General features: G+C 37.6%; 9 protein-coding genes across 13 annotated transcripts; 7 read left to right on the top strand and 2 right to left on the bottom strand.

Annotated features, from left to right (window-relative positions):
- The first annotated feature begins 2,694 nt into the window (after positions 1 to 2,694).
- On the top strand, positions 2,695 to 6,976 carry LOC116719539 (NAD(P)(+)--arginine ADP-ribosyltransferase 1-like). The gene is made up of 3 exons (XM_032562076.1): positions 2,695 to 3,146; positions 5,951 to 6,031; positions 6,139 to 6,976. Exons 2-3 carry the CDS (start codon positions 5,957 to 5,959, stop codon positions 6,904 to 6,906), a joined length of 843 nt encoding a protein of 280 aa, XP_032417967.1. The 5' UTR covers positions 2,695 to 3,146; positions 5,951 to 5,956; the 3' UTR covers positions 6,907 to 6,976.
- Positions 6,977 to 10,717: 3,741 nt separating this feature from the next.
- LOC116719332 (ecto-ADP-ribosyltransferase 5-like) lies at positions 10,718 to 12,681 on the top strand. Its single transcript, XM_032561823.1, has 3 exons — positions 10,718 to 10,774; positions 11,678 to 11,772; positions 11,877 to 12,681. The coding sequence occupies exons 2-3, from the start codon at positions 11,695 to 11,697 to the stop codon at positions 12,582 to 12,584; spliced, it is 786 nt and encodes a 261-aa protein (XP_032417714.1). The 5' UTR covers positions 10,718 to 10,774; positions 11,678 to 11,694; the 3' UTR covers positions 12,585 to 12,681.
- Positions 12,682 to 18,688: 6,007 nt separating this feature from the next.
- Positions 18,689 to 19,749, top strand: LOC116719331 (ecto-ADP-ribosyltransferase 5-like). Its single transcript, XM_032561822.1, is given in 2 exon segments — positions 18,689 to 19,165; positions 19,168 to 19,749. Coding segments are annotated over 2 exon segments (516 nt in total). The 5' UTR covers positions 18,689 to 18,982; the 3' UTR covers positions 19,501 to 19,749.
- A 2,506-nt stretch (positions 19,750 to 22,255) lies between these two features.
- Positions 22,256 to 28,056, top strand: LOC116719330 (erythroblast NAD(P)(+)--arginine ADP-ribosyltransferase-like). 4 transcript variants are annotated; one of them, XM_032561821.1, is made up of 3 exons: positions 22,256 to 22,383; positions 23,286 to 23,380; positions 26,156 to 28,056. In XM_032561821.1, exons 2-3 carry the CDS (start codon positions 23,303 to 23,305, stop codon positions 26,864 to 26,866), a joined length of 789 nt encoding a protein of 262 aa, XP_032417712.1. In that variant the 5' UTR covers positions 22,256 to 22,383; positions 23,286 to 23,302; the 3' UTR covers positions 26,867 to 28,056. The 4 variants fall into 4 exon arrangements, with proteins under 4 accessions (XP_032417712.1, XP_032417711.1, XP_032417710.1 ...); XM_032561820.1 differs by lacking the exon at positions 26,156 to 28,056 and adding an exon at positions 23,485 to 24,994; XM_032561819.1 differs by lacking the exon at positions 26,156 to 28,056 and adding an exon at positions 23,485 to 24,994 and having other exon boundaries at positions 23,286 to 23,386.
- Positions 28,057 to 28,582: 526 nt separating this feature from the next.
- Positions 28,583 to 29,860, top strand: LOC116720642 (ecto-ADP-ribosyltransferase 5-like). Its single transcript, XM_032564020.1, has 2 exons — positions 28,583 to 28,985; positions 29,092 to 29,860. Exons 1-2 carry the CDS (start codon positions 28,920 to 28,922, stop codon positions 29,827 to 29,829), a joined length of 804 nt encoding a protein of 267 aa, XP_032419911.1. The 5' UTR covers positions 28,583 to 28,919; the 3' UTR covers positions 29,830 to 29,860.
- A 1,692-nt stretch (positions 29,861 to 31,552) lies between these two features.
- tppp2 (tubulin polymerization-promoting protein family member 2) lies at positions 31,553 to 36,270 on the bottom strand. 2 transcript variants are annotated; one of them, XM_032562198.1, is made up of 4 exons: positions 36,082 to 36,270; positions 33,575 to 33,766; positions 33,065 to 33,218; positions 31,553 to 32,193 (listed from the first exon to the last, which is right to left on the bottom strand). In XM_032562198.1, exons 2-4 carry the CDS (start codon positions 33,763 to 33,765, stop codon positions 32,002 to 32,004), a joined length of 537 nt encoding a protein of 178 aa, XP_032418089.1. In that variant the 5' UTR covers position 33,766; positions 36,082 to 36,270; the 3' UTR covers positions 31,553 to 32,001. The 2 variants fall into 2 exon arrangements, with proteins under 2 accessions (XP_032418089.1, XP_032418090.1); XM_032562199.1 differs by lacking the exon at positions 36,082 to 36,270 and adding an exon at positions 35,981 to 35,999.
- A 1,954-nt stretch (positions 36,271 to 38,224) lies between these two features.
- On the top strand, positions 38,225 to 43,336 carry ftr84 (finTRIM family, member 84). Its single transcript, XM_032562193.1, has 7 exons — positions 38,225 to 39,236; positions 40,227 to 40,322; positions 40,438 to 40,671; positions 40,959 to 41,115; positions 41,198 to 41,254; positions 41,357 to 41,410; positions 42,041 to 43,336. The coding sequence occupies exons 1-7, from the start codon at positions 38,658 to 38,660 to the stop codon at positions 42,583 to 42,585; spliced, it is 1,722 nt and encodes a 573-aa protein (XP_032418084.1). The 5' UTR covers positions 38,225 to 38,657; the 3' UTR covers positions 42,586 to 43,336.
- A 3,428-nt stretch (positions 43,337 to 46,764) lies between these two features.
- On the top strand, positions 46,765 to 50,093 carry LOC116719633 (tubulin polymerization-promoting protein family member 2-like). Its single transcript, XM_032562200.1, has 4 exons — positions 46,765 to 46,882; positions 47,552 to 47,743; positions 48,235 to 48,388; positions 49,877 to 50,093. Exons 2-4 carry the CDS (start codon positions 47,553 to 47,555, stop codon positions 50,063 to 50,065), a joined length of 534 nt encoding a protein of 177 aa, XP_032418091.1. The 5' UTR covers positions 46,765 to 46,882; position 47,552; the 3' UTR covers positions 50,066 to 50,093.
- A 2,158-nt stretch (positions 50,094 to 52,251) lies between these two features.
- On the bottom strand, positions 52,252 to 55,000 carry LOC116719630 (T-cell ecto-ADP-ribosyltransferase 1-like). The gene is made up of 3 exons (XM_032562197.1): positions 54,932 to 55,000; positions 54,757 to 54,841; positions 52,252 to 53,572 (listed from the first exon to the last, which is right to left on the bottom strand). The coding sequence occupies exons 1-3, from the start codon at positions 54,958 to 54,960 to the stop codon at positions 52,835 to 52,837; spliced, it is 852 nt and encodes a 283-aa protein (XP_032418088.1). The 5' UTR covers positions 54,961 to 55,000; the 3' UTR covers positions 52,252 to 52,834.
- Between the last annotated feature and the right edge of the window lie 3,855 nt (positions 55,001 to 58,855).

Below are 58,855 nucleotides of genomic sequence, written 5' to 3'. Positions count from 1 at the left end.
TGTTTTTTAAATCCATCCAACTGCCTTTGTGTGTCATTTAAACACCCCACTGTGCTCCGATAGCCAAACCTATTGGCCCATTTATCTAAAATATATATACTACCCTTCTCCACTGTGAAGGGTATTAACCTCAACTGAGCAGTGAACTCTCACACCTCTCATATCTTAAACCAGGGGCGATTCTAGGATCTGACCTTTAGGGGTGCTTAGCCCCCAGCAGGGCTAAGCACCATGAGAAGATATTCGTTGGTGCGGTTTTCTAAATCTAACTGCTTATTTACATACATTCACAAACAAAATTAAGAGACACGTTGTCAGTAATTCACAGAACAAAAGAACAATGTTCAGTTTACTCAAACATATACTTATAAAGAGTAAAATCAGAGAAACTTTAGATTTTTTCCAGAGGTGGATATACTCAGTATGAAACAGAATCTCTAGATTACATCACACCTGCCAACATCTGCTAACATTAATGAGACACAAGCAGCTGTGGAGTGACACAGTCCTAGGGGGGTCCGCTCTCCCGAAAATTAAAATAAAATCTACTCAAAACTGCAGTTCGTTTGAAGAACATTTTACTAAATTCATAGGATTAATAAACCTAAACCAGTTTATTATCAAGGTAGAATTTCAGGTTAATAAATAGTGAAATTGAGTCCTTAACCTGAACTTTATTTGAAAATTATACTTAGAAATTGCATTACCCTTATTTTTATCGGAACGTTATGCGACTGTTGGCCTTTTTTCTTTAAACAAGAATGAATGTCCATTTATGGAAAAGTAGACATGACGAGTCGGGGTTTTATTATTTCAGTTCACAGTTCATGAAGTGGGCCTGTCACAGATTCAGTACCAAACACCTTTCTGTTCACACAGAAACAGCCTAACATTCTGCACTGTTCTTTCGTTTGACCTTATTTAAGTGACTCCAGAGAGATTTGGGAAATTAATTACAACACAACAGTCACTAATCAAACTTAAAAAAAAACAATAAGAGTAATTAACAAGGCTAAGGACCAGGATCAGACTAACCCATTATTTATCCAAATATTTTACACATATACAACATTTTGTACAGATCTACAAAATACTCTTCAAATAAATAAAGCCAATGCTGTACACAATTTCATTCATAAATATAAAAATAATTCTAAATTAATTAAGTACTGCATTGCCCATTGCAATAAATTACTAAGCATTATATTTTGCATTGCAAATTGTCATCTGAATTAAGGTGCTGATGATACAAATCTGACCCCTTATAGCTGGTTAAAATAATATATATATATATATATATATATATATATATATATATATATATATATATATATATATATATATAATGGTCTTTACTGTTTTGTTTGGAGGCTGGTTCTACAACAAATTTACCAGAGGGGCCCGTGCAGACAGTGTTTTTATGGAGACACTTAAAAAAAGAATTAAACAAAAACACAGCAATATTTCATCATTTAATAATGTGAACAAAGAGCCACTTGTGTCTCCAGAGATTCAGGTTGCAGGTTTATTAGATGGAAAGTGTGATCCTATCTCCATACAGCAGTTAAAAGAGCAGTACCATAATTTTTAATTCATTAAATTAATTTTTATTAAAAATACTTTTAATGTATTTAATGTAAAATCAACTTAAAGAGAAATGAGACACCAAGAATAAGGTGTGAACAGCTCAAGCGCAGAAGCAGATAAGATAAGACATGAACACAAGTAAAAGGAAGCTGCAGCTCACAATTAACAGAAAAAGACTGTGACTCATGAGATTTGAGGTTTACATTTGCAATAATAATAAAGAAATGTGTTCTTCTGCAGATAAGTTCAGCTTATGAACTTCTGCTTCTGCCTTTTGTATAAAGCAGCGTAGACCAGGGCTGGTGGGCAGAAGCCTTATTCATTTTACTTACTCAGTGTTTTTGTATTTTGCTCTTTTCACTTTAATTTCTTTGGATCCTGATCTATTTAAACAATCTAAGAATAATTGGAGGCGAATCAACTTAAAGAGAAGTGAGACACCAAGAATGAGGTGTGAACAGCTCAAGCGCAGAAGCAGATAAGATAAGACATGAACACAAGTAAAAGGAAGCTGCAGCTCACAATTAACAGAAAAAGACTGTGACTCATGAGCTTTTAGGTTTACATTTGCAATAATAAAGAAATGTGTTCTTCTGCAGATAAGTTTAGTTGTTTTTTTATCTGTTGATAGGTTAGCTTATGAACTTCTGTCCACATTTTCTTCATAACCCAATCACAGCTTGTCCTTTTCCAGGACTTATATTGATGAAGCTGTTTTATCATTGGATTTGGTCTTAAATTAATAACAGAATATCTGAATTGGATCGTCTAAATATCTGCTGAGATTCTCCTGAACTCCCTGCTCATCGTCTCTAAGAATCATTTGATGGTTTTTGAGGTATTTAGTCAGTTAGTGTCGCATAGAGCTGAATAAAAACTTGGTTATTTCTACAGGGTTCAAATTGCCCCTGTCAAAACTGAAAATCCATTTCAAGTGTTCTTTTAAAAAAAAAGTTTTATGTTTAGTGTTTATATGTTGGTGATTTTGTATCTCAAATTCAGTTGGTTTTGTGTGTCTTCTGTGTCTTTTAAAGTTTTGCATATTAGGGCTTAAGGGAAAAAAACTATTAAAAACAAAGAATAGTGGAGGCAAATCAACTTAAAGAGAAATGAGACACCAAGAATAAGGTGTGAACAGCTCAAGCACAGAAGCAGATAAGATAAGACATGAACACAAGTAAAAGGAAGCTGCAGCTCACAATTAACAGAAAATGACTGTGACTCATGAGATTTTACATTTGCAATAATAAAAAAAAGTGTTCTGTTTTGCAGATAAATTTAGATATGTTTTTATTTGTTGATAGGTTAGCTTATGAACTTCTGCTTCTGCCTTTTGTATAAAGCAGCGTAAACCAGGGCTGGTGGGCAGAAGCCTTATTCATTTTACTTACTCAGTGTTTTTGTATTTTGCTCTTTTCACTTTAATTTCTTTGGATCCTGATCTATTTCATGATTTAGATTTTTCTGCCAAAAGAAAATAAACAATCTAACTAAAAACACAGAAACCATTTTTGATATTTTGAAATTCATCCTTCCAGAAGCTCTTCATATAACTTCAGGTATGACTCATTTTTTACGGTCTAACTTTCCAGAATAATTAAACTTCCATAAGGCAGAATTTCGGGAAATATGATGTTGAAACTGGTGGAACAAGCCTTTGATGAGAGAAGATGTATTCTTAAACAAGAATAATATTAATGATAAAAACTTTAAATTACTCTTGGTAAAACTAAGATTATCAATATAATACTGCAGTTCAACAGTTAGTCCAGTAAAAACAAAAACTCAGTAAAATTTATCCATTGTACACATGTAAATATTCATTATCATATTATTGTTTAAGCTTAAGTTCAATAAAACTGTTCAAATATTTATTTATGTCCTTTAATACTAATGTATATGTAAAAAAATGGTTTGCTGGTTCAAATCAGATATATTTACATTATTTCACTTCCTTGTAGTTCACCATCACACTTTAAAATGTAAAAAAAAAAAAAAAAAAAAAAAAGACTAAGTTGCTGCAAAACTCTACATTGCTGCAGTGTAAGCCAACATTACAGAGCAAATATCATAAACAGCAGATTTTGAATCATAATCACATCCATTTGCATGAAATATTTGCAGACTTTTTACCAGCTAAGACCTCTGGCTGAAGTCCTAAATGTCTAGGGGTTTGCCCAGTCAAACATTTTAAAGTCTTGTCTTTAAAATTTGTCTTCACTTGTATTTTGACCTCTGTTTAATATCCATGTCATTTATTTGATTTAAAGGAAAGAAATCCCCTGCCCATCCTTCCTTTTTATCCATCTTATTCCTAATTTGCTCAGAAACTCTTCAAAAAAACCCAGGTAAAATCCTAATTCCTAGTCCTAAAAATTAAATTATAGATTGTTTTTATTATTAAGATATACATAATTTTCAATTTTATTTCTTAAAATATTTATTTTTACATTGCTGATTCTCTTTTTAAATTGTTTCATTGTTTTGTCTCTTTTCCTGCCAGAAAGAAAAAAATGCTTGAGTGAAAATAAACAAATACAAATCTGCAATGGGTATGAATTTAGGATTCAACTGTAAGATAAGATAAGATAAGATTTATTTGTCATTGTCATCAACAGATTACAACGAGATTGAGATTTGCTCGACTCGAGTTAAGATGCAGGTTATGTGTATATACATAATATACAAAGATAAAAAAATAAATAGTACAAAATGAGAAATAAATAGACATCAGAAGATGGTTGCAGCGCCTGGAGGTGTCGCAACAGAATTACATTTTTTATAAAGTGGTGTCAAGAGCAGAAGTTCTTATACCTTTGAATTTAGTGCCATGATTGCCATCGGGTAAAAACTGTTTTTTAGGCGATTTGTCCTGGTTTTTATTGCTCTGTATCTCTTGCCTGATGGCAGCAGCTGGAAGAGACCATGGCCAGGGTGTTGTTAAGAAAAATGATTATTTTTTTGGTGCTTAATACAGTTAATCGACGACATGTGTAACAGTTATATACAATACTTTTATTTGGAACAGGTTTCGTCTGAGATGCGGTAAGCAGACAAAGCAGGGCCCTTTGCCTCCCCCACACACAAAGCAATAAAATTTACATTCCAATGGGAGTGGGGACTTCGGAGGTGTCTGTGAAATCTCATCTTAGGACGTTTGGCGTCAGGGATCTGCCCGTATCAGACGGAGATGAGCACGGAGTGGTCCGCCCTGTTGCTTGGACAAAAAACAGACACCTTTGCCACAATGAGGGGAGTTTTTTCAAGTTCTCTGAGGGCTGAGGGAGTTTCTAATTGGTCAAAGAACGGAACGCCTTGACTGCATATATTAAATAGGGAAACACCTCTTTAGTTTAAAACTCCGTGTTAGGAAAAAATCCAGAGAGAGAGAGCGCGGCCGCTATTTTTTTGCCTTTTTGTATTTGTTTTGTGTTTGTCTGTCTTCCCCCTTGTGTGTCTTTATTTTTTATGAGAAAATGCATATCTCTGTTCCTCTGCAGCTTTGTTGTCGATTGCTTTGTATGAGATTAAACTCTGTGATCTGTGACGTCAACACGCTTTGTTGTTGTTTCGTTTTAGCAGCACGCGGTCGCTACACGTCGCCCACGAAGAGCGTCACTCGCCAGGGACTCGGGAGAGAAAAGAGGAAAGAGCCAAAACTTTTTATCCAAAGCTAGCATTAAATTACCTCTCTTTTTTAATAGTGTGAAGATCAACAGAATGCAGCATTCCCCGATAAGGTTGTCAGTTGCAATCCACAGCTTCCATTCGTCCAGTTTGTTAACGAGAGACCTCATGTTGGTGAGAAAAATGCTTGGTAGCGGTGGTTTGTGTGGCTGTTTCCTGAGCCTCGCTAACACGCCGCTGCGACACCCCCTCTTTTGTTTACGATCTCTGCGCCGTCGCCCTGTCGTAGATACTGGGATTGTAATCCAGGGAGAGCCCGGTGTCCGTGCAATATCGACCGGAATGTTGTGGACACGGAAAAGCTCCCGTGACAGACTTCCCCCGATTGCTTGACCAATAGCCAGTAAATTTTGTCGGTTGTAGGTGTTTTTAACCGAGCAAAGTGGAAAAGACAAACTTCGAGTCGGTGAGCACAAAGCCGCTGCGTCTACGCGCGCCGCCATCTTGAAACCTTATGGCGGTCAGAATCATCTGCCGTGGTTCTGACCAAGCCCAGTTTTACACTTATTTATAGTGTTCATAATATGAACACTATAAGATAAAACGTTGCCATGTCAGTCTGCTTGTTTATTTTATGTTATACCCTTAGATCGTGCATTCAAATGACATATATGGGAATAGTAAATAACAAACAATGATAGGAAATGAAAAATCTGCATTTACTGTGTCTCTGCAGGACTAAATGCTGAAGGTGGAAACAATGACAATGTGGATGTTCCTGCTTGTGCTGTTTGGAGAGTCTGTCTCAACTGCAAAGGTAATTTAAAATGAGACAAACAGGAGATTTGTGAGTTTTTTGATTCAGACATAAAGTTCAAGAAAATGTTAGAAATGTTTAACATCTGTCTTGTTGTCTTCTGGCAGATTTACAGATCCCAGACTGATACTCCACTCCCATTGGACATGGCTGAAAACTCTGTCGATGACATGTACGAAGGCTGCGAGGAAGAGATGGCAGCCAAAGTAATGACAGAGCTTTTGGCTAGAGAGAAAAATATGAGTGAAAATTTTAGGCTGGCTTGGGACGAAGCGGCGACAGAGTACAATAAGAAATGGAAGCCCAGGTCTGGGAAGAAAAAATCCCAAGTTCTGGAGAAAGAACAAAAAATGGCCGTCTATGCTTACACTCTGGACAAACCAGAAATATTCACTGAATTCAACAAGGCGGTGCGAACGCAGAGGGCTCAGTACACGAGCACGTTTCAGTATCACTCACTGCACTTCTTCCTGACGGGCGCTCTCAGAGCTCTCAGAGCTCGTAAGCCAAAGAAAGAAAGATGCCTTACCGGTTACCGGAGGGTCAACAGAAAATTCAAGCTGGGCGATCTCGGCGAAGAAATCCGCTTTGGTGCTTTCACCTCGAGCTCGATGGGAAAGTATCCCCGCAAAGAAAAATTTGGCGACGAGACCTGTTTCAAGATTTACACCTGCTTAGGAGCAGATGTCTCACTGTACTCCAAGTTTGGAGAATCAGAGGGAGAAGTCCTGGTTCCTCCATATGAAATCTTTAAAGTTACAGACGTAAAGCAGAGATCTGAGAACAAGGAGCTTCCATGTAACGTTGTGTTGACACTGAAGAGCACAGAAAAGGTTCTGTCCAACCTAAACTGTGCACTTTTCAAGGATAACTGATCCAAATAAATCTTTAAAAATTATTTCCAATTTTAGTGACACTTAGGAGCAGATTAGATTTATTTTGACATGTATTTCTGTTTAATTGCTACTATATTATCAAAAAAAACAAAACATTTTAAAATTCGGATAAAAGCTAAAACACGCATAGTTTCACCATCATAAACATAAAGACCATTTAATGAAATCAGGTCAAACATAGCTTTGGATGTATTTTTGCTTTTAACTGATGTTTAAAAATGTAAAAAAAAAAAAAAAAGAAAAAGAAGAAAAAAACTATGCCAAATGAGCACATTTGACTGCAAACTGAAAGTATCTGTATACATTTCATAACTACTATCCTTCACATCCTCCTGTAAAATGACTCTTTGCATCATTTGGTACAAATAAATCTGGTTGCCACACCACAAATATGTCTGACTGAATTTATATTGTTTTAGTTTAGAGCAGCTTGTTTGTGGACTGTTGGACGATTGAGCCTGAAAGGTTTTAAGGTATTTTTCTTGTTTTGTGGTTGTACATGTTTAACCCCATCAGAATTTGGTCTGTGCAAGTTTTCAGTTCACAATACGTTGGAACAAGCAAAGGGCCGCTATCGAACCCATCTCCCTTTATTCCTCTCTAAGTGAGGCGATTCTAATTTTAAAACAAAATCAGGTGATGTGTTTGAGTACGAACTACAGAACCGAAACCGTTTTGGAGCTCAACATTTCCGCTGGTCAGGTTCGGTTCAGCACCTTCATTTTAGGCTCTGATGAGTGGGATTTTAATGGAAATGTTTCATGTTTTGAGATATACTCTTGCTTTGGAGCAAACATAACTAAATACTCCGTCCTTAAAGGAAATAATTAAGTGGTGATTCCTCCGTATCAAGTTTTTACAGTCACTGACGTCCAGAAACAAACTAGTTCATGTAAAATCACTTACAAACTCACAATTAATTTGAACTGTGTTTATGACAAAGAGCGCAACCAATTGCATTCCATATCTGCATTACCTGTGGAGGGATTTTGGCTCATTTTCACCATAATTTGTTTTGTCCTTCTGTCTCTGTTTTAGGGTCTCTGTCACTTTAAATCCAAATAAGCTGCTGCTGGCCATGCCCAAAACTCAACGTTTACACTCGCGCCAAAATGGCTGCCACCAGGTGCACAGTTAGACAACCGTACATCTTCGACCCTGAATCAGACCCAAAAGCAGAATAAGTGGAGCCTCCTGCACAGCTAACAAGAACGCAGCTAGTGGCTTCTAGAAGCCACTAGCTGCGTTGTTGTTAGCTAAGTCAACAACAAAACACTTGTCTTTTCCGGCAGGCCCGTGCAGACAGTGTTTTTATGGAGACACTTAAAAAAAGAATTAAACAAAAACACAGCAATATTTCATCATTTAATAATGTGAACAAAGAGCCACTTGTGTCTCCAGAGATTCAGGTTGCAGGTTTATTAGATGGAAAGTGTGATCCTATCTCCATACAGCAGTTAAGAGAGCAGTACCATAATTTTTAATTCATGAAATAAATTTTTATTAAAAATAATTTTAATGTATTTTTAATAATACCTTAAAAAGAAAATTGTGAAGAAAAAATATCTACCACAGAATATTTAAAAAAAGACATTTATTTAGTATAATTTCTTTAGAACCCCTCTTAGCCCCCATCTAGAACCGGCCCTGGACTGCAGGTTTGTTGTATTTTTGCTTAGCATGTTTTTTCTTCATTGATATTAAGTCAGATTATCCAAACTGGTAAACCACATTAATAAAATATTAGTGAAGTAATACATTAAATGACCACTGAACAATTATTCATAAAATATATCAACATTTCTGAATAAAACACACAGAAAGTAATGTAACGTAGGAAATATTTATGTATTTACCGTTAATCTATTCGTATGATTTGTTCTTTAAATGACCACTTATTTTGGCTAATGCTATTATTTATTAAATATCACCCCAACTCAACATCCTAAGCAAAGAATCAAACCACAATAGTCAGCTAAATTCACAATAAGAAACTTAATCAATCATAACTAAATGTTTTGTACCATATCAGCCTCAGGAGATGATTGAGGATGAAGAGACGCTGATTTCTGGTTCTTTAGGTTCTGACATACAGCAGCACACTGCGCCACGACGGACACTTTTTTTTTTGTCTTTCGATGTCCACAGTATCCATCCTCTCTTAAATTATTCAGCTTATAATGCGCGTCTTTTCACTCACGTCTGTATTTTTAAAAGCGTTTTTGCTTCTAAGGACATGGAATCGGGTCGAGGACGTTTGAAAAAGACGCAGGTTGATAGCAGCTCACCGCGGCTGCTTAGTGTCCGTCTCTAGGCAACGGTGATGTTCAGCGTTGGTCCGTAGCGTTCTGGGGTCCTTTAGCTCCCGCCACGACAATTTAGCTGACCTTAATATTTCCTGTGTTTTATTTTGGTCATTATCGTTAAACTTAGTGCTGACGTGTGTATGATAGGCGTTTCTATCGGACAGTTATGTATCGGTTCAATACGGGACGCACATTTAACGGGTGTTGGTCCCACACATGCCCACATATATACCATACTGACTGAGGCCAGAAACCTCACAGAGATCCCCAAAGGTGCCAGGAGGGAGACCAGCTGCCAGGACCTCAGCCACTACGAGGATGCCAGCAGGTACCCCCAGCCTCCAAACCCTGTACCTATAGTCCATCCAGGCTTACCAATCCCACATCCCTCTGGCCCTTTTCCATCCTACCCATGCCCCAACATGGGCAGGCGAAGCACCAAAACAGCCAGATGCTGAACTCATCATCAATGTTTCAAAACCAAACTCCTTGTTCATGACACGTACAAGTCTTTAGGAAAGCAGAAGCTCATGGGAAGACAAGAAACATAAAGTATGATGTGGCACGTTCTATTGATCGGCTGTTAAAGATTGACAAGCATACACCATTTGAACTTCCCTCTAGTGGTCATGCACCTTCAACCTCTTGAGAAGACATCTGTTGAGGCTTTCAGAGGAATGGAAGTGTTCAGTAAACAGCCTACGTACCACGAACGTTTAGGCTGGACGTCTGTCCCCACAGACGGGGCATTGTCCACCAGTGAAGCACAATGAATTTTAACACGAGCACTATAGTGGCTCTTGCCAATTGAACTTTCCTCTGAAATATACGGATTTGGTTCGCTTCCGACCAAACGGCTGGATTTTAACGAACATGTTAACATGCTTCCAGCTTCCTAACAGATTATTGGTCTCTTACATGGAGCTGTATGGTAAATCACTAGTAATGCATGTGCTATAACTTCAACAATGTAACTAGTTAAAATCCAACAGTAACAATTCAGGCCTAATGGTTGAAAAGCAGCAGTGACATCCGTTGAGTGTGGCGCTGGAACATGTCGGCTCTGGTCAATGTGCAGGTATAGCTCTGAATTAGAGTTAGAGACAGACGGGGACTTTGACGTGCATGACTTCTACACGTTGCAGTCAATGACATAGTTAGGAGGCCAAGCAATGAGTTAAAATTAGCATCTAGAAAGAAGCCACAACCTCCAAACGTTTCAACCTGCCAGTTAAAGATAGTGATACTGAAATTTGCAAAGGGAAAACTACTCCCTTTGTCCAGGGAATGTTCCCGTTGCAAATTTCTTCTGTGTTTGATGGTTAGCCTGAGAACTCCTCCTTCTTTTTCTGTATAAAACCCTAAATGATACCGAGAGAAGAGAATTTCTTGAGTTTAGTCCTTCAAAACTTTTGAATTTTGTACTTTTTCTTATTTTTGATGACTTTTTAACATTCTTTTTAAGCTTTGATTTGTGTTTTGGCAAAAACAATTGTTTTCAGGGGTCCTTCATCCATACAGAAGCATTTTCTACATCTCAGGTACAGATGTTTTTGTTGGTTTCTTCAAATGTGTTGCATTAAATACCAGAATAAATAAATGTGTTTTTTTTAAAGGAAGGATATTAGGAAATACGGTGTTAAAACTGATGGATCAAGAATATGATGAAAAGTTGTAACCCAATAGAAGAAGTCTTGTACCAGTTTGGTAAATTGAAGTAGAGGAGAAATTTTAACATAATTACAGATAGCATAATTCTTGAAAATATTGTTTAAGATGTTTGTGTCTGTTCATACCTGCTCTTTTTTATTTTTTCTACTTATAAACCTATTAAGATTTCCTAATGCAAATCTTTATGGTACTATGAATCTATGGGTACATTATCCTCTGACCCCTTAGCTATCAGCTACAGCCAGCCACCATCAACTTTTGAAAATTTTAAACAAAAAGTGCAACCCTCAGCCACTGTTCAAAAATAAGTAAAGTGAACTGTAGATTTTAAAATTCATACTCAATCCATAAACAAAAACCGTGGCATGGTCTCTGACAGTTCTTCTTAATATGATCAAAAACAAAAAGAAGAGCTTTTTCCCAGCCAAAAAGCATTAGTTAACTGAGGTCCTGCATTCAAACAAAGGACTTTTTGAAAGTAAGTCAAATCTTTTGCTTGGATTATTATAACTCTATATATGCTGGTCTTAACAGAATCTTAGTTCAGATATGGGAAGATCATCTATAGAAAGAAGATGGAGGATTAGCTACAGCAGAGCAACTTTCACAGAGTTTTGGAGGAGCTTGAAAACAGTTTCAGCTCACAAACCAAAGTCCCAGGCTCCAGCTATTTCTGCTCATTTTTTTATTTCTTACTAAGACTGACTGATACATAGAGAAATCTTTAACATGTTGTTAAACAAGAAGTTCTTTTTTTTTGTCATGCTTTCTAGTTGTCTGCTGACACAAGATGGCAATGCTAGCAGTTTCGACAGTGGTTCTGCTATCATTTGGATGTTGCATTGGAGCTCCGGCACCACAAAAGAAGGTTAGGGTGCATTATTTTGGGGAATGTTTTAATAAGTGCAAATGCACATATGGATAGAATAAATATGAATAATGAGTAACATGTTTCCTTTGTTTTCTGTTTAGATTTGCTCATTCCCACTGGATTTAGCTCCAAACTCTGTTGACGACATGTACAACTACTGCGAAAATCAGATGGAAAGAAAAGTGGCCAGTTGGCTAAATACAGAGAAAAGGGGTACATTTAGAGAGGCTTGGAATGCAGCACAAAAATACTACAACAATAAATGGGCAAGCACCTCATGGCTGAAGAAAGAACAAATCATGGCTATTCATGCTTATACCCTGGAAAAACCATCACTATACGTTGAGTTCAATAAGGCAGTCCGAACACAAAAATCTGGGTACACGACCAAATTTCAATATCATGCACTACACTTCTACCTCACCATGGCCCTACGCTCCCTTAAGCGCAATGCACCACAGTGTGTCACCACTTATCGGAGAACCAACTGCAAATTTGAAACAGAGATCAACAGAGAGATTCGCTTTGGTGGCTTTTCCTCCAGCTCAGAAGGTGGTTATCCTTCTCCTCATTTTGGCGACCAATCATGTTTTGAGATTACCACCTGCTTTGGAGCACGCATCTCAAAGTTCTCTATGTTTGAATCGGAAAACGAGGTCCTGATCCCTCCGTATGAGGTTTTTAAGGTAACAGACATACAGAAAAGATCTTGGAATAATTTCCTTCCATGCCAGGTTGTCTACAAACTGAAGAGCACAAGAAAACCACATTCCAGTTTAAACTGTGCTCTCACCAAGTCAGGTTTGTGATGAAATGTCCCAATAAATACAAGCAGCACTGTGCCGAATTTTAGTTTTTCACACTTATGTCTGATATGATAACAACGGACTATTGTTTCAAACATAAAAGTAAATATTCACCTTTACAGGCCTTTTTTATGTAAAACATGTCTGCACTCTTATTTTTTATAGATGTGTCTGTTTCATTTCCTTTGCAGGTTTATGCATACAAACAGTGTTTTAACACAGCACATCAAGCAGGAGCACTTGATAGATCAGATCACGTGGGTGAAAACCACAGAGCAAGCAGGTTTCCGCTTATGTGTACTTCTATGCATCGAGTCTTATTTTCTGTTTCTAAAAGGGGCTGAATATTTCCCCTTTGGTATGTCATTTCCTATACGTGCGTGTGTAAAGACAGGATGTGACTAACTGTGAAGCATATTAAGGTTTATGTACAACTTCATTTTGGGGCTCTGCTTCTCTGACTCCCAGAGTCAGACGCTTTAAATAAAACATTTAAAGACAAAGATCGATCTTTATCATTTCTTAGCAGTTTTCTCTACCCTTTCATTAAAGAATTTCCGTGTCGGCCTTCACCAATACAGATGGACTTTATACATCTCAGGTACGGATACTTTTTTGCTCGTCTCTTCAAATTTGTTGCATTAAATACCAGAAAAATGAAACGTGTTGTTTTTTAAGGAGGGACATTAGAAAATATGGTGTTAAAACTGATGGATCAAAAATATGACAAGTTGTAACCCAACAGAAAAGTCTTGATACTAAGATTACCAATATAAATTCAAAGTAGAGGAGAAATTTTAACACTGATTACACTTATTATAATTCTTGATAATGTTGTTTAAGATACCTGCTCTTTTTATTACTTAAGAACTTACTAATATTTCCTAACATATGTTTATATTACTATGAAGCTATGGGTACATTATCCTCTGATCCCTTAGCTATCATCTACAGCCAGATACCATCAGCTTCTCAACATTTTAAACAAAAAGTGCAACCCTGAGCCACTGTTCAAAAATGAGTAAATAGAACTGTAGATACATAAAGAAGATGGAGGATTAGCTACAGCAGAGCAACATCACAGAGTTTCGGACGAGCTTGAAAACAGTTTCAGGTCACAAACCAAAGTCCAAGGCTCCAGCTATTTCTGCTCGATTGGGAATTGCAACAGGAACATCACAGGATATTTTTTATAGAGTGACTGACTCACTGAGAAATCTTTAACATGCTGTTTTAACAAAAGGTCTCTTTTTGTCTTGATGACAATAATAATTGGGACACTGGTCCTGCTATCAATCAAATATTGTATTGGGGCTCCGGCACCACAAAAGAAGGTAAGGGTGCATTATTTTGGGGAATGTTTTAATAAGTGCAAATGCACATATGGATAGAATAAATATTAATAATGAGTAACATGTTTCCTTTGTTTTCTGCAACCACAGACCCAGCTGATAAGCTCGGCGACGAGTTCATCTGCTCTCCACCCACATCATTCCATGTGACACACGTGTTGGCGGCACAACACAACGTTCTTACTGGATTGTCCAAGTCATGCCCAACAACATTTTTTCCAAGTCCCTGAGTCATTTCCACATATCTCTCTGGCTAAAGATCCAGCTGATAAGTGGAAGTCACTAGGACCTCTGGCTTAATCTGCCCATGAAGCAACTGATTAAATGTTCCATTCTCCTGGAATAAAATACTTCCCCTCTCTACAAATGTACAGAGAGCAGTTAATTGCTGATTTGTCTGTCCGCCCCTCAAAGGAAGTGATTGATGACAGCTCATGACTGACACTTGCTCAGCTCTGCAGCCCACATCCAGCACTTGACACATTACCTGATCATCTTTGGGCTGTTCACAAATATGATGTTGGCTTAATTAAAGGTCAAGCTCCAATTCACATCAACCCAAAATCAGGTTTAAGACCCCATGAACATCAATATCCACTAAAACCTGAAGCAATTCAAGGCATCACACATGTTTTCAATTCATTATTGACAGCAGGAGTGATTGTTCCATGCTCTGATTCACCTGTAAGAACACCAACTTTCCCTGTGAAGAAGATAAGAGATAAAAGTCAACCTGATGAATGCCGTTTGGTTCAAGATTTAAGAGCTGTTAATGATGCTGTGATAGCTTGTGCACCTTTGTTAATTTTTCTCACTCCACACTAGAAAATTGTACACCGTGCTGCCCATCACCTTACATGAGTACGGGATACGGAACAGAAACAAAAAACCACCAAAACAAACAAACAGAGAAAAAAAAGGAAGCCGCCGTACAATGTCACATTCACGTTAAATCATGTCTTCAATGGTCGGCAAACATTAACAGACATCAACACAATCATATCTAGCTGGGTGATCAAAGAAAGATGCATAGAAATACAAAAGGAGGATGTTCATTAGTCGAGACCTGGTGAGACTTTCCACTTTATAGGATTCTGACCTCTCATCACAAGTTGTGTCAGCTCTTTAGGTAAACAGTTTAGCACAGGAGACCACATATCAATGAAATGTTTCACATTACCCTTAAGAACTGCACTAATCCTTTCATGAGGGAGGACCCTAAATATTTCTCTATACCATTGTGTGATAGTTGGTGGTTTAGCCTTAATCCAATTAATTAAAATGCATTCTCTAGCCAAAAGCAATTATTTGTCACAAAGTTTGAAGTGCGATTGTGTCAGAGTGACTGATTTTGAAGGGAGGCCATGAAGAAACAGACCTGGGTCACAGCTTATTTTTACATGAAACACGTCACTCAGCTCTTTAGAAATTGCACCCCAGAATCGTTTAATCAGTTTGCATTGCCAGAAATAATGGTAATGTGTTCCAGCCTCTCTTCCACATTTATTAAATAAGGAAGAGAGCTGGCGATCCATCTTATTCAGTATAAAAAGTGTTATATGTAAACCGTGTAGTATTTTATACTGTGTCTCTCTGAGCGTATTACATATAAAGGTTGAATTAACCATATTAATGGCTTCTTGCCAGTCATCCTTGATGTATGCTGTGTCAAGGTCTCCCTCCCATTTCCGTGCAATGTCCCCGGCACCGCCTGGGTAAGAGACTAGAGCACTGCATAGAAAGCGGAAATAAAATGCCTACGTCTTACCCGGTCGACAAGAAATTTCTCAATCTCATTGTGTGTCACCATGCCAGAAGGAGAGAGCCTCATAGAGTCAATGAAATGGCAAATTTGGAGAAAACCAAAAAAGTGTTCTTTAGGGATACCAAATTCTGACTGCAATTGTTGAAATGTCATGAGTAGGAAACATTCACAAATGGTTATTCAATTTTATTCTGTAATGAAGGAGGGGGGATGTGAGTGTGTTGGTGTATCTCAAAATCAGTTGATTTTTGTGTCTTTCAAAATCCAAGACATTTTTAAGTTTTGCATTTTTGGGCTGTAGAAAAGAAACAATCTAAGAATAATTGGAGGCGAATCAACTTAAAGAGAAGTGAGACACCAAGAAAAAGGTGTGAACAGCTCAAGCGCAGAAGCGGACGCAGATAAGATAAGACATGAACAAGTAAAAGGAAGTTGCAGCTCACAATTAACAGAAGAAGACTGTCACTCATGACTGAGGTTTACATTTGCAATAATAAAGAAATGTGTTATGTTTTTCAGATAAGTTTAGATTATGAACTTCTGCTTCTGCTTTATGTATAAAGCAGCGTAGACCAGGGCTGGTGGGCAGAAGCCTTATTCATTTTACTTACTCAGTGTTTTTGTATTTTGCTCTTTTCATTTTAATTTATTTGGATCCTGATCTATTTCATGATTTAGATTTTTCTGCCAAAAGAAAATAAACAATCTAACTAAAACACAGAAACCATTTTTAATATTTTGAAATTCATCCTTCTAGAAACTTTCATATAACTTCAGGTATGACTCATTTTTTACGCTCTAATTTTCCAGAATAATTAAACTTCCTTAAGGCAGAATTTCGGGAAATATTTTGTTGAAACTGATGGAAGTTTGATGAGAGAATATGTAGCCTTAAACTAGAATAATATTAATGATAAACACTTTAAATTACCCTTGGTAAAACTAAGATTATCAATATAATACTGCAGTTCAACAGTTAGTCCAGTAAAAACAAAAACTGCAACATTTATCCATTGTCCACATGTAAATATTCATTATCATATTATTGTTTAAGCTTATGTTCAATAAAGCTGTTCAAATATTTATTTATGTCCTTTAATACTAATGTATATGTAAAAAAAAGAAGGTTTGCTGGTTCAAATCAGATATATTTATATTATTTCACTTCCTCATAGTTCACCATCACACTTCAAAATGTTAAAAAAATCTCTACATTGCTGCAGTGTAAACCAGCATTACAGAACAAATATCATAAACAGCAGATTTTGAATCATAATCACATCCATTTGTATGAAATACTTGCAGAATTTTTACCAGCTAAGACTTCTGGCTGAAGTCCTAAATGCCTTAAAAGAACTTACTTAAAGTGTCTTAACTTATACTTCAATTGCATTTTACATAGACTTCTGTAATTCTGTATACAACTATTTTAAGTCTTACTTACTGTGGTTTCGTTTTAAGGTGCCACAAGATTCATGTCCATTCAGTGCTAAACTATATTGCCAAGACTATTTGCTCACCCATCCAAATGACCAGAATCAGGTGTTCCCATGTTTTTCAAGGCCACAGGTGCATAAAATTAGGCACGTAGGCATGTTGACTGTTTTTACAAACATCTGTGAAAGAATGGCTCGCTCTAAAGAGCTCAGTGAATTTCAGTGTGGAACTGTGATTGGATGTCACCTGTGCAACAAATCCAGTCGTGACATTTTCTCGCTGCTAAATATTGTATCAGAAGAAAATGGAAGTGTTTGGAAATGGCAGCAAGTCAGCCATAAAGTGGTTATGCCAAGGAAACTGAAAGAGCGAGGTCAGTGGATGGTGAAGCACATAGTGCGAAGAGGAAAGAGCAACTTTCTGTAGACTCAATCACTACACACCTTCAAGCTTCATGTGGCCTTCAGATTAGCTCAAGAACAATCCACAGAGCTTCATGGACTGGGTTTCCATGGTGACCAGCTGCATCCAAACCATACATCATAAACTGCAATGCCAAGCGTCGGACACAGTGGTGTAAAGCACGCTGCCACTGGACTCTAGAGCAGTGGAGTCGCGTTCTCTGGAGTGACTAATTGAGCTTCTCCATCTGGCAGTCTCATGGACCAGTCTGGGTTTGGCGGTTGCCAGGACAACAGTTCTTGTCTGACTGCACCGTGCTGAGTGTAAAGTTTGGTGGGGGTTGTTATGGTGTGGGGTTATTTTTCAGGAGCTGGGCTTGAACCTTTACTTCCAATGAAAGGAACTCTGAATGTTATTTTGCTGTGTCACGGTCTCCCTCCCATTTCCGTGCAACGTCCCCGGCACCGCCTGGGTAAGAGACTAGAGCACTGCATAGAAAGCGGAAATAAAATGCCTACGTCTTACCCGGTCGAGAAGGAATTTCTCAATCCCATTGTGTGTCACCATGCCAGAAGGAGAGAGCCTCATAGAGTCAGCTGTCTCTTTTCCTGCCAGAAAAAAAAATGCTTGAGTGAAAATAAACAAATACAAATCTGCAATGGGTATGAATTTAGGATTCAACTGTATCGGTTTTAATTTATCTTGCAAATAAGTGTACAATAATCTCTTTTCAGGATTGCTAAACTGTGGTGAAACACCTTCAGTGGTGCTTGTATCACAGTGTAAAAACTATCATAGATGATCATGATAAGGAAACAAGTTGGAGCTTTAATAATTTGACTTTTCTTTTCTTAAAACCTTAAAAGAGCAACCTTAAAATGATGAACACTATAAGATAAAATGTTGCCATGTCAGTCTGCTTGTTTATTTTATGTTATACCCTTAGATCGTGCATTCAAATGACATATATGGGAATATTAAATAAACAATGATAGGAAATGAAAAATCTGCATTTACTGTGTCTCTGCAGGACTAAATGCTGAAGGTGGAAACAATGACAATGTGGATGTTCCTGCTTGTGCTATTTGGAGAGTCTGTCTCAACTGCAAAGGTAATTTAAAATGAGACAAACAGATTTGTGAGTTTTTTGATTCAGACATAAAGGTAAAGAAAATGTTTAACATCTGTCTTGTTGTCTTCTGGCAGATTTACAGATCCCAGACTGATACTCCACTCCCATTGGACAAGGCTGAAAACTCGATGACATGTACAAAGGCTGCGAGAACAAGATGGCGACCAAAGTAATGACAGAGCTTTTGGCTAGAGAGAAAAAGATGAGCAAAAATTTTAGGCTGGCTTGGGACGAAGCGGCAACAGAGTAGAATAAGAAATGGAAGCCCAAGCCTAGGAAGTAAAAATCCCAAGTTCTGGAGAAAGAACAAAACATGGCCGTCTATGCTTACACTCTGGACAAACCAGAAATATTCACAGAATTCAACAACGCATTGCGAAAACAGAGGGCTCAGTACACGAGCACGTTTCAGTATCACTCACTGCACTTCTTCCTGACTGGCGCTCTCAGAGCTCTCAGAGCTCTCAACGCTTGTAAGCCAAACACAGAAAGATGCCTTACCGGAGGGTCAACAGAAAATTCGAGCTGGGCGTTCTCGGCAAAGAAATCCGCTTTGGCGCTTTCACCTCGAGCTCGATGGGAAACTATCCCCGCAAAGAAAAATTTGGCTACGAGACCTGTTTCGAGATTTACACCTGCTTAGGAGCAGACGTCTCACTGTACTCCAAGTTTGGAGAATCAGAGGGAGAAGTCCTGGTTCCTCCATATGAAATCTTTAAAGTTACAGACATAAAGCAGAGATCTGAGAACGAGGAGCTTCCATGTAACGTTGTGTTGACACTGAAGAGCACAGAAAAGGTTCTGTCCAACCTAAACTGCACATTTCATTGATAATTGATCCAAATAAATCCTTAAAAATTATTTCCAATTTTAGTGACACATAAGAGCAGATTCGATTTATTTTGACATGTATTTCTGTTTAATTACTACTGTATTATCAAAAAGAAACATTTTTAAATTCGGATAAAAGCTAATACATGCATAGTTTCACCATCATAAACATGAAGACCATTTAATGAAATCAGGTCAAACATAGCTTTGGATGTATTTTTGCTTTTAACTGATGTTTAAAAATGTAAACACATATATAAAAGACATAAAAACTTAGAGACACACAATCAAAGTAAAAGGAAAAAGTATAAATGTAAGTCCAGATATGACAGGAATTGAACCAGCAGTCATCATCAGTCAACAGTTGTTACTAAAACCAATAAAATATACAGAATAAATACAAACAGAAATCAGCCCATTGTAGTCCTACATCTGGTCCATTTTGATCAACATTTAATCTGATAAAACACTCTTTGCAAAATGTTGGTTGGAATTATTTATCAAACACATTCATGAGGATTTATGAATTGAAACGCAAATAAAAGTGCTATAAAGGAGGAGTAGAAAACCTCATTAAGAGGATAGACTTTGCAGCTTCATTTGTGACATTTTTGTAAGTTTTCATTATTTTGTAACTTAATAATCAGTAACAATAGATGAATAAATAACAATGATTATATTCACAGATTTACTTAAAATGACAGAAATTCAAATTCCAACATACCCGCCACTTGTCAGGATGGCACAGCATTTAAATCTAAACTTTGAATTATTTCAGATTCTTCTCCAGAAGATCACATTTTTATTCTTACTGTGTCGTTTTTACAGTGGGAGGTTACTAAATAAACACTTGATGACACTGTTGTTGCATGATATTTTAGGCTTCTTAACCAGGTGTGTCAAGAAGTCCATAAAAAGACCTTAAAAGACAATAATCCTAGATTTTTTGTTTGTTTGGTTTTTTCCAGATACCTAATGTACTTATTATTACTTTTATTTTTATGTTTCCTATCCACACAGTTTGATTCAGGATGCTGCTTATGACTAATGATTTCACTGTGAAGAAACACCAGTTTTAATATAAAAACTATTTCAATAAAGTTAATACGGTGTAAACACACTCGTAATAGGTAAATACATGTGTAAAAGAAAGATCGTCTGTCTTTGATAAATGCTTCGTTAATGATTGACCATCTTAGTGAAAGTGAGCATTATCACAGTTGTTTCATGCCTGTATGTGAACAATGCTAACAAAAATGGGATATTTGGGAAGGTGTTAGTAAATTAAAATGTGTTGTTACCTCAATTATTGCCGCAGTGAATATGTGTAACCTGTTAGCAGTTGGTACGCAAGTTGTAAAAATGTGGCAGTGTAAAAAAAAAAAAAGAAGAGAAAAGATATTCTTTCCAATGGATGCTTAATTGTTATCCTCGACACACCAGTTTTGCTTTGAATCATGTCTAGGAAGAAGACTTTAGCGGTCTCTGCAGAATCACAGGTGTACGGTACATTTCTCAAATGCAGCATGAAACACCAGATTAGACGCACAGTGACAAACATTACAGCTTCCCGTTTGTGGTTAGAAACTTTTCTCCTCTTTAGTTAATGTCACGCACAAGGAGGTGGTGTACACCACAAAAGCAGCATAAAATACTTACGACACTTGTGGCTCAACAACTTGAGTAGTTGACAAATCCAACTTTAATGATTGCACAACCAATTATGTATTTGGAAACTTCATATATATATTTCTATCCCCTTGTTTGCACCTGCTTCCTACCTACCACCTTAGACTTTTTTTATCCTTTTCCAATAATTCCTCACCTACTCCATCGTTATACCCACCCCTACCTCTTTTAACCTACATTCCCTTTTCAATCATCCTCATCCTTTATCCCAACCTATTTTTTCCTCCGTTCCTCCGATCGGCTGTTAAAGATTGACAAGCATACACCGTTTGAACTTCCCTCCAGTGGTCATGCACCTTCAACCTCTTGAGAAGACATCTGTTGAGGCTTTCAGTAACCAGCCTACGTACCACGAACGTTTAGGCTGGACGTCTGTCCCCACAGACGGGGCTTTGTCCACCAGTGAAGCACAATGAATTTTAACACGAGCACTCTAGTGGCTCTTGCCAATTGAACTTTCCTCTGAAATATACGGATTTGGTTTGCTTCCGACCAAACGGCTGGATTTTAACGAACATGTTAACATGCTTCCAGCTTCCTAACAGATTATTGGTCTCTTACATGGAGCTGTATGGCAAATCACTAGTAATGCATGTGCTATAACTTCAACAATGTAACTAGTTAAAATCCAACAGTAACAATTCAGGCCTAATGGTTGAAAAGCAGCAGTGACATCCGTTGAGTGTGGCACTGGAACATGTCGGCTCTGGTCAATGTGCAGGTATAGCTCTGAATTAGAGTTAGAGACAGACGGGGACTTTGACGTGCATGACTTCGACACGTTGCAGTCAATGACATAGTTAGGAGGCCAAGCAATGAGTTAAAATTAGCATCTAGAAAGAAGCCACAACCTCCAAACGTTTCAACCTGCCAGTTAAGGATAGTGATATTGAAATTTGCAAAGGGAAAACTACGTGATATTGTTCCTTTACTGACAAGAGACTTCTATGTTTGGTATTGTGTGGAAATCATCAGCTTGAGAACTCCTCCTTCTTTTTTCTGTATAAAACCCTAAATGATACCGAGAGAAGAGAGTTTCTTGAGTTTAGTCCTTCAAAACTTTTGAATTTTGTACGTTTCCTTATTTTTGATCACTTTTTAACATTCTTTTTTAAGCTTTAATTTGTGTTTTGGCAAAAACAAATTTTTTTTCAGGGGTCCTTCATCCATACAGAAGCATTTTCTACATCTCAGGTACAGATGTTTTTGTTGGTTTCTTCAAATGTGTTGCATTAAATACCAGAATAATAAAATGTTTTTTTTAAAGGAAGGATGTTAGGAAATACGGTGTTAAAACTGATGGATCAAGAATATGATGAAAAGTTGTAACCCAATAGAAAAAGTCTTGTACCAGTTTGGTAAATTGAAGTAGAGGAGAAATTTTAACATAATTAGATAGCATAATTCTTGAAAATATTGTTTAAGATGTTTGTGTCTGTTCATACCTGCTCTTTTTTATTTTTTTACTTATAAACCTATTAAGATTTCCTAATGCAAATCTTTATGGTACTATGAATCTATGGGTACATTATCCTCTGACCCCTTAGCTATCAGCTACAGCCAGCCACCATCAACTTTTGAAAATTTTAAACAAAAAGTGCAACACTCAGCCACTGTTCAAAAATAAGTAAAGTGAACTGTAGATTTTAAAATTCATACTCTATCCATAAACAAAAACCGTGGCATGGTCTCTGACAGTTCTTCTTAATATGATCAAAAACAAAAAGAAGAGCTTTTTCCCAGCCAAAAAGCATTAGTTAACTGAGGTCCTACATTCAAACAAAGGACTTTTTGAAAGTAAGTCATATCTTTTGCTTGGATTATTATAACTCTATATATGCTGGTCTTAACAGAATCTTAGTTCAGATATGGGAAGATCATCTATAGAAAGAAGATGGAGGATTAGCTACAGCAGAGCAACTTTCACAGAGTTTTGGAGGAGCTTGAAAACAGTTTCAGCTCACAAACCAAAGTTCCAGGCTCCAGCTATTTCTGCTCTTTTTTTTATTTTTTATTTCTTACTAAGACTGACTGATACATAGAGAAATCTTTAACATGTTGTTAAACAAAAAGCTCTTTTTTGTCATGCTTTCTAGTTGTCTGCTGACACAAGATGGCAATGCTAGCAGTTTCGACAGTGGTTCTGCTATCATTCGGATGTTGCATTGGAGCTCCGGCACCACAAAAGAAGGTTAGGGTGCATTATTTTGGGGAATGTTTTAAAAAGTGCAAATGCACATATGGATAGAACAAATATTAATAATGAGTAACATGTTTCCTTTGTTTCCTGTTTAGATTTGCTCATTCCCACTGGATTTAGCTCCAAACTCTGTTGACGACATGTACTACGGCTGCGAAAATCAGATGGAAAGAAAAGTGGCCAGTTTGCTAAATACGGAGAAAAGGGGTGAATTTAGAGATGCTTGGCGTGTAGCACAAAAATACTACAACAATAAATGGGCAACCACCAGCTCAAGGCTGAAGAAAGAACAAATCATGGCTATTCATGCTTACACCCTGGAAAAACCACCACTATACGTTGAGTTCAATAAGGCAGTCCGAACACAAAAATCTGGGTACACGACCAAATTTCAATATCATGCACTACACTTCTACCTCACCATGGCCCTACGCTCCCTCAAGCGCAATGCACCACAGTGTGTCACCACTTATCGGAGAACCAACTGCAAATTTGAAACAGAGATCAACAGAGAAATTCGCTTCGGTGGCTTTACCTCCAGCTCAGAGGGTGGTTATCCTTCTCCTCATTTTGGCGACCAATCATGTTTTGAGATTACCACCTGCTTTGGAGCACGCATCTCAAAGTTCTCTATGTTTGAATCGGAAAAGGAGGTCCTGATCCCTCCGTATGAGGTTTTTAAGGTAACAGACATACAGAAAAGATCTGGGAAGAATTTCCTTCCCTGCCAGGTTGTCTACAAACTGAAGAGCACAAAAAACCCACGTTCCAGCTTAAACTGTGCTCTCACCAAGTCAGATTTGTGATGAAATGTCCCAATAAATACAAGCAGCACTGTGCCGAATTTTAGTTTTTCACACTTATGTCTGATATGATAACAAAGGACTATTGTTTCAAACATAAAAGTAAATATTCACATTTACAGGCCTTTTTATGTAAAACTTTAAATTAGGAAACAGTTTTCAGTGTAAAACCAATTTTATACAAGGGACATAAAATATTTGAAGAGCACATTCATTTGTGTTACAATCATAAACTTCCCACTTCTTTCAGTTTAGATATGAAAAGGAATACACAAAATACACAGTCAGCCTAGATTTCACTGCATTTTCAGAGGAACATGTTTTATGCACTAGCACCATCTGCTGGTATAAACATGAGTAACAAATAAAAAAAAAAGTATATATTCTTTTAAGGTCAATGAAAATGATTTACCTGCCCAGCAGAGAGAATGCAGATACATATGTCTGCATTCTTATTTTTATAGATGTGTCTGTTTCATTTCCTTTGCAGGTTTATGCATACAAACAGTGTTTTAAGACAGCGCATCAAGCAGGATCACTTAATAGATCAGATCAAGTGGGTGAAAACCACAGAGCAAGCAGGTTTCCGCTTATGTGTACTTCTATGCATCGAGTTTTATTTTCTGTTTCTAAAAGGGGCTGAATATTTCCCCTTTGGTATGTCATTTCCTATACGTGCGTGTGTAAAGACAGGATGTGACTAACTGTGAAGCATATTAAGGTTTATGTACAACTTCATTTTGGGGCTCTGCTTCTCTGACTCCCAGAGTCAGACGCTTTAAATAAAACATTTAAAGACAAAGATCGATCTTTATCATTTCTTAGCAGTTTTCTCTACCCTTTCATTAAAGAATTTCCGTGTCAGCCTTCACCAATACAGATGGACTTTATACATCTCAGGTACGGATACTTTTTTGCTTGTCTCTTCAAATTTGTTGCATTAAATACCAGAAAAATGAAACGTGTTGTTTTTTTAAGGAGGGACATTAGAAAATATGGTGTTAAAATTGATGGATCAAAAATATGACAAGTTGTAACCCAACAGAAAAGTCTTGATACTAAGATTACTAATATAAATTCAAAGTAGAGGAGAAATTTTAACACTGATTACACTTATTATAATTCTTGATAATGTTGTTTAAGATACCTGCTCTTTTTATTACTTAAGAGCTTACTAATATTTCCTAACATATGTTTATATTACTATGAAGCTATGGGTACATTATCCTCTGATCCCTTAGCTATCATCTACAGCCAGATACCATCAGCTTCTCAACACTTTAAACAAAAAGTGCAACCCTGAGCCACTGTTCAAAAATAAGTAAATAGAACTGTAGATTTTAAAATTCATATTTGCATCTACTGAAAAAGAAAGATGAACTGTCTCTGACAGTTCCTCTTTTTTGACAAACCAATCAAAGAAAAAGTGAAGAAGAGCTTTTTCCAGCTAAGAAGCGTTAGTAAACTGTACATTCAAACAAAGGACTTTTTGAAAGTAAGTCATATGTTTTGCTTGGATTATTATAACTCTATGTATGCTGGTCTTAACAGAATCTTAGTTCAGATATGGGAAGATCATCTACATAAAGAAGATGGAGGATTAGCTACAGCAGAGCAACATCACAGAGTTTCGGACGAGCTTGAAAACAGTTTCAGGTCACAAACCAAAGTCCCAGGCTCCAGCTATTTCTGCTCGATTGAGAATTGGAACAGGAGCATCACAGGATTTTTTTTTATAGAGTGACTGACTCACTGAGAAATCTTTAACATGCTGTTAAACAAAAGGTTTCTTTTTGTCTTGATGGCAATAATAATTGGGACACTGGTCCTGCTATCAATCAAATATTGCATTGGGGCTCCGGCACCACAAAAGAAGGTAAGGGTGTTTTAATAAGTGCAAATGCACATATGGATAGAGTAAATATTAATAATGAGTAACACGTTTCCTTTGTTTTCTGTTTAGATTTGCTCATTCCCACTGGATTTAGCTCCAAACTCTGTTGACGACATGTACAACGGCTGCGAAGATGAAATGGGAAAAAGAGTGGCCAGTTTGCTAAATACGGAGAAAAAGGGTGAATTTAGAGAGGCTTGGCGTGCAGCACAAAAATGCTACAACAATAATTGGGCAACCACCAGCTCAAGGCTGAAGAAAGAACAAATCATGGCTATTCATGCTTATACCTTGGGAATGCCGCCAATATACGATGAGTTCAATAAGGCAGTCCGAACACAAAAATCTGGGTACACGACCAAATTTCAATATCATGCACTACACTTCTACCTCACCATGGCCCTACGCTCCCTCAAGCGCAATGCACCACAGTGTGTCAAGACTTATCGGAGAACCAACTGCAAATTTGAAACCGAGATCAACAGAGAGATTCGCTTCGGTGGCTTTGCCTCCAGCTCAGAGGGTGGTTATCCTTCTCCTCATTTTGGCGACCAATCATGTTTTGAGATTACCACCTGCTTTGGAGCAGACATCTCAAAGTTCTCTATGTTTGAATGGGAAAACGAGGTCCTGATCCCTCCGTATGAGGTTTTTAAGGTAACAGACATACAGAAAAGATCTGGGAAGAATTTCCTTCCATGCCAGGTTGTCTACAAACTGAAGAGCACAAGAAAAACACGTTCCAGTTTAAACTGTGCTCTCACCAAGTCAGATTTGTGATGAAATGTCCCCCCAAAAAAGCAGCATTGTGCAAAGTTAGACATAAGTCAAGTATAGTCTGCCCAATTTTAGTTTTATAAGTAATTACCGTAAATATAATCATAAGAAACATACAAGACTGAATAATTCACATTAGGAAACATTTTCAAAAGTAAAACAAATTTTATAAAAAGGGACATCAAATATTTGTTAGTCTTACAATTATTAACTTTATGTTCACTTTCCTTTTCTAATTCAAAGTAATCCTAAACCCATGCGGCTGTGCTTTTCTTTGTCACTACCCATAAAGGCAGACTGAGATTTGTTTTATGGAAGTCCAAACATGCACAAAATAAAGAAGTCATATAATTATTACTTAAATTGTTTGCAACATATATTAATTGCTAACCTTGACTGAACAATTTCACAATTAATTATAAAAAAATAATGTTTTGATTAAATTCCTGATATTTAATTAATTGTTGATACATTCATTTATACAATTCTGCTTCCATGTTATCTATGACATTCATAAATAATCTAATAATAATAATGATTTCTGTATTTATTATATTTTGGCACTTAGAAACTCAATATATTGCTGAAAGCAGATCATTCCTTCCCACTGTCACTTCCTGCTTGCTGAAGATACTAACCTGACTGCTCTAAGCAAATAGTTGTTTCTGTTTGAGAGAAAAAATATTAACTGCCATAAAATAATAATCTGTATTTGAATATTTTAAACTGCAATTTCATTTGAACTGGACTGAATGTGTAACTGAATCTGAATCTGACTGAATTGTGTTGGACAAGTAGGATGTGATAATGAATACATTTGACTATTTTATATTAGATATTTATTGTGAAATGGTTCTATATACATGTACTGAACTGAACCAACAATCTAAAAAAAAGACAAAAGAAAATATTTCATAGCTGGTATTAATTTTTCTCTACTACTGTTATATTTCCTGTTTGACTATTCTGTTTTAATAAATCTCACAAAAATGCATGCACTTTTCTGGATGTGTTTGTTTTATAATTGAATCATGTTCTGGTTTTTAATATGTAAACGCTTCTGGTTATATCTGTATGGTGAATGCAAATTTATTTCAAATGTCTTGTTTGAGATCATACTACGATGACTTGTCATTATTTTAAGATTTGTCATATTTTGCCATAATAAAGTTACATTGGTTGGAATACACTTATTGAATTGCATCAAACAGTGAATAACTTAACATTTATAATGTGGGATACCAAGCAAAAGAAGTCCAGGTTGCATTAAGACTTCATGATCAGTCAGAAATACATGCGTTTAAAGCAAACAAACCTCATCAAAGTTAGCTAACATTTTAGAAACGGATCACTAATTTCATTATATTATGAAGGTTTGGATTGTAATTCTCCTCTTAACAAAAGACATTGCCTTGCATAATAACAGCTGAAATTTTTAAACTGTTGTAAGTGAAATCGCTGGACAAAGAAAATCAGTAATAAAGACACGCAAAGGTAAAATGCAGCCAACATTACTGCACTGATATTAAGTAAAAAAGGAAAAAATGGAATAAGTTAAATATGAATTCAAAGATTACAAATATTTTTGATACTTTGTACTGAAAATGATTTAATAAACTAAGCTTGTTAAAATATTATTAATTTACACATAGTCAAAAATCTAATTTACACAATCTAACTATGCATCAGTTACATCATCTTTCTAATAATCTCAGCTATTTTCCTATTCACTGCAGTCAAAGGCCAGAGTCTTTAAAAGAGCACTAAGGCTGATTGAGATGATTTGCAGCTGGTACCAAACACGCAGAATGGCTGCCTTCACTAAAGGAGAGTGTAGATGTGCAACTTGGCAAAGAAAAGTCTGAAAAAGTTAATTTTTTTTGTTGTAAAAAAAATAACCACTGGAACTGATGCTGTTAAGTGAGGTGGTAGCCGTTTAAGCACTTTTTTAAAAAAAAGTGTAAAAAATGAGGCATTTGTTTACAAATTAGTCTAACTTTATGTAATTTAACCATTTTGAGAACCTTGAAGTGAAAACTGTCTTCCACAGTAACATATGGCAAAGATGGCGGTTTGGTTAGCAGTGCTGCTAACGTTGGGAGCCTTGACTGAAACGGCAAAGGTAAGCAAAAAGTGTCCTCTTGGTTAAAGTTGTCAAAACACACATCTCAATGGGTTATCAGATTTTGAAGAAAAACCTCTTCATGAACATTTGTCACTACTGGCAGAGCTTGTTTTACCTGGACATGGCTCTGGACTCCGTGGACGACGCGTACGCTGGCTGCGAAGACGACATGGAGCGTAAAGTGAGGACCGACTTTCTCCCGAGTGAGAAAAACCGAGACACAAATTTCTCCTTGGCCTGGAACGAAGCAGAGAAACACTACAACAAGAAATGGAGACCCAAGCGCGGGAAGCCCTCCTCCAGGACCCTGGCGAAAGAGGAGATCATGGCCGTTTATGTTTACACGATGGACAAACCCGAAGTCTACCCGGAGTTCAACGACGCGGTTAGAACTCAGAAGGTGACGTACAAAACCGCGTTCAGATACCACACGCTGCACTTCTTCCTCACGAGAGCCCTGAAGAGACTCGGCGCGCGCAGAGGCGCCCTACAAAGATGGCTGACTGGCTATCGAAGGGTCGACGGCTACTTCAGCCAAGATGTCCTCAACCAGCAGATTCGCTTCGGCTCTTTTACCTCCAGCTCGCTGCTCGGCTATCAGCGTCCGTACAGGTTTGGTGACAAAACGTGCTTTGAGATTTCCACCCGTTTGGGAGCAGACGTCTCATTGTACTCCAAGTTTGGAGAGTCGGAAGCAGAAGTTTTGGTCCCACCGTATGAGGTATTTAAAGTGACGCAGATTAAGAGGAGATCTGAACAGGAGAGCCTTCCGTGCGACGTGGTGTTTAAACTGGAGAGCACGCAGAAAGCTTTGTCCAACCTAAACTGTGCTCTTCTTTGACTGGAGCCATGTTGCGATTCCAAACCGGGTGTAAATGTTTTTTTTTTTTTTTTTAGAAAGTTTGGGAAGTAAACTGTTGAAATAAATTTTCACAATTCAACGTCAACCTGCATTCGAAGGCTTTTTTTTTCTTTTGGGAAACAGTCAAACTTCACTCTGCCCCGAATAAAAATGTAAAACTTTAATGTTCTGGGTCTAAGTGAGGTTTGTTTGTTTTTTTACATGACTTGTAATCCTATTGAGAAACTTATATTTATCGATTTACCTGTACAAATCACTGGAACCAGCTTTCTATCTATCAAGTTATTTTAACTCTCAAAACTATTTCCAGATTCAATTTATTAACTCAATAAGTAACATTTAGTCAAAACCACTCAATCTGTGTGATTCTGAAAAGAGAAAAGGTGCAAATGACTCACCAGACTGTGCATTTTTAGACCTAACACAGTAAAACCTTCACAACTATAAACATTGGTTACAACTTTATCTTTTTCAAAAAGGTATTTAACTTTTTAACATTCTAGTGCAGAATTTGCAACAATACTACTTGTATTTCTGCTTGTCAAAAGAGATGGAAAGTGCATGACATTTTGCATTCACAGTCCACAGCAGTGTTTCCCAAAGTGTGGGGCGCAGGAAGCAGTATGGATGAATGGGGGGGGGAAAAAAAAAGTTACACAAAAGTGTTTCACTGTAAACATGGTTTGTAGTTTTGTTGCAACCTGAAGTGTGAAATAAACTTCAGTGGAGTTTGAAAACAACATATGTGTATAGGTTTATGTCTGGTTGAACGATGTGTGTGCTCAGTTGATTTTTTTTTTTTTCTTTTCTGGGGGGGGATTTTATTGTAATCCATAGGGGGACCCAGAAAATCTTTGGGAACCACTGATGGGGCCCAGAAGAAAATCTTTGGGAACCACTGGTCTATATGACCTGTCTACTTCCTGGCCTGTTTTTGCAAGCCAGAGTAGGGCCAAAATAGATTTTTTTTAAATATGAGAATTAAGTTGTATTTTATGAGGACTTTACACCAAACTGCATTCAAATGAAAAGTACTCAATATCTTTTGAGAATAAGGAAATAATCTTCCGGCGCATCAGGTTATGAGACGCAGCAACTATTTAAATGACTGTCCGTTTCAAAAAAAGAACCATGGACTTCCTGGTCTGGTCACGTCAGATCTTATCTCTGTCAAAGCTTTTCTTTTTTTTCTCTCTCTCTCATTAAAACAACTTTTTTTTTTCATAATTTTAAGACCTTTTTCTGGCAATATTGTATCTCTGTTCTGCCAAAAGTACAGGTATTCTTGTAATATTAATTTATTCTTGTAATATGACTTTATTTTAGTCTTAGCCTAACTCTAAAACTCCATTGTGCTTTAAAAACCTGTCTTCACCGTCACAAACCTCTCCATTTCTCCTTTGGAGGTAAATGTTTCAAAACATCCATCAGTCTGTACTGAAAGTAAGGTTGCATTTTTCTACATTTTGGAGTTGGATACATCACTGCAATAAAAGATTAATTCATTATAGGTTATTTGGAGATCTTCACCAGGGAATTCAACGGATTTAAGGGGGACTTTAATGTTTCGTCATCCAGATTAGGAAAATTCACTTCGTCTATTCATTTTACTTCAGAAGTTAAAAAATAAAAAAAAGCTTCAAATGATTAAAAATACAGCAAGGACAGCAATTTTAAAGGAATAAAACACATCAAGACTCTGTAAGTTGCCACGACTTCATCTGTAAAGTTTAATGCAGTTTGTTTTTTTTCATGTCAGTGCAACCTGAAAGACAATGTCATTTATTATTTTGCTATTGTCATAATGGGAATATAAACGGTAGCAAATAAAAAGTGGCTCTCAGTAGTATAGCTTCTCGAAACTAACAATTCATTGACATTGAGTCAATACAGCTTAAGTAAAACAGCACAATGTCTCAAAGCCTTTACAGTGGAGACTGCAACTATAGTGAGGCACAATTAAAGTAAAGCAGAACTGCTCTAGAAAGCAAGCATTCTTCCTTTGGTTCCTGCTAAATAACATTCAGCAATATACATTATGATATCTTTAGATGTCGTGCACCATGAAATTGCTGTTTTAGCTCATTTTATTGTTCTCAAAACTGCCCAGTGCATTGGTTATGTAATTTTTTGTTTGTTTGTTTTACTTGATTATGGATTTTTAACTTTTTCCTCATAAGTGCCACTACCCTTGTAGGCGGACACATATCCACTGGTGTCTGGAATGTCCTCTCGCCCGGACTTTCCTTTCCCTTTGCCCGAGTCGTCGAAGCGCTCCTTGTGTGAGCCGGTGTACTTGGACGAGTCAGTCAGTCTGTCCACTGCTGCTGCTTTCGCAACTTTCTAAAAGCACAAATAAACAAAAACAGAAAACAGTCAGCCTAGAGTTCGCTGCCCTGTTAAAGGAATATGTTACGCACTAGTGCCATCTGCTGGTATAAAAAATGAGTCACGGCTTGAAGCTAAGCCAACTAGTTCTTGTCGTAAATAACCTTGTGGCTCAGGTTATGCCTCGTAACAATGCAAGGTGTAAAAACCGTTAGTAAAAATCAATAAAGCTGCAGCATCCAAAACCCAGAAGGAACAAATGAAAAAGCAATTTTTCTGCCAGAAACTCAGTTCCACAAGTGGAAAAATCTGACTTCCCTCCCGAAACAAAATTAGTGTCAAATGTTTTCACTGGTTTGTGCAGCAAAATGTTGTTTGTGCCGGTATCATTTTAAATATTAAATGTTTCCAGGGTTCATGAAAGGTCAACCGGATCCTCACACCTTCTTCAAATCAAACAAAATTAGTGTCAATCAACTGGACCACGTTTGTGCTGGTTTGTGCAGCAAAACATTTCATTTGTGCTGCTTTTGTTTTGAAGATGTTGATAAAAGTGTAAAGGTCAAAAGGTCACCAGCCGCCCAGCGTTACCCAAATCTAGCAACATTAACGTCGAACGTTTGTGCTGCGTTTGTGAGGGTGTGGGCAGCAAAAATGTTCATTTTATCTTGATCATTTTAAAGATATTAATAAAAAAAATAAATCCTCCTTGGAGGTCATCAGAGGTCAACCGAAAATGTGCAAAATCAAACAAAATGGGTGTCAATCAACTCAGCTACGTTTGTGCTGAGAAGCAGTTCTCTTGAATCTAACAGAACTGGTTTGACACCAGTTAGGTTTTATTAAGGTGGGGGCGCCAACTTCACTTGGGGTCCAAATTACTTACAGTGACTCCGGCGTTGGCTGGATCCTTCCCAGCAATGAGACCGTAGATCTGCTGAACGGCCTCCTCTTTGCCTTTCCCTTTGAACCGCTTTGGAGCCAGCTCTGTCAGGGCCTGGTTGAACTGCTCAAACGTGATGACACGAGCGGACTTTGCCCTACAAAAACACACAGCGTTGCCAGCTGTTTTTGTTTTTTAAGTGACAAAATTAGACATGTCACATCATGGTTCTGTGTGAAAATGACGATAATTTATACTGAGATATATTTTGGTATACAAAAATGGTAGCTATGAAATAAATTATGCTTCAGAGACATCTTTCAACAAAGTAAAACCAAACGCTGTACATTTTCACGTGACTATGCGAAATAGTTATTCCAATATTCTGAAAAAGAAAAACAGGCATGAATAACCACCAAATATGAAACAGACACTCCTGTTCTGTACTGCTGAGACATTTTGCTCACTTATAAATACACATATATTTCAATTTGATCCTCGCTTCGGTCTTACTTGACTTTGCTGAAAACTATGTCGACATCCGTAGTGGTGACGTTCTTGCCGTCTATAATGTGACAGTCTTTGCACATCTTGGCAAAGTTCTTCCCATTCATCTCCTTCCCGGTTGCTTTGGTGTCTCCATGGACTGCAAACTTCTGGAAGGACGTCTCCACTTCTGCCATAGACACCGTGCCCTCGGCCATGCTGAGACAGACGCACAGGTATTTACTACTGAAAATAACGGCTTTAAATAATGACAGCAAAATGGTGACCACATCCTCTGAACACTTTGACAAGAATAACAAAAAGTTTAAATTATTTTTTTTTGATGCCATCACATGTGAAACAACAAAAAAACAGTTGGATAGAGTTATAGCAAAAATGTCTAAGATGTGTGAGAAACTTTCCACAGGTAAAGTTTTCCCTCCTGTTTCACATGTGCATCACACGTTTTTCACATCTTACCCATTTCGCTGCGGTTGTATTCAATGGTTATTTATGCCACATTTCATGTAACTGCACAATATAAGTTCTAGATATGACATGAGTTATATCTGAAATATTTTTGCTGTAATATTTGTCGACTGTGCTTTTTGGCTGTCAAAGGTCAAATGTCTCGCATGTCACCCCGTACAAAGTCAATTCCACATGTGAAAGAGTTTCCCACATGTTTCACATCTGAACATTTTTCACATTAGATTATTTTCTATGCTATACATTTTGCACTTTCCACACGTGAAACATCTTCCCTCATGTAGCCACAAATTGCAACATAAAAACACTTTAATAACGCAAATGCATTAGATCTCTAAGTATCAGCTTTACTTTTTTTTTTTTTACATATGAAGTGGTGCTGCTAATTACCACATGTGTTCAGCTGGATAACTACTGACGATTAAACAAAGTGGTTACTGTATAAAAGCGTGTTTTTGTACTAAATTACCAAGTACAGATCAAATATTGAAAGCTGTGTATTGAACAATAATCAGAATCTAATACTCAAATCTTCATGATATGATTACAATGACAAAAAAATCTGCCCAAAAGGTTGTACTGGGGAGAATGTTCAAAAATCACTTTTTTCATGTGCAAGACGTGTGTCTTACATATTTTTTTTTTACATATCTCCTAATAGTTTTAGCATTAAATGTAACACAAAAATCCCAAAGGGGGCTGCTTTAAAAAAGACAAATGATCAAATTTCATATCATAATTAAAGTTATAAGGCGTCCATTAGTTAATTGTCTGCTTGCTTGCCAGAAAAATGACGACCATAATGAATGCCTTCTTTTTCCTTTCCCATTAATGCAGGCACACGCGCGCACACACACACACACCCCTATTTTCTGCTGCTTTCACTGAGGCTTTCTTGCCAATCTCCTCCTGAGTTTCCCAAACCCATCAATTCCCAATAGTTACATAATTGTTGCAGATGATTTGCTTTTGCTCTCAGTTTAAAAGGCTTATAGATTGTTTCCATATTTCTAGATAAACTTAAACTAAAGTGTGTTTAGGTTTGCAGTGCAGTATCCCTAATCAGGACATGTGGAGCCGACTCTGATATTTATGACAGTAGGTCAAAGTGCAACGCCATTAAAAACGAGTCTCTGTTGTATTTGCTGAATGACAGATGCCTGTCAGATATGGGTTTTCAGATTGAGGACATTCGCAAACATGGTATTCAGTGTCACTGCTACGCAGATGTCACCCAGCTCTATCTCTGAACCAAACCTAATTCTATGCTTCCACTTTCATCCCCCTTACTGATTGTCTTCTTGAAATAAAGCACTGGTTCACCCAAATATATATATATATATATATATATGTATATATATATATATATATATATATATATAGGCACACACATTAATACACAGCGCTATCATCCATCATTATGTAAGTGCTACAGCGGCTGCACTCAAGCCAATTTAATTCAATCAAGTCAGTTTCCAAATGGCTTCTCTGCTCCTCAATCTACAGTGATTGAACGAAACTGTTCAGAGCTTCAATTCTTCTTCTCCGTTACAGCTAAGTCTGCATGTACAATAAAATGGTGCAACAGCTGCTGTTGGTATGAAATAAAACCATGATCCTAAAGCAAACTGTGAAGCGGATCGTTCAACTAAATATAAGCTGATCAACGTGAATCAACAGTGAAAGACATTTTCAACTCAGCAGGATCTATATGAAGTAATATTTCACATAGCCCTACTACTGTATCTCTCGCCTCAAAACTTTCCATTTAGTTTGCAGGTGAACAAAAACACCCACAAATACAAACATCATGATAAGCACCGCTTAGAAATGTGGCATTTTCGTGATGTTTTTGATTCTCCTTTAAACCAGAAACACGTGACTGAAAATAAACAGCCACTATTTCCCAGCACCACTCCACACATCGACAGTAACAACACCTACAACAACGAGCGTCGCAGCGCTTAAAACCATCCCATCCATTGCCTTTCATCGCAACCCTTTGCCGCAGCGGTGGCGCCTGAAACGCGGCACATAAAACGTACCTGCTGTCGTAAACGCAGTGATGATGCGACGTCAATATTTAGCTGCTTCACCTTCTGCTTTCCTCTTCGTCCTCTGGCTCTCCTCCTTCCTGCCACTCCCAGATTTTTGTTTCCCCGGAGGGATGAGGCACAGAGAAAGAGGCTTTCGAGGGGAGAAAGTACCGACCGGCACAGTGAATGACGTCATGGGTGCTCTCCCCCCCCCACTCCTGGTGTCTGTTCACCCTCACCAGCTTCCTGCTTCATTGAAAAGACTGACTTTCTCAGAGGCATTGAAAGCATCCCAGATCCCAATGCTTACATGGCCCTCGAGTTGCCATGACAATAATACTGTACATCTACAGTATATATTTATTCTTAAGGTCATGCAGACTTTGGAGGACATAATGAGGTTTCCAGCCTTTGATACATTCTCCTACTACTCTTCCGTTTTGGATTATTTGCTGCAGCTTTTAACTCCGTGTTTTCTCTGTTTTTCCTCTTCATAGAGGCTACATTAAAAAATAAAAGGACTAAATAATTATGGAAAAATAATACAACTTTTTGGTGTTACATAGCCGATACATCCTGATAGGACAGCCGTCAGGACGAGAGCTATCTTGATAGCCAGTAAGCTCCTTAAAATGGCATGTTTTAAATGTATTTTTAACAAACAAATACTCGCAATTTCTATTTTTGTTCCCTTTTTTCCATCATTGTTTATTAGATGTTTTTTTTTTTCGGTTTTGGAATTCAACACATATAGACATACTTTTTTTTTTCTCTGCAGATATAAGTTTCCACCTCTTCACCCGTACATTCACAACCCAGCTGACTGCTGCCCTCATCCATCCCCCTACAACTCTCTCGCTTTCATTCGTTTTTCTCTCCAGCCATTGTTTTGACAAGAACTGCCTTGTTTGGGAGAAGATGAGAGCGGCCCTTCATAGAACAAAGAGAATAGACAACAGAAAGCCGGTCCTCAATGGGAAATTTAAATAAACCTCGGAGCTTTATGTTGCCAAAAATGTAACGTGCGAGCCTTGAAGTCATTTTGCTGCTCTGCTGTGATCTGAAACAAACTGCTTCAAAATGATGCTGTAAAAAAGAACACAAATGTTTAATGCAAATTCTCCTAACTGATGCAGCAGCAGGCCTTTCTCCTGAGGTAATGCTGTCATAAATTATTTATTTGACCTCATAACGAAAAGGTTCAGAGTGTGTGAAACATCAGTTAACCATATAAATAAGGATATATTTATATTAATACATTAAGCCTCGATTTATCTCACAAAGCAACATGTTTTGTGAATTTTTCAAAGACAAACTACGGTGGCCCCTGAGGTGCAAGCCACTTCAACAAGTTGAGCAACACAACAACATTAACGGAGCACAAAACAATGTTCAATCTGTGGTTTGCACCTCAGGGCCACCGTAAACACGATTTATAATGCCAAAGTAAAAATAAAATTAAAATGAACAATAATAAATTATTTTGTATAAAATAGGTGAAGCGTTATAGTGAAAGCTGTAATGCTCCACCTGTGAAAGTAAATCAGCTGGGCTTCATGCTGGCACTCAGACATCAACTAAGGGCCACACTGTCGCACTGGACACATTGTATAAATACATATACATTTATAAATATATACATGAATGTTTATATATTTACGGAGACATAAGCTGAGAGGTTAGGAGTTTGTCTTTTTTGTTTATGTATTGTCCGTTATGTAATCCGGGTTCTTTTCACCTTGTGCTGAGCATCCAGACTGGTTCCTGAGAGAGCCCACATCTCATGGCCCCTGTTCACATGACAAACTAAGTCTGTTGTTTTGGAATCGGGTACCGCCATGAAACTCACCGCTCAGTCACATGAAAAGCTCAAGGTTGTGAAGGACTTTTGGTTCAAACTTCCACAGCCCACAAAGTGCAAACTGTATTTTTTTCATGAATAATATTAATTTTATGGTAATGGAAATCTCACATATTGGCTGCCCTGCACCCTGTAAAATCCTTAATTCCAATTGAACTTTCAGATTTATTTTTTTTTTTACTATATTTAAGTCCAGTCCATTTACCGCTTGAAGATTAATGAAGAAAATAAGTATCCTGTAGCCCTTTTTATATTTAATTTCAAACTGGAATATATCCATCACTCTTGCCTGTAATCATTCACAATCTCTACATGAAGAACACAAAACACACTCTTCATAATTCACGCACTTACTTTTTAGGTGGCAAAAGACTATTTTAGTCTGCTGATTTCTTGACCTTACTTTAAGAGCGAAGATAATATTCAAGTTGAAGAGCAAATTTCACCACAGGTGCAGACGTCAGGACTTTTGATCAGAAAATGAAAACAAGTTGTGTGGGAAGAGATCAGTTTACTGTTTGTGGTAGAAACAAAGCCTTGCCTTTAAATGTCAGCAGAAAAGAGCGCAGCGTTCCTACAGAAGGACCGGTGGTATCCCGACGTGCCCACGGAGTAACTCTTTGTGGACCTTTTTCTCTGGGAATATTTGACAAACTGCTATTTCGCATAAGAACTTAATCGGAATAAAAACGAATTACTGCCCAGGATAAATTGGTTAGTAAACATGGCCGATTCAGGTTTCCCATTCCCACCAGACTCTTTCTGTCCCCTGTGTGCTGATGGACTCCGGGACCCGGTCACCATTCCCTGTGGGGACACTTACTGCCTGGAGTGTATCAAGATCTACTGGGACCAGTACGACCACATGGGCGTGTACAGCTGCCCTCAGTGCCGCGCGTCTTTCACGCCACGGCCCGTCCTGAGACGCAACGTGCCAGACGTTCAGCACCAGCAACAGCCCCGCCAGCAGCTCCCGGAGCTCACCCCCTTCCCGTACATGCACCGCGAATCCTACTGCGACTTTTGCGTCGGCCGCCGCAACAGGGCCGTCAAGTCGTGCCTCATGTGTCTGGCTTACTACTGCGAGACGCACGTCAAGCCTCATTACGAGTCGTCCACGTTCAAGAGGCACAAGCTCGTGGACGAGACGGGCCACCTGGACAGGAAGATCTGCCCCCAGCACGAGAAGGGCTTGGAGCTGTTCTGTCGCTCTGACCAGATGTGCATCTGCGTGCTGTGTACTGTCAGAGAGCACCGCAGCCACAACATTGCCTCGGCGGAAGAAGAGCGCATTGAGAAACAAGTGAGTTCTAACAGCTTTGGCTTGTAGGTTGTATGGCCGACATGCAGGGGCGCAGCTATGTACTTTCTGAGTTGTATGCTGACACAATAAAGCCTTAGACATCTGTAGCTACAGCACAAAGTCGCAAGACAACCAAGAGATGTTATTTTACTAGTAACTTAACTTGAATATTGACAAGCGTCTTTTTGATAGACTGACAAAACTCACCTACTGTCTGTCAACCGCTTTGAAAAGTTCAATTTTTGTTTTCTGACCCCTTTCTTTTCTGCCTCTCTAGTTTTAGCTCCAAGTCATCAGACAACAACAGGATTCAAAGGAACAAAACATATCACACACCAACTAGAAATATTTTTTCTGCCATCGTTTTGGCGCCCCTCTAGTCCAGCACCCCTATACATTACATATAATGGAGAAACCTTTTGTGTCTTTTTCAGCATTGCATAGTTGTATAACCACAAACACACTGCATAAACGTTCTAAGTTCTCTTGATCTCCTTTTTTCAAAATAAGAGTCTTACACTTTTAACCTTGAGATTACAAATGAGGAAAATCTAGTTTGTACACAGGTTAGATTGTTCCCAGATTAGGCTGTGAATTCATGGGCCTGCAAAGTGATGCAAAAGGGACTGTGGTGTGCTTACAACATAAAGTTGATAGGAAATTGTCAAAATTCATGGACAAAAGTTGGTTCAAAATCCGTTCTGGATCAAAAGAGAAATGTGTGGGTCTTTGTCGATCAGTAGCTGGTCCACAAAAATGGGATTTTTTTTTTAGAAGGCAAGGACTAAGCAAAAGCTATGCAGTTAGGTACCAAGTGGCAAACACTACTGAAATCTAAATCAGAGAATTTTATGACTTTTATCCTGCTTCAAATGTAAAATCAAATCATACTTTTGTAGAGTATAAAGAGAAAAACAGTGATTAAGGCTAAAAGTACCTCGTCCTTAAAGTGATGTGAAATGACTTGACGGTGTGTGCTTTTTCCTTCAGAAAGTTCTGGTGGTGACCCAGTCCGAAGTGCAGCACATCATTTCAGAGAGGATGAAAGAGCTGCAGGAGCTCAAGCACAATGTGGATGTTCTAAAAGTAAGTCAGACATTATAGAAACAAGTATAACATTTACCTTTCACCGCCGTACGCCGGATCTCAGAATATTCTTACCCTGTATGACATCAAATTTAATTTAATTTTATTTCTCCAGAATGCTGCCCAGCGTGCGCAGACTGATAGCGATAAGACCTTCCATGAGATGTTGCAGGCAGTCGAGCGCTGGAAGTCTGAAATCAACCAGATGATAATGGCCAACATACAGGCGGCCATGACGCAGGCTGATGGTTACGTTGAGCGCCTTGAGCAGGAGATAATGGAGCTGCAGCGGCGAGACGCTGAGCTGCGACAGATCCTGGAAACAGAAGACAACATTCACTTTCTGCAGGTCCCATAGGATCAGACAAATCTGTTTGCTGATACATTTCTAACACTCAAGTGTTCCTAATGGAAAATAATGACATAAAGCTTTCATTCAAAATACTGGATTCAATCTGTTGGTTTTTGATAGAGGAATTCTCGTCATCCCAAAATTGTATTGCCATTTTTGTTATATATTTCAAGTGTACAGGGTGGAAACCAGGTCTTGAAGAATCAGGTTAAGACTAAGCTACACCTCAGTTTTATTTCATAGCTCTTGACGAAACTCTTTCTTTTCTCTTCCTTGCCACACAGAATTTTCCCACCCTGTGTGTTCCTCCAGAGGCCATGGTTCCTAAAGTTCTCATCAACCCTCAATTCTCCTTTGGAGAAATAAGCAAAACAGCCACAGAGATGAAAGAAAGCCTGGATGACATCTGTAAAAAGGAACTGAGCAAGATCTCCAAGACGGGTAAGCTCATTTAGAAAATACTTGTACATTCCCAGAACTGAAGTTAAATCATGTAACAAACTAACGCAGACATTCCTCACAGTCAGCGAAACTCCTGTGTATATACTTCTGCCACGAAATAGGGACAAACTCCTGAAAGGTAAGGATTAGTAAACTCAATGACATTTGGCAATTTAGGAGCAACAACTAAAATGGTGGACCTTTTTATAGAACAAAAATTTCTTTATCGTCATTCACATAGTTCCCTCCAGGGTTGATTTTCAGGAGCCAAAATCCAGAACAGACTTCTTGAGATGTAAGTGTGATTCATCTAGTAAGTTTAAGTTACTGTAGTTTTTTACAAATGACTGGTTGTTATGGTAATGTCGAGTGATACTACATATGGGGCCCATGTATGTCAGTTAATGGCTCATAACAGCCTATCAGTTAAATTACTTTGTGTTGCTTTAGAGCAAAAAAACTTTTGACTAGTCTCAGGTTTTCTTTCTGTTAAACTACAGACATTTCATAAACTAGGTTCTTAAAAATAGCAGCACTTCCTGTTTGATTCATTCACGTATTTGACATGGTGCAAAGCTATTTCTACAATTTCTTTAAACATTAATGCAAACTTATGTTGCCCATCGGGTTCAAAAATTATACCTTTTGTAAAAATGTTTTTATTTAAAGAATTCAAGGCAATTAACAACTTCATTTTGTTAAATTAAGTGTTATGGCATGGTTAAAGGTGAAGTTGAAAAATAAAGAAAAAGTAATGTTCACTTTGTAACTTCACATTAAGGACTTATGATTGGCCTCAGACTCAGCATGAAAGACATCAGACTTGACTTGAACATGCTAATAGGACTTCAAAGCAAAGCATACAGTGGTTGCAGGTGAATAGTAAGAAATGTGCACTGTGGATGTTTTTTTTCCCTCTTCTCAGATGCGGTCAGACTGTCCTTTGATTCAAACACCGTCTACAAAGAGCTCGTGCTGTCAGACGGCAATCAGAGAGTCACTCGAAAGAAAACGACCCAGTTTTATCCGGACCATCCGGAACGCTTCGATGGCTTTTCCCAGGTGCTGTGCAAGGAGCCTCTGTCTGGCTTCAGGTTCTACTGGGAGGCCGAGTGGGGCGGGGAGTTCTCCATCGGTGTGGCCTACAAGAGCATCAGTCGCAAGGGCAAAAATTCAAACAGCCTTCTGGGCTACAACGACAAGTCGTGGAGTCTCCTCTGCTCTGATTCAGGATACTCAGCCTGGCACAACAAAGCAGACAAAGATCTGCCTGAAGCTCCCCGGGCCACTAGGATAGGTGTGTACTTGGACTATGCGGGCAACACGTTGGCCTTCTATTCAATATCCAATACAATGGAGCTCATCCACAGGTTCAGAGCTCAGTTCAGTGAGCCTCTGTTTGCTGGTTTTGGGGTTGGCTCCTCTGTTACCCTCTGCCAGCTGAAGCAGAACACTATGCCTTATACTTAAAGAAAAAAAAATTACTTCAAGGTTCCTGTACTCAAACAGGTGAATATTTGTTAATGATAAAATGATAAAATGAAGACAATTTGTGTGAAAACCATTTTTTATCTCCTTAGTCTACACTTTAACCTGTATAACTGATCAGTTGATGTAAAACTACAAAGCATCAACCATCATATCTTCTCAAGCATCTTCTCTTATTTTAAAATGTTAAATGTAGTATGTAAGTAAAATTCACTTTTTTTTGTCTCTCTTTTATATTTTAAACTGATTAAAATAAGAATCAACAATTTTTTTTTTTAGCTATTTAATGCGTAACGAATGCTGTACAGTGAGACCATATTTATATTTTTCTTTATGATAACTGTTGGATGTTGCTAAACATACCATTATGAAAGGGTTAAGAATGATCAATAGAAATAAATTGGATGCAATCCCTGCCTGGGTCCGGTCTTCATGAGGTTTGCATGTTCTCCAAGTGCATTAGTGGGTTCTCTCCGGGTTCTCCGGCTTCCTCCCATAGTCCAAAAAGATGACTGTTGGTTTAATTGGGTTTTCTAGTTTTTTTTTGTTTTTTTTTTAAACTTGTGTTCATTTGGATTAGTATTTTATCAGTAATGATGTGTGTGTAGATAATATGTATTGACAATTTAAGTATCACATATATTTTAAGTGTGAGAATAAATAAACAGTGCTGAGAAAATCATTTAAGTACTAGACTTGTGTGTGTTGATAAATAAAGAACTCCTAAAGATTATAAGCTCCTTTGAGTTTTCATTGTTTTTCAATGGCAGATCACACCAAGCATGGTGTGTCATTTTGGCCCAATACACAGTTTCTTTGTCATTAGAACCTTTTTACATATCAAAGGCCAACAAGTAAGAAACCGAACCACTAGTGGTCAGCAAACACGAAATGATTAAAATTCCAGAAGCTATTAGAAACACATCTACGACACTTACATGACCAAACTTGTAGCCAGTATCACAATTGAGGAAAAGCCATCTTCCTTTTGAGAGATTTGAACACATTTAGGCCACACATTTGTTAGGAGTTATTAAAATAACACAATACAAATAGATCTCACAGCAAACCTATGTGTTGCCAGTGAAAACGTAATTTTGTTTACTTCTAAATGAAGCTTTAATAAATGGAAGTAAGTTACAAACAAGTCGTTTTTCCTGCAGCTTAGCTCGCTGTTTCAGGATAGAGTGACAAAACGCTTCACTTGATTTATCCTAGCCCAGGGGTCGGCAACCTTTTCTATTCAAAGAGCCATTTGGGACCGCCTCCCAATAAAAAGAAAGCATTTGGAGCCACAACCCATTTTGACGTCATATATACATAAAACCTATATGCTATGTACAAAAATCGATACTATGTTGCGTTTATGAAATCAACGAACTGCTGCAGAGAACACAAAATTTTATTTCTGCATGTAACAAAACGCATTTTACACTTTGTTGATGCTCAATTTCAAACAAAATACCCTCTGTCTATTTGGGTCTTTGTATTTAAGAAATAAAAATCGAAACTTACCCAACCCGCACTGAAGGAAACATAGAAACAGAATGCAGTCACCTGTCCTCCTCTTATTCAGGAGATAAAAATCTAAACTTATCCAAATATTATCCACCGGCACTGAACGAACCAAGCAAACCAAAAAATGCGCAGTCTGCTTCTGTGTCCCGTAGTACGGAGCCCTCTAGGGGACATGGGGAACTTTTTTCTTTTGCGTTCCCTCGCAAAACCTTTGCGTTCCCTCGCAATACTGTACTGGTCAGTTATGCAGCTAATTGAATACTGCAAGCCTTTCTTACGGGGGCGCCGTACTTTATGCTTTAATATAAGGTTATGTGAGGTTTTTCCATGAATGTTAGTATCTTTTTGTGAAATATCTGAAGTTTTATATCTTTCTTTAGGATAGAAAGGCCCCACAAACCTACGATATAAACAGAAACTTTCCGTAAGTAGGAAAGAAATAAAAACACATTATAATTTGGACTATTTCTGAGTTATTATCGCGGGTAATAAATCATCTGACAGTTTTGATTGTGTCTCTGTTGTGTTCTAGTCTGAATGGTTTAAAGAGCTGCTTTCAGTGCCGCTCCATCTTAGCCTTAACAGACATAAACATGCAGTAAATAAATTGATTTTCAATCATTGTTTTGCACCAAACAGTTTTTACTATTAACAAGTTTTTATTATTAAAAACACGACAAACTAATGATGGTAAAGGGCCGCACTGGGTTAACTCGGGGAATTTCATCTGTCCATGTATCAATCAACTCCAAACCTTTTCTTTGTTTTGTCACAATTATCGATTTATTCAATTTTGATGATCAGGCTCCAAACTTTGCAAGGACTGACCGCCCCGCTCACCGCTTCCTAATACACACAAAGCCAGTATCCTTCCCACTCATACCTGGTGACGTCACTCCCACGTCGACACACCTAAGTGTCAAAGCCGCTTGCTCCTGTCATATCAATAATTACTTATTTCATTCATATGGCTCTTACAGAGCCTCAGTGAAAACTTGTTTATTATTATTAACTGTTTGGTGCTTCAGCCTTTCGCATCAGCTCCGAAACGGCCTTTTTTCTCTCCTCTCCCTCGGGATATTTTTTAGCAAAGACGGAGTGTTTGCTCTTGAAATGTCTTTCAACATTTGACTTCTTGTTGTTTGCCAGTCTTTCGCCACATATTAAGCAGACTGGTGAACCAGTTTCATCAGCGGTGAAAGCAAAATGATCTGTCCACGTAGCATTAAATGTTCTGCCATCTTCAGAATGTTTCCTTTTCTTGGATTTACTCATGATGTATTTTCCAGGCAAGGATCAAAGATCAAGGATTGCACCACATTTGACATATTGTGTGGAAGTCTGGGGGAATACATACAAAACAAATTTACAGCCATTATACCTCTTACAAAAACAATCCATCCGAATATTACATAAAGTGGGATACTGGGAACACACAAACCAGTTATTTATTAAATCAAATATACTGAAATTCTGGGACCTGGTAACATTTAAAACTACACAATTCATGTTTAAGGTCAGACATCAAAAACTTCCACACAGTATACAGGAAATGTTTGCTGACAGAGAGGGTGGTTATTATCTAAGAGGTGAAGGATATTTTAAAAAACAACATATTAGAACAACCAGGAAGAGTTTTTGTTTATCTGTGTGTGGAGTAAATGTCTGGAATGGATTGAATGATGAGTTAAAACAAATTACAAATGTAAGCCAATTTAAAAAGCTGATTAAAGCAGAGCTCATTTCAAAATATGCTGTATAAGATGTTTAATATCCAATAGGCTATAATGTAATTGATGATATAAATAGTACTTAAAATAATTTTGTATAGTTATACATGATGAAAAAATGGAAAAATTTCTCTTTTTGATGTTATGATAGTTCATTGTAAATACATTGACAAGTAGGAAAGGGGCAGGACATTATAAGATGTATCTTCTACCTGCTCCTTTTCGAACAGAAAATTTTGCATGTCACATGGGCATAATAATTTGTTTCATATTTTATTTCTTAAGTTTGTTTCATTCCATTTTATTTTATTTTCTTTTGATTGTTTTAAAGTCTGTTCGAAATAAATAAATAAATAAATAAAAAAAAAAAAAAAAAAAAAAAAAAAAAAGTCAATAAATCAGTGCGCTAAAAAAATGCGGTCTGCCAGACATGTGGGGTACGCCAGGAATGCCTGTCGCACATCAGCGGACATGACGTATATTTTGGGTGCTAAAAATGTTCAAAACTTTTTGTTTTAATGTTACAAGTTTACCATAATCTTCAGATTTAGAAATTTATTTTAAAATGATTTTAATTTATAATTTTTTAATGATTTAATTTTAATAAAATATTCTATTTCCCAAAGTCACTGCGAGCCACAACAGAAGGATGAAAGAGCCACACGTGGCTCCGGAGCCATTGGTTGCCGACCCCTGGCCTAGCCAAACAGGGTAGAAACAGCGCCTCCTAAAGGCACCAATCGTAACTGCAGTTACAGCGAGCAATGAGCGCTGTTGTGAGCCTATCCCGCCACCACGGTCAGTCTGAAGGGGCCCCGCAGTTCAGAAAAACCCAGAGATAGGATGTATGGAGAAGAGACTCGCTCTCACGCACGAGTCACGCATTCACAAAACTGCCGGTGACGTCACTTAGCGACTTCTAACGACTTTTGACCGTTAGCAACGGTTAAGGAGGAGAGTCAGGGGACTGAGGAAAGCGGAGGTTAAGCAGCCAGAAATTTTACGTTGTATTACTGCATTTACAACAGCAGGTAAGTTTTATGTTCCACATTTAAGGCACGACCTCCATAGCTAAGGTCCTTGTAGCAACATAATGAACTGTTCTTGCACTCAAAGCAAGCCGTGACGCTCGTTGTTGTAGGTAACGGCGTTACTGTAAATTTAGAGAAATAGTGGGTGTTCATTGTGTCTCTAATTAATAATGTCGCTAAAATTTCTAAGCAGTATTTCTCAAGATTAATAGTTTTTCCACCCGTCTCGTAAAATACGGTATTGTCCTGGAATGTGCAGTTAAAAGTTGCGTCCCGTTTCCTAGCAACAGGCACCGCGCTGACACCATGCAGCTTTCAACAATCCGCGCCTTTTTTAAAATGTCTGCTTGCTTGTCATGACTTTGTGCTTTTTATTTAACATGTTGATACGTTTGAGGAGGAACGCACCATTAGAATGTTTTAGATAGAAACAAAGAGGTAAAACTTTACACGTAAAAAAAACAATTCTCGCATGATTTTCACCTTTTAGACATTTTGATGTAATCTTATCCAGGTGCTTTTTGTTGTTTCCCATGCAACGACATCAAAAAAATGTTTTAACTTTGTGTTCTTATTACTGTCAAGGGATTCAAAGAATGTGATCCTATCAGTGAAACCATTAATCAAAGATATTTCTCTCAATATTAAAAACCTGTACGTCTGCTTCAGCATGGCCTCGGGATCAGCGACCTCCGCAGACGCGGAAACCGCTTTCCAGAAGTTTGCAGTCCACGGAGATCCTCATGCGACTGGGAGGGAGATGAATGGAAAGAACTTTGCCAAGATGTGCAAAGACTGTCAAATTATAGACGGCAAGCACGTCACTTCCACTGATGTTGATATAGTTTTCAGCAAAGTCAAGTAAGACTTAGGACAGTATTCATCTTCTCAAAATATTAATGCTAGCAAAGTGTCCCAACAACAAAGAGCAGGAATGTCTGTTTCATGTTTGGTGATTATTCTTACTTGTTTTCTTTATTTTTTCAGAATAAATACTCTACATTTGAATAACTATTTCAGCACAGTTTGTGGTTTTATTTTGATAAAGGCTACCATTACAGCAGCGTTTATTAAACAACTACCCTTTTTACATAACCAAAATATATCTCCACATAAATGATGTTGTTTATATTCACACAGAACTTCCATGACATTTTCAAGTTTATTAAAAAAAAAAAAAATAGGACAATACGTATTAATAAATATTCATATGGAAACATGCATGAGATTATTGCCAGTTGGCTAATTCCTATCTCTAGTTCTATTTGCAGGTTGGTGTTAAAGCACAATGACAGATAAAACGGAAAAAATAGCAATAACAGGGTTTGTCCCTTTTTTTTTTTTTAAACCAGGGCAAAGACCGCTCGTGTCATCACATTTGAAGAGTTCAACCAGGCACTGCATGAGTTGGCTCAAAAGCGATTCAAAGGCAAGACCCAAGCGGAGGCTATTGAGCATATGTACGGTCTCGTTGCTGGGCAGGATCCTGCCAATGCTGGAGTCACTGTAAGTATAAGCAGGTCATATCAATGCCTCCTTCAACACTCTCATGGGTAGATTTCTGACTGACTCGATGGGTCACTTTCATTTTGATTGGTAAAAAGAAAAAATAGTTTTTAAAAATTTGTGTTACTCATGTTAACAGCAACAGATGGTATAAACATGTGCAACACAATGTATGTATTGTGCCATGAGTAACACAATACATACATTTAGGTACGTCGAATGCTATTGTTTACATCTGGAAATTTGTATACATTTCCGTATGTAAATGGATGTAAGGGTTAGGGTTAGAACAACCTCCACACTGGAACAACCTCTAGTGTTGTGCCCTCTAGCGACACAACACTAGTGGGCAAAAAGTCTATTCTTTTACCACCCATAGCTGTGCTGCTGCTGTAGTACAATTCTGTTGACAAAATTAAAATTGGAGATGTAGGTATTATTAATCTAGTGCAGGGCACCACAACAAGGGAAAAATAACGCAGAAAAACCGGTGAAGAACAACTCAAAACCACTCGTATTTTTCTTTTTTTCTCGTTCACCTTGTTGGATTTTTTTTTTTCAGGTTTTATTGGCTCTAGTGGCCTTTATTTGATAGTGAATTGACAGGAAAATGGGTAATGAGAGAAGGGGGAAGACATGCGGCCAAAGTGGTCAGTCCAGGACTTGAACTCGTGACATCCACGTCAAGGATTAAGGCCTCCACATGTGGGTTGTGCTTAACCCCTGCGCCACCACAGCACTCCCACTTAGTTGGTTTTATGCTGCACACGAATCCACTGTCATAGCAACTGGCTGACAACATCTGAACTAGCTGACAGAGCAGATATCACGTTCAAGTGTATCAGGATTTAACACCAAAAACACGGCAACAAATAACAGAACATTGAGTCCAAAACAGTTGCATGTATTATTCAGGTTTGATGTTTATTTTGCGATTATTAAGGAGGGATTATGTGAAAACAGTAGTGGTTGATTAGCTAATTGCATCACTAATGATCTTTCAGAGAGTAGGTGTGCAGGTTGCCTTTTTTTGTAACTGAATGGAAACACACCGAATTCCACAGCACATCTTCGTGATAAGGTTGTCAAAGTCAAGCTAGCATAACTGACCTGCTTTCCTCTCCCTCGCTATTTTTTTCTTTAATTAAAACTTTTTAGTGACCTGTGACATGGGATACTTTTGGACCTGGTTTTCTAGTTGTCATAGTGTTGACAATTAGTAGCAAAACATTGCGTCCCTTTTTCTTTAATATATCACGCATACATTTACGATTTAGCTCGTTATGTTAAAAAGTTGACAGCTAAAACCAACGGTATTCATCATTTTGTGTCAATGTGTCTACTCCGCCAACGATGCAGTGCAATCTAAGTTGACAGTGTGTATTTCACGCGTTCCTTTTTCGTATCTGAACTGAATGAACTGTTTTGCATGTAACTTACTACTTTAGGTTTCTCATCGGATGCTTTCTGCTTTTCGTTACTTCTTAGAAAATTTCAAAGGTAGGAGGAGTGGACAGACTGACGGACACATCCAAGTACACCGGGTCACACAAGGAGCGCTTTGACGAGTCAGGCAAAGGGAAAGGATTATCTGGGCGTGAGGAAATGACAGACGCCAGTGGATATGTGTCTGGTTATAAGGGCAGTGGCACTTACGACGACAAGGTCAACAATTGATAAGCAAATAAAAAACGTACACAGGCAACGCACTTGTATTTGTTGAGAACAATATAAACGAGTAAGAAATGTAAAAATATACATGTAATATTGGACGACATGACTGAAAAATATGTCACGATATAAGCGTTTCAAATCATTGGACGTCAATAGCTATTGATTAGCTATTGACAGTTATTGATTAGTTTTTAGTTTTAAATAGCTAAAATGCTCCCAAACTGTTGTTGCAGTTATTTTTTTAAGCACTCAAATAAGTTATGTATTCATGAAAAAGCTACAGAAAAATTGTTGCTCACCCTGTTATATTCATCCTAACTATTATTCTAGTGGCAATAGCAGTGGAATAAACTACACCTGTTAAAAAGACCTCTTTGATGCCTGAATGTGAATATTTGATCACTCAAAATCAAAGGAAAATAAAGTTCTGGTGGAAAAATGACAATTCATATGATTTTTTAAACTCCTAAATAGATCTTTGTTTCTAGCAATAATTATGAGAATGAACGTTTTTTTGAGTTAATGAACCGTTTAGGATGCGACTCTGTGTGTTTTAAGTACTTTGCTTTTCCCACAATATAATAAATTTCCAAAATACTGAATTCTGGGTTTCTATTACCTATCCATAACTAATATTACAAAACATAAAGACTTGAAATATTCAACTCAATATTTAATAAATCTGCATAATACATAAATGTCACTTTGAGTGAAAAAAAAAAAAGATTTTACTTCTTTATGATATTCAAAGTTTTTGAGAAATATCCACGTTTATTAGCATAGAGTTCTGAAGTTTCTTTAAAATTCCAGCAGATGGCAGCACTGTCTGAGGAATGTTGACAAGGATTTAATGTCCAGTATTTAAATTGCCTTATCAGCTACAGCCAACACAGGGCCCACAGACACCAGGAAGCCCTCACAGGTCACATGACTCACCCAGAGGGCACATCCTAAAAGTAACACTCAACAAAACTGAGCTACAGTACATCACTGTTGTAGGTGCAACAATATTTCTGTTAATTGTTTGCTTTTTACCCGCCAGTAGCTTTTAAATGACGTACACAATGATACGGAGCCCCCTAGCGGACATAGGGAGATTCTGCTTGATGATCAAACACTTATTTCACTCCCTATGATGCACATTTAAAAACATGTCATGGATTTATTGGAGGTTCTGTCTAAAGACTAGTTTAAACTATTGTTTTAAAGTAGATGGTGTTAATTTCCTTGACAAGTCTAAAGAAGACATCTTGTTTCCAGAAAATATTGTGAATTAGCCATTTTTTCCCAAGGAAAAATAAAAATAAAGGAACACAAACAAAGTTTGAACTCAAATTCATACTTCTGCATTTTAGTTATATTTCACATTGCACTTACTCAGTGCAGCACTTTGCTAATGAAAGGCCATTTTGAAAATTACACCAAGTCACATCGCACTACTTTACTTTCAGTAGATGGCGCCCTCTCGTTGTATGCACAAGTTTTCAGAAAGGCAGGGGGGGAAAAAAAAAAGTTTTGTCAGCACATTTTGCTCCCATGCTCAACAGAGCCAGCCACAATTGTTTATAAAAGTTAAGAGAACTCAGCTTCCTGTTTTGTGTCTTGTGCAATGCACTCCTTAACATATCGGAATGTTTAAGGGTTTCACAACGTAGAAGTCTTAATAAAAACGATGCAAACAATAAGAAATTTGAATGAGGAAAACCGAATGAAAAGCTGTGTCAGAGCTGTCAGGTTTAACGGGTCTTATTTTTTGGTTTGGTTTGTTAAAGATGGTGTGAAAACATAACTTCCTGTGAGAAACCATGTCTTTGCAGAAGAATGTCTGTGCACGACGAAACTTTTTGTGTGAGAGGGCAATGGGTGGGTGACAGTACAGGGGAGTTTCAAGAAGTTGGGGTTTGCGCAATATGTGGTCGGAAAGAAAAAAGGCATTGGATGTAAAAGTAATATTAATATTTTATCACAAAGGTATTAATTTCATCATGAATTTCTCTTTATATATAATGTTGTGATAAAAACACTTCTTCTCTCTACCAGCTTTTCAAATCTAGACACCAATTAGATTTTTACTCATTATTCTTGGATTCTAGCGTTTCGGTACAGCTCCCACGCTCTTGCCCATCTTCTTTTTTCTCTCTGGCTGTTAAGACTTTATTTTATTTAGGGGTAAAAGGAGTCGAACACACTTTTCAGAAAAAAACAAACTTTTATTTTCACCATACTAATTCAAGCGGAAACCTGTACAAAAATGTGAAACCTGTTTATCAAAGCTCAAAGGCAATTTATTTAACTTACAGAATGCAGTAAAATGATTAAAATAATGTATTCATTATTTTATAGGCTTTACAAACACAATACTACTGGTAAAACATGTAAAAAATTATTGTCTTCTGAAAAATATATTCCCATGCAGTAAAAACCCCCAACTCTTTCCTTTTTCAGATGATGGATTAAACAGCGCTTTTGACATGTTCAAGGGTTGTAGGGATGTTGTTTTAAAGCTTAATAACCCTTCTTTAATCTTCCCCACAACTTTAAACCGGACCTGATTTTCCTTTGGGGGTCATGATGCTGTGTATTCACAAAAAAAAAAAAAAGAAAAAATACACAGCATCAAAAAAACATCTCTAAGTCCTTCACTGCTATGTGATTTTTGTGAATAACATTGTTTTAAAATGCCAGAAGTGTAAATTTAGTTTAAAATACATAGTTACAGAATTACGGGTTTAAAAGAGAGTGAGTGAGAGAGAAAAACAATCACCAAAGTATTTATTCTGTAATTTGGCAGTCAAGATTGCTCTGGATACCGGTGCTATTCAGAATGTAAACAGTGTTACAGTCGGAAAGTTGTTTCATGGGTTTGTCTTTGCTGATTATTTTGAATGTCTCATAAGGTGGAATGAGCACCTCTTGCTCTATGTCTCCGAGCTTTGGGTATTTTTTCAAATAAGCCCCGTGGCAGGTTCTAATCTTAAAGCATGTAGTCTCACCAAAGCTTGTCAGAGTTGATAAGTTGGAGGTAGAGGTAAAAGTGCCAAACCGAATCACTTTGCTGACAACGCCGGTGAATTTGGATTTGGTTCTGCGGAAGGTTGTGTGACATTTACCGTCACTGGTTTTGAGGATCTGTATCGCTCTGGTCAGCCAGAAATGTAAAGAATGGAATGAAAAATTCGAACCATACTGGGTTCTGTTGGTCCGGACTGCTTCGTTGAATGTCCTATAGACGTTTTCTGGTCCTCCAGCTGTGTACGCACAAATTGCTTGCAGGTGATCTTTTGTTAAAGCCTCATCGCCTTTCTCTCTTTCTTTGATTTTCTTCTTTGCACACTTTTCTGCTGTTATCCACATGTTTTTAAAGTTCTTCCTCATTTCCTTTTTGAAGTATGTGTCCTTGACCTTTGCTTCCATCTTTGTAGCGCAGGTAGAGTACATGTCATCAACTGAATTGTCAACCATGTCCAGGGGGATGGACTGATCATCTTTCGTAATGAAGATGCCAGAGATCTATAGGGAAAGAGAAACAAAACGTAAATCCAAATGAATCTGTTGTATTTGCTTATACGTTTTTCAGAATATTAACTCTGATGAGAAAATAAAACATCGGTGTAATCATCTCCCATATCAAGACCAAGACTTCATGAACCAAAATAGATAAATTTAGTGTAGTTTTAATTATATCATAACCCTTTTGTGGTATTTTGTTGTGAATTTGCCTCAAACAAAGTTTTTATACCAGTGATGCCTGTTGATGCATATTCTATACATACCATGGATTGCATTGGAAGCTCTTTTCTACCTTCTATTAGTTATTGTTATGCTCAATAATGTCTAAGCTAGCTAATTTTCATACAATACACCTAAATACTGTATGTGTCTATTATATGTGCTATTTTCAAATGAAAAACTACTGATAATCTGACAAATGAATTGTTTGATTATTTTTAAATTAGTGATTTAGTATTGGGTTGAAGGCAAAAAAAAAATGTTGATTAGCACCTTTTCTAAGAGCGCCAAGGTATGATAAGATTTTATGGAATATTTCAGGAATTGTAACAGTAAAGATGGACATTTGTTGTTTCAGTTAGTGTTATGGTGAGAAAAAAGGACCTTTCATTGGAAGAACTGTAATTTCTTGCAGAAATAAAAAACTGATTGCAAACCCTAAAAATGTACAGCATTTTTAGGGTTTGCAATCAGTTGCAAATCAGTTGCAGTTTCTTTTACACTTTGGACTCGGTCTACTCCTGATTCCGCATCAGTACTTATTAATATATGTTAAAAAATCAAAAGCTACCGTTATGTTTTATTTAGTGGTTCAATTACGCTATACTGTATTATGTAAGTGGTGCGCAGAAGCAGCCTATCTGAGTAATTTTAGTATTTGTGTCTGTGGGGGCTCTGCTTGTATGCAAAGACAGATATATGGTCAAAAATATATTTTTTAATTTTAATGCAGTGAACATTCTAAAATATTGTGTCAAAGTTTTTTTTGTCTAATATCAGCCATTAATACCCAACAGTTTGGTTATGACTGATTCTTGGCTTTTTGTGATCATTTGTTTTGACACTTTTCAGTGATTACAGCATCAAGGAGAAGTGCACATATTACATTCTTGATATCTAGATTGAGACTCTGAACTAAATTATATTTTACACTAGAACACCAACCAAGCAGAAGCTCCACTTACCTTGCAGGCGCATAGAGGAAGCATCCAACCAAGCAGCAAGTACAGAGAACCAAAAACCAGCATATTGGTCTTCATGACTGCAGTCCTGCAAGAACAAGTTCAGACATGTAAAAACTGATTTATGACTTTAGTGAGGGTAAAAAAATAAAAAATAAACAAACAAAATCTAATTTACCCCATACAACAATCAGAGGTCTTTCCCATACAACAATCAGAGGTCTTTGAGATGACTAAGAGTTATAACCTGCAACATCATTTTCTCTCTCTCTCTCTCTCTCTCTCTCTCTCTCTCTCTCTCTCTCTCTCTCTCTCTCTCTCTCGCTCTCTCAGAGATAGTCTTCCAGTTGTCTCACACTAACTGAAGTAAAAAAAAAGAGCATTGTTAGTGTTAGCAACAACAGAAAAAGTTTGGAATAAGTAATAATATTTTAAACCAAACTGTACAAGCTACTGTCAAATAGAAATAAAATGTATATTGCTTTGAGAAACACATCCAATCACCTTCTTGTGGCCGAAACAAGCAGGAAGTGTGTCCTTAAAAATATGTAGAAATGAAAGGAAGTTTAACAGCATCTCTAAGGAGACTATAAAAATTACTGGCAAGTGTTGTTACAAAACTACAGCATGTGTTAAATCAGTAGATTGACAAATCCTTTTGTTACAATCAATAACTGTTATTGGTCTCACATACTAAAAAGTTAGCTTTAACCTTTTAGCCGTTCTAGAAAGCAAAATCTACCATAAGAGCTCGGTAGATTTACTAAGGCTTGCATCTGCCATGTACGTCTACGAAGTGAAGTTCTGTCCATCCTTCTAGATATCCACTCACACCTGAAAATTGTGATAATTTTTGTGCACAACCTAAGAGACATGTCACACATGCACACATTCGCAACACGCAACCTTCTCTTAAAGGAAATGAAGTTAATTTGAACAGGAAAGGTGAGACATCTATGCATCTGCGACTTGCAGTTGTAAACTGACTAACCAAAGTGTTACATTGCGAAGGAAAATTTATCATCACATTCCGTAACCAAGCCAAAGTTGAGAGGAGTGAGAAACTGCTCTTGACTCGAGGCGTGAACTAGTAGTTTTGAGAACTTCAGTTCTGTTCTGAGAAATGCGCCGAAGCGACTGAGGAAACACAGTAAGACAGAGGTCCTTTTTGAAACAGGCAGGAAAAGATGCATGAAAGAATATGATGGTGTGATTTGACCATCCCAGCAGATGGCAGCATTGTTAAGGGATTTTGTTTTCCCTGTTCTATGATGTTCTCATCACATAAACCTTGAGGAGGGGGGAATGCAGTTTGCTTACTTTAAATTGATTTTTAGTTGAAGTTGCCAATAAAAAAATCGGTTTCAAGGATAATGTCAGCCCCATTACGGCGATCCTCTTAATACTGATAGAAGCCTAAGAATAGAAGTGAGGAGGGAATAAAAGTTGTTTTTCGTGGAAGAATTGAAAATGTTAAATATAGATGTGCGAAGAGGGACTCTGGTATTTTATCTGAGAAAGGAAACGGTAGAAAGATCAATGTGATGGGATGCAGAGTGAATTTAAAGGCAGGGGATGTTAAAGTTGTGGCGCGCTCGGAGGCATTGATGAGGAGCAGATATTTGGTTAAGCTGAAGCACACCCTGGAGAGCCGAGTGAGAACAAAACAATATGGCAACGAGTGTAGAGGGAGCAGAATAAAGAAGAGACTTGGTGTGTTTTGAGCATACAAAGAATGTGTATAGAAGTAGTTTGGTGAATTACCTCACCATTCCCAGTTGAGAAAAAAAAAGAAAAGAGAGATGAATTCTCCTAAAGGATATGCATAGTGTGGACGGCTATGAAGATGCAAGAAGAGGGGGGAAAACCTGGGACATATTGAAAGAGCAAATGGTTACCGGAGCAAAGAAAATAAATGCTCAACAGGGAAAAAAGAATGAAACTTTGGAAAATGTGAAAAAGGACAGGTTGAAAGAATGAAGGAAAAAATTGATGAAAAGAAGCATGATGTAAGAAAATAATATGTAGCAAAGCAGCATAAGAGAAGATGAGAAAGAAAACCTGACAAAGTACAAGTGGCTGTGGAAATACTGTAATACAATCAAATGATAGACAGACAGACACATGCACAGACAGGCAGACAGACAGCCATGTGGAGGAAAAGTAAATGAAGCTGAACGTGAATATTTAGGTGTTACGTTTACCGCAAGTCATATTTGGGTCAGAATGAACATACAAAGGAAGGCGCTTTAGCCTGGCCATTGGGCGGTGCCACCAATGGTGGTAGGAGTTCTTCCCATAACTGTGGGGGTTGTCGGTTCAAGTCCCCTCTTCGTCCGTCTCCATCGTTGTGTCCTTAGACAAGACACTTCACCCGCCTTGCCTGCTGGTGAAAAGAGACTGTTGCGGCACCAACTCTATAAAAAAAAGATGAAAAAGATTTCTTCAGACGTGAGCCGCTGGTAGAGATACAGCCCAGAAGTGTTGCACCTGTAAACGAAGTGAAACTCAGTTCTACAAAGTACTGACTGACTTTATGAAGTTTGTATTTGAAAAGTTGGAAAAAGTTAAACGGGTCTGAAAATCGCAAACACTCCAAACAGACAATAAAAATGACACAACAGGTTTTCTGACGACGTCTTGATGAGAACAGAGTCATGTGAGTCCATTAAAGAACAAACGCAGAGAAGAAAGCCTGGAGTGAAAAATAGTATAAGAAACATTGTTTGAGACTCATGCTTGGAGAACTCTTGATGGAAACTGCAAAAGCAAACTATAAGGAAATGTTTTGAAGACCTGGGAATCAGAGCCAGTTAATTTAGAGGGTTGGAAGGGACGGGTATGCTTGGTGATGTAGACGGTACAATTCTGAAGTGGGTCACATATTCCCCAACTCTGACTTGAAAACAGTGGATGTGAGTGTGTCTGTGCATGTTTGCTCAAAATACAAGTCAAACACCCGTTGACAGAGCCCAGATGTTGTGGCAGGTGAGCAGAGACTGCACCGTGTTCTCTCAAGGTTTTTATTTTTTCACTTTTATTTTTCTTTGATCTAAGCTTCTTCTCGTCCGCCCGATCCCTTCGTGGTTTTGTCAATTTACTTTGTATGTTTTCGCCATACTTTTCTCTTGCTCAAGGTAAACATAAATTGTTTTTAACGATACTGTGGAATTATTAAAGGCTGAAGAGAAAAGTTTGGTTTTGAAGTGAAGCCGTGTGGAGATGTTTGTGCTTTACCTGCAGCTGACAGCAGTCGGAGGAATCTGGGTTTGGAAAACGAGGGGGAATGGAGCGAGTCAGTTGTAAAACTTGGCTCTTCTTCTTTTTTCAAACAACTCTTGAATTTTTTTCACTTACCTACCACCAGTGCCTCCATTGCTAACTAGAAACAACAAATCAGAGCCAGGAGGAGGGTCTAAGCGCTGTCAATCACAACCTCGGGCTTGATAGCAGAGCCTGTTGTGAAAGTTCAGGGTAGTTAGTTTGGAGGATAAACGGTTTTCCTGTAACAGTCGGTTGTTTCTCCACCATTAACACATTGAGCAGCGAGTATATGAGATTGATTGACATTGCTAAGACCCTCCTCCTGGCTCTGATTGGTTGTTTTTGGTAAGGAGGGGAGCATTTCTTAAGACAGCAATAATAGCTCAGGGAATGGGTGGAAAAGCTCTTTTCACAGATTATCTGTCTCAAACCATACTGTAACAAAATGTTGACACTTTTAAAATAAAAAAAACATTTTTTTAAGGAAAGTTACATACTGCAGCTTTTAAAAACAATGTTTCCAGATTACTTTCCTCTAATATTAAAATTATTTGAGAGAAGTAATTGTGTCATAAAGGTGAAAGCGAGAAATCTGTAAGGGGGCAAGCACTTCTTCACAGTTCTGCAATCAAATTAATGTCTCCAACACTACAAAGTGCTGCAAGTAATCAAGCAAAATCATCGCCGTGACTACCGAGGTTTCAGCACCACCTGGTGTAATTACCAGTTACAAATGAAAACAAAGTGTTTAGTTAACTTTTAACAGTTTAGGGCAGTATTGGGTAAAAACAAAAACCTTACAACAAACGTTCTTCACCTCATGGGGTAATACTGTGAG

This window comes from Xiphophorus hellerii, chromosome 5 (assembly GCF_003331165.1).
Source record: "Xiphophorus hellerii strain 12219 chromosome 5, Xiphophorus_hellerii-4.1, whole genome shotgun sequence".
NCBI lineage: Eukaryota > Metazoa > Chordata > Actinopteri > Cyprinodontiformes > Poeciliidae > Xiphophorus > Xiphophorus hellerii.
This window is presented reverse-complemented; position numbering and strand designations above follow the sequence as displayed.

Coding starts and splice junctions, on each gene's coding strand:
- LOC116719330 (XM_032561818.1), top strand. CDS start 25,961: ATGCTGTTAAACAAAAGGTTTCTTTTTGTCTTGATGGCAATAATAATT. Junction 26,069..26,155: donor CTCCGGCACCACAAAAGAAG/GTAAGGGTGTTT, acceptor TTTTCTGTTTAG/ATTTGCTCATTCCCACTGGA.
- LOC116719630 (XM_032562197.1), bottom strand. CDS start 54,960: ATGGGAAAGACCTCTGATTGTTGTATGGG. Junction 54,842..54,931: donor ACCTCTGATTGTTGTATGGG/GTAAATTAGATT, acceptor TTGTTCTTGCAG/GACTGCAGTCATGAAGACCA. Junction 53,573..54,756: donor TTCCTCTATGCGCCTGCAAG/GTAAGTGGAGCT, acceptor CTTTCCCTATAG/ATCTCTGGCATCTTCATTAC.
- ftr84 (XM_032562193.1), top strand. CDS start 38,658: ATGGCCGATTCAGGTTTCCCATTCCCACCAGACTCTTTCTGTCCCCTG. Junction 40,672..40,958: donor ACAACATTCACTTTCTGCAG/GTCCCATAGGAT, acceptor CTTGCCACACAG/AATTTTCCCACCCTGTGTGT. Junction 41,411..42,040: donor CAGAACAGACTTCTTGAGAT/GTAAGTGTGATT, acceptor CCCTCTTCTCAG/ATGCGGTCAGACTGTCCTTT.
- LOC116720642 (XM_032564020.1), top strand. CDS start 28,920: ATGGCAAAGATGGCGGTTTGGTTAGCAGTGCTGCTAACGTTGGGAGCC. Junction 28,986..29,091: donor CCTTGACTGAAACGGCAAAG/GTAAGCAAAAAG, acceptor CACTACTGGCAG/AGCTTGTTTTACCTGGACAT.
- LOC116719539 (XM_032562076.1), top strand. CDS start 5,957: ATGCTGAAGGTGGAAACAATGACAATGTGGATGTTCCTGCTTGTGCTG. Junction 6,032..6,138: donor AGTCTGTCTCAACTGCAAAG/GTAATTTAAAAT, acceptor GTCTTCTGGCAG/ATTTACAGATCCCAGACTGA.
- LOC116719633 (XM_032562200.1), top strand. CDS start 47,553: ATGGCCTCGGGATCAGCGACCTCCGCAGACGCGGAAACCGCTTTCCAG. Junction 47,744..48,234: donor ATAGTTTTCAGCAAAGTCAA/GTAAGACTTAGG, acceptor TTTTTAAACCAG/GGCAAAGACCGCTCGTGTCA. Junction 48,389..49,876: donor CTGCCAATGCTGGAGTCACT/GTAAGTATAAGC, acceptor GTTACTTCTTAG/AAAATTTCAAAGGTAGGAGG.
- LOC116719332 (XM_032561823.1), top strand. CDS start 11,695: ATGGCAATGCTAGCAGTTTCGACAGTGGTTCTGCTATCATTTGGATGT. Junction 11,773..11,876: donor CTCCGGCACCACAAAAGAAG/GTTAGGGTGCAT, acceptor TTTTCTGTTTAG/ATTTGCTCATTCCCACTGGA.
- tppp2 (XM_032562198.1), bottom strand. CDS start 33,765: ATGGCCGAGGGCACGGTGTCTATGGCAGAAGTGGAGACGTCCTTCCAG. Junction 33,219..33,574: donor ATAGTTTTCAGCAAAGTCAA/GTAAGACCGAAG, acceptor GTGTTTTTGTAG/GGCAAAGTCCGCTCGTGTCA. Junction 32,194..33,064: donor CAGCCAACGCCGGAGTCACT/GTAAGTAATTTG, acceptor TTGTGCTTTTAG/AAAGTTGCGAAAGCAGCAGC.